Raw genomic sequence first — 72,089 nt, 5'->3', positions numbered from 1 at the left:
GATGAAGATGACTGTCCCTACCAGCGTTTTAAATCCTCCTAAATTAGAGAACCACCCTCCTAGAAAGTTTGTTGAGTCCCATCCCTTGCAGGTTTGGACTGGTACATGGGCTACTTTTCTGTTGTTTGAAGGAATTTCTAGAACCGCTTTTCCATTATCGTCTATGTTAAGACAGCAATTAGAGATATTAAACTTACCACAGACCCCACCTTCTTCTGCTAATAAGTAGTCTAGCGCCAGCCTGTTTTGATACATTGCTGTGCACATTTGGTTTTGTTGTTGCGCGAGCATTTCCAGGGCCGAGGTGGTTTGGTTAGTGATTATCTCTAGAACCGCCTGTAGTCCAATTATTCTATTTAGGATATATACGGGAATGCAATAACCCTATGAACCAGCCTCAGACCAAGTGGCAGGACCATTATATTCCATGATCTGTTGTGGAGGCCATTCGCCCTCTTGCCATCTTTGGCTTCCTCCTACCTTTAAGGATTGTTTTTCTCTGTTTAAGGGACTCCGAGGTGTCGCCTGCCTGCTTTGGAAGTAAAAAGAATCCAGGTTTTATTGTGCCTAGGAAGCAAGTACCTTGCCAGTGATAAGGTAGCCATGAGTAAGCCTGGGTTCCACATATCGGAAAGAATCCATCGGGGCAATCCATTGTAGGCTGGTGTTCATAGGATTGTCCCATAGTGCACTTAGGCAGGGGTATGTGGCATAAGGGTTAGTGATGTTTGTACAGTTCCAGGCCCTTTTTGACGGAACACAATTGAGGTAGCTTAAGTTAGTTCATAAGACTGGGTGACGTACTGAAACTCAAATATAAGAGGTAGAGTCTTCTGGAAATGAACCGAGTCTTTTGTTAATTTGAGAGAGATCAGTGAGGGAGAAGGGAACAAGAACTCTAACAATACCTTCAGTTCCCGCTACTTCCCGAAGGGGGCACTGTAGCACAGGCGCTGAAGTAAGGGTGGGGCATGGGCCAAAGATGGCACCCGAGCGAGTATGGGCAGGAGGGAAGAACTTGGAAGTGGTTCCCGCTGAGGGTTTGAAGGGGGAAGGGGGATTGAGTTAACAGGCAGGGGAGGATAGATAGGGGTGTAAGGTGGCAACAAGGGTTTACAAGCCTCAGGAGAGGTCGATGAGGGAGGAGAATGGGTACAGGCAATACTAGAATTGTCCTAAGGAGGGGATGGTGTAGGAAAAGAAGTGGACACTGCTGACTGGGAAGATGGTCACTGGGAAGATGGCGGCAGAGAAGATGGCGACTGGGAAGATGGCAGCTGAAAAGATCGCAGCTGGGAAAATAAAGAGGAGGCTTGGGGGTTTAAAGAAGAAGGTTGAGAGGGAGAGGTAGGGGCTGGGAGGGATGCACAGCAGTCTGCTGGATCCAACGAGGAAAAAGAGGTGGAATCAGGAGGAGAAAGGCGATCTAGATGGCAAGAATGGAGAAGAATTTTGAACAAGTGAGCAAGAATTGCAGAGGTCGGGTTGTGATCTGAGTGCAAATAGGCCTGGACATAAGGAATTTCTCTCCATTTCTCCAGTCATCGGCAATAATTGCTTAAATCAGTTAAAATTGCGAAGTCTAATGTTCCATTTGCAGGCCGTCTAATTTGTACTGTGGCCAGACTGAAATGCAAAAAAAGACAAGGTGACTGAGATTGATAGTGTGGTGGAGATAGCTGGGGAGAGGTAGAGAGTAGCGTAAGAATGGGAGCGAGAATAAGAGTAAGTATAAAAGTAAAGAATAGGACTTCATCAGGGTGAAAGTATTGGCGTATACTTTGCCACTGAAGATCTATCCATTTCAAGAGAGACTTAAGGGTGGCAGTTTGAGGTAAAACCAAGCGCCACTGAATACCAAGAGCCTGAGAAACCGCGTGGGTGATTTGACTGGTAAAGGCCAGTCTGTTATTGGACTGTATAGAGGTGGGAAGGCCAAACCGAGGAATTATGTCTAACAGAAGGGAAGAAATGACCGCAGTGGCCTTCTTACACCCTGTGGGAAAGACCTCTACCCATCCGGTGAACGTGTCTACCAAGACCAAGAGGTATTTTAATTTCCTGACTTGAGGCATGTGAATAAAGTCAATTTGCCAGTCCTAGGTGGGGGCAAATCCCCAAGCTTGATGTGTAGGGAAGGGAGGGGGCCTGCAGATGGAACACTGAGAAGTGATTTCCTTAAGGATAGATTTCCGTGATGGAAAAGAAATGAGAGGTTCTAAAAGGCGGGTTAGCGGCTTGTAACCTACATGGAAGAGGTTATGAAATGACAGAATAGAATGGGCCTGTGAGGCTGGAAGGAGATATTTTCCTTGGTCCAAGAACCATTTGCCTTGTGTGGGAAGAGATTGATAGGTGGAAGTTTCAGTGGGGGGAGTAGGTGGGAGTGACCAGATGAGAAGGAGAAAAACTGCCGTGAGGGATTGAAGTTGGAACGCTAGCCGCTTTTTTAGCTACCTTATCAGTATAAGCATTGCCCTGAGCGGTGGGATCTGATGCCTTTTGATGGCCCTTGCAGTGAATGACTCCAGCTTCTTTTGGAAGTAAAGCGGCCTGGAGAAGAGTTTTTATTAAAGAGGCATTAATGATGAAGGACCCTTGCATAGTGAGGAAACCTTTCAGCCTATAAAACAGCATAGTGGTGCAGGATACGGGGTCAGTATAAATATTGACACGTAGTCCTTTTGCAAGAGTGAGGGCCCGAGTTAAGGCAATGAGTTCGGCTTGCCGAGAGGTAGTGGAGGGGGGCAGAGCAGTAGCCTCAATGATAGATGTGGAAGATACTATAGCATAGCCTGCCTTTGCTGGTGTGTGGCAGTTAGGTCTGGTGGAACTGCCATCAATAAACCAAGTGTGATCAGGGTGAGGAACAGGAAAGAAGGAAATATGGGGAAATGGACTGAATGCCAAGTGTATCAGAGAGATACCGTCATGGGGGTCAGGTGTGGTATAAGTAATAATGTGGGAGGCCGGATTGAAGTTCGGGCCAGGAACAATGGTAACTGTGGGAGACTCAACAAAGAGTGAGTATAGCTGAAGGAGCCATGGAGCAGAAAGTGTATGCGTCAGGTGTGAGGAAGAAAATAAGATTTTGGAAGTTATGAGAGCTGTAGAGAGTGAGTTGAGCATAATGTGTGATTCTGAGGGCCTCTAAAAGTATTAGGGCAGCGGCAGCCACTGCACGCAGACGTGAGGGCTAGGCTAAAACAGTAAGGTCAAGTTTGGACAGAAAGGCTACAGGGCGCGGTCCTGGCTTTTGCCTAAGAACTCCAACCGCACAGCCCTGCACTTTGGCTATGTGTAACGAAAAGGATTGGGATGAGTTAGGGAGAGCTAGTGTGGGGGCAGCTTCTAGGGCTGTTTTTAAGGAATGGAAAGAGGAGTGGCAAAAGGATTTAGGATCTATGGGGTCAGCTAGGTTTGGTTTTGTGAGTTTACATAATGGTTTAGTCAGGATGGTAAAACTAGGCATCCAAAGGCGGAAGTACCTAACTATGCCTAGGAAGGAAAGGAGTTGTTGTTTTGTAGAAGGGGTTGGGGTTTGGGAGATTAGCCAGATACGATCAGCAGGGAAAGCACGTGTTTTCCTGAAGAATTATGCTGAGATAGGTAACAGATGAGGAAGAAATTTGGGCTTGACTGAAGTAATGGGGGCTGTCTGTGAAGCCTTGTGGCAGAACAACCCAGGTAATTTGCTGAGCCTGATGGGTGTCGGGGTCAGTCCAAGTGAAAGCAAAGAGAGGCTGGAATGAAGGTTGCAAGGAATAGTAAAGAAAGCATGCTTGAGATCCAGAACAGAATAATGGGTTATGGAGGGGTTGCGCAGGGAGGTATTGAGGATAGGAGAATATGTGGGTTTGGCGTCACGGAGTGGATAGGCAAGACAATTTGGTTGATAAGGCGCAGATCCTGAACTAACCTGTAAGGCTTGTCCGGTTTTTGGACAGGTAAAATGGGGGAATTGTAAGGAGAGTTTATAGGCTTTAAAAGGCCATGCTGTAACAGGCAAGTGATAATAGGCTTTAATCCTTTTAAAGCACGCTGTGGGATGGGATATTGGCATTGAGCGGGGTAAGGGTGATTAGGTTTTAATGGGATGGTAAGGGGTGCATCATTTGTCACCAAGGAGGGAGTAGAGGTATCCTATACTTGTGGATTAAGGTGGGGAGGTACAAGGAGAGGATGTGAAGGAGGCTTGAACTGGGGCAAAAGGTGGCAATGAGGTGTGGCTGTAGCCCAGGAATAATCAGGGAAGCAGATAATGTAGTTAAAATGTCTCGACCTAATAAGGGAGCTGGGCAGGTGGGGATAACTAAAAAGGAAGGCATAAAAGAATATTGGCCAAGTTGGCACCAGAGTTGGGGAGTTTTAAGAGATTAAGAAGCCTGGCCGTCAATGCCCACAACAGTTATGGAGGCAAGGGAAACAGGCCCTTGAAAATAAGGTAATGTGGAGTGAGTAGCCTCCATATTGATTAAGAAGGGGACGGACTTACCCTCCACTGTAAGAGTTACCTGAAGCTCGGTGTCCGTGATGGTCCAGGGGGCTTCTGAGATGATCGGGCTGTGTCAGTCTTCAGCTGCTAAGCTGAGAAGATCTGGGAAGGAGTTGATCAGAGCCTTGGGCCAGTTAGACAGTCCAATTTCCAATGGGGTCCGCACAGATGCGACATGGCTTAGGAGGAATCCCGGGCTGCAGGCATTCCTTGGCCCAGTGGCCAGATTTCCGGCACTTAAAGCAAGATCCTGGGGGAGGAAGTTCTGGAGGAACCCCTGGCAGCTGCGGTTCAGGCGTTTGGAGTTCTTGTGTGCTGGAGATCTGGCTGGGGTTTGTCTCACTGTGGAGGCAAGGAATTGCAACTGAGAAATACATTGCTACTTGGCTGCCTCTACTCTATTACTGTGCACCTTGAAGGCAAGGTTAATTAAGTCCCGTTGTGGGGTTTGAGGGCCGGAATCTAATTTTTGGAGCTTTTTCTAATGTCGGGAGCAGATTGGGTAATAAAATAAAATGCATATTGAGAATAAGACAGCCTTGGCCGGGTGCGGTGGCTCACGCTTGTAATCCCAGCACTTTGGGAGGCCAAGGCGGGCGGATCACGAGGTCAGGAGATCGAGACCACAGTGAAACCCCTCTCTACTAAAAATACAAAAAAGTTAGCTAGGCGTGGTGGTGGGCGCCTGTAGTCCCAGCTACTCGTAGAGGCTGAGGCAGGAGAATGGCGTGAACCCGGGAGGTGGAGCTTGCAATGAGCCGAGATTGCGCCGCTGCACTCCAGCCTGGGCGACAGAGTGAGACTCCGTCTCAAAAAAAAAAAAAGAGAATAAGACAGCCTTCTGACCTTTCAGGGTCTAGGGCCATAAAGCGTCTAAGGGTTGTTGTCAAACGGGCCATGAACTGGGCTGGGTTTTTATATTTGATGAAAAAGAGCCTAAATGCGAACTGATTTGGGAGAGATCAGATAAAGAAAAAGGAGCATTAACCTTGACTATGCCTTTAGCTCCAGCCACCTTTTTAAGAGGAAATTGCTGGGCAGGTGGGGGAGGGCTAGTCGCAGAACAAAACTGTAAGCCAGACTGGGTGTGAGGACGGGAGGTGATAGGAGGATTATAGGGTTGGGGAGCAGAGGCTGAGGAAGAATTGGGACCTGGCTCTGCCTGGGGAGGAGCAGCCTGGGGAGAAGGGGAGAGGTCAGATGAGTCCATAGAAAAGAAGGATTCAAAGGACTCAGAGCTTGGGTTGGAGACTGAAGGAACAGACACGAGAGAAAGAAGAAAGATTTGGGATGAGTCTCACTGGGAGCAGAGGCTAAGGAGGGACCAATGTGTAAAAGAATGCCTGGACATCAGGCACCTCAGACCATTTGCCTATTTTTCAACAAAATTTATCTAGATCTTGTAGGATAGACAAATCAAAAGTGCCATTCTCTGGCCACTTGGAACTACTGTCGAGTTTGTATTGGGGCCAAGCAGTATTGCAGAAGAAAATAAGATGCTTAGATTTTAGGTTAGGTGAGAGTTGAAGAGGTTTTAATTTCTTGAGAACACAGGCTAAAGGAGAAGAAGGAGGAATGGAGGGTGGAAGGTTGCCTATAGTGAAGGAGGCAAGTTTAAAGAGAAGGGTAGAGACACAGAGAAGGGGGGTGGGGAGCAGCCAAAGCAGGCGTCCCCGCAACTGACTTGCCACCAACGGAATGTGGGTGAATGACCAAGGCAGGCGTCCCGAAGGAGATCAGACACCAATGGAACGTGGCTGAATAATCAGAGAGGCATCCCCGAAATGAGGGGAGAGTTTTTGGCCCTCCGACATCAAAAGGTGAAGCAGAGGACACAGCCTCACTGAGCTAGACACAGTGACTCATGCCTGTAATCCCAGCACTTTTGGAGGCTAAGGCAGGTGGGTTGATTGAGCCCAGGAGATCAAGACCAGCCTGGACAACATGGCAAAACCCTGTCTCGACAAAAAATACAAAAAATTAGCTGGGTGTGGTGGGGCGTTCTTGTGATGCCAGCTACTTGAGAGGCTGAGGTGGAAGGATTGCCTGAGCAGGGGGCTGCAGTGAGCCATTATCATGGCACTGTACTCCAGCCTGGGTGACAGGGTGAGATCCTGTCTTAATAAAAATAGTAAAAACAAAAACCCTCACTGTGCATCCTCTGTAGACTGGCCAGAATGATTCCATGGTCAATGATCTCTATCAGTAAGGAATGCTGGTTGGTTATTTTGTTGAAACTTCAAAAGGTAGGGGCAGCATCAGGCAGTTGGTTGATATCAGGGTGGAGTGAGTCTTTCCAAAGATCTAGTTTCTGTGTAATTCTTAGGAAAGAAAGCCTAACGGTGGTTAGTAAGGGAGGGAGTATAAGCAGGGAGTATAAGGAGGGGCACAAGGAGGTGTATCCAACCCCAGGTTTCTCTGGCGTTCCCTTGGCCAAGAGGGAGTCTGTCCAGTTGGTTGAGGGTCTTAGGATTTCATTTTGATTTCTCACCAATAAAGTGACTATAAACATTTGTGTACTGGTTTTTCCATGAACATGAAATGTACATTAGATTTATATTCCTGCTGTAACAAATCACCACAAATTTAGTGGCTTAAAGCAACATAAACTTATTATCTTACACTTATGGAGGTCAGAGGTCTGCCTTTCTTCTGGAGGTTCTAGGGAAAAAAATCCATTCTTTGTCTTTTCTTCCAGAGGTTGCTGGCATTTCTTGCTTTTGGCTTCATTAATCCACCTAATTTAATCACCTCTGCAAAAAGCCTCTGCCATGTGAAGTAATGTGTTCCCAAATTCTGTGGATTAGGATGGGTACATCATTATGGGGCTATTATTTAGGGGGGCACAATGAATTTTCACTTCTGAGATAAGCGTAACTGCCTAGTGGTTTCACCTTGCCTGCTGCCTAGACAGGGCTGATTTACCAAGACAGGGGAATTGCAATACAGAAAGAGTAATTCACATAGAGCCAGCTGTGCAGGAGACTGGAGCTTTATTATTTCCCAAATCAGTCTCCTCAAGCATTCAGGGATCAGAGTTTTTAAGGATAATTTGGTGGGTTGGGGACAGCCAGTGAGTCAGGAGTGCTGACTGACTGGGTCGGAGATGAAATCCTAAGGAGTCAAAACTGTCTTGCACGGAGTCAGTTCCTGGGTGGGCGTCACAAGATCAGATGAGCCAGTTTATCAGTCTGGATGGTGCTGTTACTGGAGGGGGGTCCTGATCCAGACCCCAAGAGAGGGTTCTTGGATCTTGTGCAAAAAACGACTTGAGGCAAATCCATAAAGTGAAAGCAAGTTTATTAAGAAAGTAAAAGAATAAGGAATGGCTACTCCATAGGCAGAGTAGCCCCAAGGCTGCTGTTTGGCTGTTTTAATGGTTATTTCTTGATTATATGCTAAACAAGGCATGGATTATTCAGGAGTTTTCTGGGAAAAGAGTGAGCAATTCCCAAAACTGAGGGTTCCTCTTTTTTGACTATATAGGGTAACTTCCTGGCATTGCCGTGACATTTGTAAACTGTCATGGCACTGGTGGGAGTGTGTTTCAGCAAGTGAATGCATCATAATTAGTGTATAATGAGCAGTGAGGATGACCAGAGGTCACTTTTTTCACCATCTTGGTTTTGGTGGGTTTTGACCAGCTTCTTTATCTCATCCTTTTATCAACAAGGTCTTTATGACTTGTACCTTGTGCTGACCTATCTCATCCTGTGACTTAGACTGCCTGACCTCCTGGGAATGCAGCTCAGTAGGTCTCAGCCTTATTTTACCCAGCCCCTATTTAAGATGGAGTCGTTCTGCTTCATGTACCTTGGATAGTGCCAGCTGATTCATGAAGTGCAGGGTCTGCAAAATATCTCAAGCACTGATCTTAGGTTTTATAATAATAAAGTTATCCTCCAGGTGCATGACTCCAAAATCATAATTTCTAATCTTACGGCTAATTTGTTAGTCCTACAAAGGCAGTCCTGTCCCCAGACAAGAAGGAGGTCTGTTTTGAGAAAGGGCTTTTATCATCTTTGTTTTAAACTATAAACTAAGTTCCTCCCAAAGTTAGTTCAACCTATGCCCAGGGATGAGCAAGCATAATTTGGAGGTTAGAAGCAAAATGGACTTGATTAGTTAAGATGTCTTTCACTATCTCAGTTATAATTTTACAATGACAGTTTCTTAAGTACCTAAAAGTGCAACAATTTGTTCATATGGTAGTTGTATGTATAGTTTTATATGAAATTGTCAGTTTTCCATAGTGACTGCCTCAGTTTATAATCCCATCAGCAACATGGGAATGACATAGTTTCTCTACAACTTCACGAGCATTTGGTGCTATTACCCTTTTTTATTTTAGCCATTCTAATAGGTGGTTAATGATATCTTACCATGGCTTTAATTTGCATTTCTCTAATAGCTAAAGATGTTGGATATACTCATGGTTTCTACATGTCATCTGTATATTCTCTTTGGTAAAATATCTGTCCATATCTGTTTGTCTGCATTATTTTTAATGTAAATAACCAGCAGTTCTTTAGAAATATTTTCACCAGGGGTAATAACAGAATTAAGTCATTCTTTGGATAGATTTTTAACCTGCATCTCTGAGGAAATTTTAGTGTAGTGCTTCTAAAACTTTAGTGTGCATCAGAATCATGAGTAGAGCTTATTAAACAAATTGTTGCGACCCAACCCAAATTTCTGATTTAGTAACTACGGGTAGGGCCCTAGATTTAATCTGCATTTCCAATGAACTCCCTTGTGTTGCTGATGCTCTTATTCCGGGAAATAATTTCCTGCTGCCTTTTTTTTTCTTCTTTGAGACAGGGTCTCACTTTGTTGCCCAGGCTGGAGTGTAGTGGTGCAAACACAGCTCACTGCAGCCTCAACTTCCTGGGCTCAAGTGATCGTCCCACCTTAGCCTCTCAAGTATCTGGGACTACAGGTGCATGCCACCACACCCAGCTAATTTTTTAATTTTTTTTGTAGAGATGGGGTTTCACCGCATTGCCAAGGCTGGTCCTGAGCTCAAGGGATCTCCCTGCCTCAGCCTCTCAAAGTGCTGGGATTACAGGTGTGAGCCACTGCACCACACCCACCTTTTTTTGTCATTGTAAATTTTCCTGTAGTAAACTGACAATGAATGAGAACGTTGTGCTCAAAAGTGAAGTGCTACCAAAAATGGTTGGGAACATGTCAAAAAGACACAAGAACCAACCTGATCTTCAAAAGGCTAAACGAGAATAATTTGAACAACAAAATTAGTAATAACTGTACTGGATTATAACCTAAAGAATAAAACAAATATCTCTAAGTCCTGTGAAGGAAAATATATCTTTGGACCCCAATTCACTAAGCCAAAGGGAAGAGTCAAGCTGTCGGGTAAAACTGCCTCCCATTCTATTCCTAAATAAAATAGCTACAAAGATAAAAAAGGCTGTATACCTCCCTCACAACTTTCCCACAATGAAATTTCTTGTAGACAAAGGACAGAAAGAACTCAGAGCCATCCCTCTGCTCCTGTGAGACAAATGCAAATGTGGGTGCTTCTTTTGCCCTATTGTTTCACTAAGCTAGACGAAGGCATAAGTGACTATTCCTATAAATTGTGTATTCAGTCAAAGGCTAATCAGTAACTCAAAAGAATGCAATCGTTTGTCTCTTATCTGCCTATCTAGATGGGATAATTCCCTTGACCCCCTTCATGGGCAGGAACTGGAATGGTTTGTTTCACTTAGCCCTCCGCTGGCCACTCCTCATGAGAGGGAGCGTGCAAACAAGCAAGTAGGGGAACCGGAGCAAAGGAACCAAATGAACTCTGGAACCCACCTGTTGTTCCCCTCTGATGGGAGCAGGCTCTGCAGCCCCGCAGCAGCATCCAAGCATGTTATAACTCTTTCATCTCTGCCATCTGGGGATGGCCAAGTGCCAACCAGTTGAAAGGGTCAGGTTGGCAGCCCCTGCCCTCTCGGTACCTGGGTTCTTGTTCGGCGTCCAGGAAGAATCAGGTCACATGAATGGATTGAAGGGTAGTGTGTGTGGAGGATTTCACTGGGCAGTGGAAGTGGCTCTCAGTGGGATGGGGAGTCAGAAAGGGGATGAATGGTATGGGAAGAAAGTGATATTTCCCTGAAAACTGGCCATCTCTGGCCGGGCCCCTCTCTGAAGCCGCACCATCTGAAGTTAGCCATGTCTATACATAGTCTCCAATGCTCAGTTGCTTCTCTGCTCACCACTCAACCAGTTGTATCGCCATTGCTCAGCTGCTTGTATCCCCAACAGCCGCTTATATTGCTCTGCCAGCTGAAGTCTTTTCATGGGCACATGATATGGGCATGGCAGATCAAAGAGGCAACATTTGGGTGGAAAAAATGGGGTCGGCTGTTTTCACTTAGGGCCTCAGTTTTAGGCTTAAGGGTGGGGTTTAGCAGGGAGCCCAGCTCTTCTGTATCACTATGACCTGGACGCCCATCCCCACTTCAAGTTGTCCACCTTTCTGGACTGAACCAATGTGCATCTTACATATATTGATTAATGTCTCATGTCTCCCTAAAATGTATAAAACCAAGCCGTGCCCTGACCCCTTTGGGCACATATCAACAGGACTTCCTGAGGCTGTGTCATGGATATGTCCTTAACCTCGGCAAAATAAACTAAGTTGAGTACGACCTGTCTTACATATTTTGGGTTCCTAGTCCATTGCTATATAAATAAATGGGGGAGGCTGGGTGTGGTGACTCACACCCGTAATCCCAGCACTTTGGGACACCAAGGCGGGTGGACCACTTAAGGCCAGGAGTTCCAGATCAGCCTAGCCAACATAGTGAAACCCTGTCTCTACGAAAAATACAAAAATTAGCCAGGCGTGGTGGCAGGCACCTGTACTCCCAGCTACTCAGGAGGCTGAGGTGGGAGAATTGCTTGCAACTGGGAGGCAGAGGTTGCAGTGAGCTGAGATCACTTCGCTGCACTCCAGCCTGGGTGACAGAGTGAGACCCTATCTCAAAAAAAAAAAAAAAAAAAATGAAAAGAAAAAGAATAAATGGGGGAGAAGGGGCAAGCCTTACTTACATATGAATTGTAAATAACATATCTAAGTACTCTCCCACCAAAGAGGTGAAGTTTTAATTCTCTTCCTCTTGAGTATGGGCTGGATTTAATGACTCATCTTACGGAGAAAATACTAACTGCCATGGAAAAATCTGACAGACGTCATCTTAACCAAATGATCAAGAGGAGTATCACCAATATATACATACTGAAGTCATGTATGATATATGATGTGATGAGAAAGGCACCTCTCCTTATGGTACTGTCCTCCCGTGGCAGGGTGAACTCACAAAATGGGGCTCAGCCTGGAAGGACAAGCGGGTTCTTGGCTTCATGTAGGAAAGAGTTCAAAAGCAAGCTGACAGAGTAAAGTGAAAGCAAGTTTATTATGAAAGTAAAGGAATATCAAAGTAATAAAAGCCATTTATGACAAACCCACAGCCATTATCATGCTGAATGGGGAAAAGTTAAAAGCACTCCTGTTACCGTTAGAAGGTATTCAAGTTGCTAGTGGTGAATCCATACGGGTCTGCAACAACCTCAATTCTTGCCTCCTCAGAAGGAAGAATTCAACTGAGGGACACAAGGCAGAAAAGGAGACCGAGGTGGCCGGGCACGGTGGCTCACGCTTGTAATCCCAGCACTTTGGGAGGCCGAGACAGGCGGATCAGGAGGTCAGGAGATCGAGACCCCGGTGAAACCCCGTCTCTACTAAAAATACAAAAAAAAAAAAAAAAAAAAGGAGACTGAGGCAAGTTTACAGAGCAGGAGTGAAGGTTTATTTAAAAAGGCTTGGAACTGGGCTGGGTACAGTGGCTTATGCTGGCAATCCCAGCACTCTGGGAGGCCAAGGCGGGTGGATCACCTGAAATCACAAGTTCGAGACCAGCCTGGCAAACATGGCAAAACCATGTATCTACTAAAAATACAAAAAAAAAAAAAAAAATAGTGGGGCATGGTGGCAGTCACCTGTAGTCCCAGTTCCTCAGGAGGCTAAGGCAAGAGAATCATTTGAGCCTGGGAGGCGGAGGTTGCAGTGAGTGGAAATTGCGCCACTGCAGTCCAGCCTGGAAGACAGAGCTAGACTCCGTCTCAAAAAAAAAAGGCCTTAGAACAGGAAAGAAGGCCAGGCGCGGTGGCTCACGACTGTAATCCCGGCACTTTGGGAGGCCGAGGTGGGCGGATCACAAGGTCAGGAGATCGAGACCATCCTGGCTAACACGGTGAAACCCCTTCTCTACTAAAAATACAAAAAATTAGCTGGGCGTGGTGGCGGGCGCCTGTAGTACCAGCTACTTGGGAGGCTGAGGCAGGAGAATGGCGTGAACCCGGGAGGTGGAGCTGGCAGTGAGCCGAGATCGCACCACTGCACTCCAGCTTGGGTGACAGAGCGAGACTCCGTCTCAAAAAAAAAAAAAAAACAGGAAAGAAAGGAAGGTGCACTTGGAAGAGTCCCAAGCGGGCATCGAGGTGAAGTGAGATGTTTCACCTTGATCCTAGGACTTTATAGGCTCACCCCTTTCTCATGATTCTTTCCTTAGGGTGGGCCGCCTGCATGCACGCACCCTACTTAACCTTGGGAAGTGAGCATGCGCAGTGTGTTTAGGAAGTTGTACGTATGCGTATGCCCATCTTTTTTTTTTTTTTTTGAGACGGAGTCTCGCTCTGTCACCCAGGCTGGAGTGCAGTGGCATGATCTTGGCTCACTGCAACCTCTGCCTCCCGGGTTCAAGTGATTCTCCTACCTCAGCCTCCCAAGTAGCTGGGATTATAGGCATGAACCACCACATCTGGCTAATTTTTGTTTTTGTTTGTTGAGACAGAGTCTCATTCTGTTGCCTAGGCTGGAGTGCAGTGGCGTGATCTTGGCTCACTGCAACCGCCGCCTCCCAGGTTCAAGCAATTCTCCTGCCTCGGCTTCCCGTGTAGCTGGGACTACCGGTGTCGGCCACCACGCACGGGTAGTTTTTGTATTTTTAGTAGAGATGGGGTTTCACCATGTTGGTCAGGCTGGTCTCGAACTCCCAACCTCAGGTGATCCGCCCACCTCAGCCTCCCGAAGTGCTGGGATTACAGGCGTGAGCCACCGTGCCCGGCTTAATTTTTGTATTTTTAGTAGAGATGGGGTTTCACCATATTGACCATTGGTCTTCAACTCCTGACCTCAAGTGATTCACCTGCCTTGGCCTCTCAACGTGCTGGGATTACAGGCGTGAGCCACAGCACCCAGCCTGTATGCATGCCAATCAGGCTTTTTTCCCTTTTCCAGTGGAGTGCCCCAAGACATCATACTCCACCATTTTGTCTCTTAATGCACATGCCTGGGAAGTTGCTTCTCCCTAGTGTCTGCTTTCAATTAACATTTTAGTGCAATAGGTGTAGACTATCAGGAAATGGCCTCTTCCTAGCACCACCTGCCAATTTATCACTTTTAGAGAGGCAATGTGATAACTGCCGAACCATCACCCGACATTCCTAGTGGGTAGGGGAAGAACCCTCTCCTGCCCTACTCCTGCCAGTCTAACTACATGTAACAACGAAAGACCAAGAAATTGACAAATTGGAGGGGATTAAAGAGACATGACATTGAAATGTTACATGGTATTCTAGAATAGGAAAACATATATATTCGTGGGAAAACTGAGGAACCCTAGTCTACAGTTAACAATATTGTACCCATGTGAAAAGTATTGTACCTATGTCAATTACAATTTTTTAAAGCCCATATCTTGGTATAATTACAATGTTGTGTAAGATGTGAAAATTAAGGAAAGGTGAGTGAAGAATACACAGGAACTCTCTTTGCAATACTTCCATAAATGTAAAATTATTTCAAAATAAAGGTGCTTTTTTTTTTTTTTTTTTTTTTGCTTATTGTCCAGGCTGTAGTGAAATGGCCCAATCTCGGCTAACCACAACCTCCCGGGTTCAAGCAGTTCTCTTGCCTCAGCCTCCCGAGTAGCTGGGATTACAGGAACGCACCATCACGCCAGGCTAATTTTGTATTTTTAGTAGAGACGGGGTTTCTCCATGTTGGTCAGGCTGGTCTTGAACTCCTGACCTCAGGTGATCCTCCCGCCTCGACCTCCCAGAGTGCTGGGATTATAGGCGTGAGCCACGGCGCCCAGCCAAAGATGGCTTTTTATTATTATTATTATTATTTTTGAGATGGAGTCCTACTCTGTTGCCCAGGCTGGAGTGCAGTGACACGATCTTGGCTCACTGCAACTTCCACTTCCTGGGTTCAAGTGATTCTCCTGCCTCAGCCTCCCAAGTAGCTGGGCTTACAGGTGCCCACCACCATGCCTGGCTAATTTTTGTATTTTTAGTAGAGATGGGGTTTCACCGTGTTGGTCAGGCTGGTCTTGAACTCCTGACCCCAGGCGATCCACCTGCTTCAGCCTCCCAAAAGTGCTGGGATTATAGGCGTGAGCCACCACCACTGTTGGCTTTTTTTTTTTTTTTTTTGAGACGGAGTCTTGCTCTGTCCCCCAGGCTGGAGTGCAGTGGCTCGATCTCGGCTCACTGTAAGCTCCGCCTCCCGGTTTCACGCCATTTTCCTGCCTCAGCCTCCCGAGTAGCTGGGACTACAGGCGCCCGACAACACGCCCGGCTAATTTTTTGTATTTTTAGTAGAGACAGGGTTTCACCGTGTTAGCCAGGATGGTCTTGATCTCCTGACCTCGTGATCCGCCCGCCTCGGCCTCCCAAAGTGCTGGGATTACAGGCTTGAGCCACCGCGCCCAGCCTGGCTTTTTTTTTTTTTTTAATACATGGACTTTTGGTCCCAACCTTAGAGCTCTTCATTCTGTAAATAAGGGCTGGGTCCTGAGAATCTGCATTTGAATAAGTTCCTAGGAGATGTTGCTGCTAGTCCCAAGGAAACAGTTTGAAGAAATTGCTTTAAGCAAATCTTAAGGTTATTTGATGTTTTCTGCTGCCTTTTTCTTACCACTGTAAATTTCCCTGCAGTAAACATAAGAATAAATGGAAAAGTTTTGGCTTTTCTGTTTCAAAGCAGATTGATTGACTGATTTTTTACTTTATTCAGTGTCCTTCTAAGCTATTAGTGGTTTTACCTTAAGCATGATATTTAAGAATACCTCCTTTTAAAAGTGCATCGATCAATCCTCAAGTTGAATTCTCTACACTTCGTTCATGTACTATATATGTTACTTAAAGATAACAGAAAGCCTTAGAAATTTTGGCTTAGCCGGGTGCGGTGGCTCACGCTTGTAATCCCAGCACTTTGGGAGGCCGAGGCGGGCGGATCACGAGGTCAGGAGATCGAGACCACGGTGAAACCCCATCTCTACTAAAAATACGAAAAAATTAGCCGGGCGTGGTGGCGGGCGCCTGTAGTCCCAGCTACTCGGAGAGGCTGAGGCAGGAGAATGGCATGAAGCCGGGAGGCGGAGCTTGCAGTGAGCCGAGCTTGTGCCACTGCACTCCAGCCTGGGCGACAGAGCGAGACTCCATCTCAAAAAAAAAAAAAAAAAAAAAAGAAGCCTGGATTATCTGATACAATGGCAACCCAAGTCCTGGACTATATCCAGACTGCTGCTGTATGAGAAAAACAGATTTCTATCTTCAGCTCCTGTTATTTTGAACTTGATACCACTTGTAGCTGAACCTAATTTGAACTGATACAAGTAATCATACAGAAGTTACAGTTGTGCAGACTGGAACTGCACTGTCTGTAATTTCAGCACTTTGGGAGGCCAAGGTGGGAGGATCCCTTGAGCCCAGGAGTTGGAGACCAGCCTGGGCAACATAGCAAGACCATGTTGCTATAATTACACAACAAAACAACAAATAACAACAACAACACACGCACACACAAACACCAAGGTTGGCTGAGGGAAAAATGGGGACTTAAATCCAGCCTGCCCTCTCCTTTCCAAGCTTTGCACTGTGCTATGTGCTCCAGGAGGCTGACATACCCTAGTGGCTCTGTAGAAGAGTGCATTTTTACCTAGAATCTAGGCTCTGTGGTAACGTTTTTCAAAATATCCTCTCCATTCTCCTTGCCCAAGACCATGGGAACCCATCTCTTGCATCATCGTAACCTGGATGTGAGACCTGGAGTCAAAGGGGATCATTTTGGAGCTTTAACATTTGACTGCCCTTTGCATGGGCCCCGTAACTCCTTTGTTTTGGCCAATTTCTCCCATTTGGAATGGCTGTATTTACCCAATATCTGTACCCCCATTTTATCTAGGAAGTAGCTGTCTTGCTTTTTATTTTACAAGCTCATAGGCGAAAGGGACTTGCCTTGTCTCAGATGAGACTTTGGACTGTAGACTTCTGGGTTAATGCTGAAACGAGTTAAGACTTTGTCGTACTGTTGGGAAGCGTGATTGGTTTTGAAATGTAAGAAATGAGATTTGGAGGGGCCAGGGCAGAATGATATAGCTTGGCTATGTCCTCACCCAAATCTCAACTTGAATTTATCTCCAGAATTCCCACGTGTTGTGGGAGGGACCGAGGGGGAGGTAACTGAATCATGGGGACCGGTATTTCCCATGCTAGTCTCATTATAGTGAATTAAGTCTCATGAGATCTGATGGGTTTATTGGGGTTTCCCATTTTTGCTTCTTCCTCATTTTCTCCTGCTGCCCTCCATGTAAGAAGTGCCTTTTGCCTCCTGCCGTGATTCTGAGGCCTCCCCAGCCATGTGGAACTTTAAGCACAATTTAACCTCTTTTTCTTCTCAGTCTCGGGTATGTCTTTATCAGCAGCATGAAAACGGACTAATACACTCCTGGAGGCATTGGAGATGGTTTTAGGTAGTCCCCAGATGTACTTCAAAAGTCTGTTAATATTAAATTAAGTAGGTTTATATCTGAGGGTAGTTAGCACTACATTCAGCAAGTTCAGACCTTATTGCTAGGAAGAAAAGCCATAAAGAAGGAAGAAGTTTGTTGAGCAAAAATGAAAGAGAATAGAAGCTCATAATATTATCTCATTAGGCAGTGTTATATGGTAGTTATTAGAGTGGGAACTTGGGAGTCAAACTGCTTGAGTTCAAATCCTGGCTGTCATAGTGACTAGCTGTGTTGTTTGTGGCATATTTCCTAACCTCGCTGTGTCAGTTTTTATAATGGCACTTGTGCAAGGATGCTGTGGGAATTAACATGACATATAATGTGTTCTCGATAAATGTAAGCGATTACTATTTCTGGGAATCTTTTAGCAAAGGAACAATTCATTACCTGTATATAGCCACAATTTGTTGAAAGCTTACTTTTGTGTCAGGAACTGTACACGAAGGACCTAATTTTACTCATGAAGAAGCTAAAGCTTAGAAAGTTTCAGTGTCTTTACAAAGGTTATAACACTAATTCTTGCTCCACTAGAATTCAAACTCGAATTGATTGGGTTCCAAAGCCATGATACTAAGGATCAAAGACAAGGCTTGCAAGATTTCATAAGCCAGGCCAGGCACGGTGGCTCACGCCTGTAATCCCAGCACTTTGGGAGGCCGAGGCGGGCAGATCACGAGGTCAGGAGATCGAGACCATCCTGGCTAACACAGTGAAACCCCGTCTCTACTAAAAATACAAAAAATTGGCCGGGCGCGGTGGCTCACGCTTGTAATCCCAGCACTTTGGGAGGCCGAGGCGGGCAGATCACGAGGTCAGGAGATCGAGACCACGGTGAAACCCCGTCTCTACTAAAAATACAACAAAAAAAAAAATTAGCCGGGCGTGGTGGCGGGCGCCTGTAGTCCCAGCTACTCGGAGAGGCTGAGGCAGGAGAACGGCGTGAACCCAGGAGGCGGAGCTTGCAGTGAGCCGAGATTGCGTCACTGCACTCCAGCCTGGGCGACAGAGCGAGACTCCGTCTCAAAAAAAAAAAAAAAAAAAAAATACAAAAAATTAGCCGGGCGAGGTGGCGGGCACCTGTAGTCCCAGCTACTCGGGAGGCTGAGGCAGGAGAATGGCGGGAACCCCCGGGGGGCGGAGCCTGCAGTGAGCCGAGATCGCGCCACTGCACTCCAGCCTGGGCGACAGCGAGACTCTGTCTCAAAAAAAAAAAAAAAAAAAAAAAAAAAAAATTTCATAAGCCTCCTCTTGTATATTCTCTCTCCAGTTCCTGGCTCATAGCATGTACCAGCAAACTCATTACAACTAAAACGGTCTGTTTGGGAGTGAAGGATGGGAGACATAGAGAGCAACACCAGAAAGGGTTGGGGGAGTCTTGGGAAATGCACGGGTGCTTAGGTTGGGGCCTGTGGTAATGAATGGGAGGGGAAGGGAAACTGTCTGATCAGAACTTAAAACGGCCTCTTGGTGATTTACATGAAAAGTGGCCTCTCAAGTCTTTCTTCTATTCAGTGCTTCTAAGATACTGTTGCACTGTACACTACAAAATTAATCTTATGATTCTACAATTTATACTTTCTAAATGATCACTTATTTGACGGTTTTGAAGTACAGAAAGTATTTGGTCATTTAAATTATTTCCTTCCATGGAGTCTATGTCACTGAGACAATGAATCTTTGCCTTTATTGTAGATACTTCAATGAAAATGTCAACATGTTGCAAATTGGCATACTTTGAGCTTGCCAATATGTGGTAAAGAACTTTTTCAGTGGAAACTTTCCCTCTTTTTAGGGCCGAAAAGACGCTCTGCAGCTATACTTAAGTATCCCAGGCAACTTTATTCATTCAAAAAAATCAGAGCGGTGTCAAAAGCACAAATCCATGAATTGGGCGGCGAAGTCTGACTCCAGAGATTACGGCTGAGCTGGGTTTGGAGAGACTGAACCCGCGCCGGTGCTCCTCCTGTTTGCATGGACATAAGTTTGAGTACCACAACTCTAACCTGCCACTTCACCTGCACGGGCAGGCTTGTGGGGACGCAGCAACTCCGTCCCAAGGGCGGCTGAGTCAGCCAGCCGTCTCCACGGCTTTGGGCAGCCGCCGGAGGCTCCTGCTGGGCCCGGCCCGGCCCGCTCACCGGGAAGTTCCCTGCCTCCGTCCAGTCAGCCTCCAGGAGGGCGCCGCCGGCCGCCGTGACTTCAGCAAGGCACTACTATCTCCGGCAGCCACGCCTTGGCCATCTTCCTGCCCGGAGTGCAACAAAATCCGGCTCTGGCCAGCCTTCCAGCTGACGCCACTCTGCCAGGGCCCTGCAGCCTCGGAGAGGGATAGAAGGAAGCCGCAGAAAAGACGCTGAAAGTTGGCGCTCGCTGACGCCCCGACGCGCTCCCTCCAGGACGCATGCGCCCACGGGCCTTCAGCGCGGGTCCGGTCTCCGGTGACGTGGCGGTGAGGAGGCGGAGCCAAGATCAGCGGCGGGAGGGTGGGGGAGGAAGAGCGAGGTGAGCGCGGACGTCAGAGTGGAGAGCGGAAGGTCAGGGAGGCTCGGAGCGGAAGTGAGACTAGGGAGTCTGTCCGCCATTGTGGACCCGAGAAGCAGAGAGCGAGAGGGGGAAGAGGAGCGTGCAAGCGGAAAAGACGGGCCTCTTCCTCCGACTCCCGAGCGCGAGGCCCTCATTTTGGGTTCTCAGCGAGCGGCGGCTGCGGCAGCGGCTGGAACAATCACTCGGCCAAGGGCGACAGCCAACTGCTGTGAGTGCACGGGGAGAGGCCCAGGCAGCGGCGGCGGCGGCGGCTCTCGGGTTGCGGTGAAGAATGTCAGCCACTAGCGTGGATCAGGTGAGGGAGCAGAGGCCCCAGGCTCGGCGAAGGCCCGAGCCCCGGAGCTCCACCCTCGCGCGGGGCTTCGGCTCCTCCCCGTCGCCGCCGCTGCTGTCCCCATAACGGTGCCCCGGGCGCAAGTTGCTGCGGTGTAGCTACCCGGGCCGGGGCGTGCGCCCTGGCCCCGTAGCCTGCGGGCGGGCGGGCGCGGTGCCGCGGCGGGTGGGGGCAAGGACCGGTCTTAGGGGCCTTAGGACACGTCCTGAGGGCGGCAGACGTGGGGCTGAGACCGGGCGAGCTCTGGGAGACGGATTCCGAGTGGCGGGTGGGAGGTTTAAAGGCTGGGGGTGGTTGGGAAATTGGTGGCTGTGGAGGATATGGTGGGTTTTTACTCCTACGCGGATAGTCTAAAATAACTTGTCTTTGATAATGGCTTTGATTAACACACTTTCTCTCTTCTTCCTTTTTCTCCTCTTTACCGCATCTTTCGTCTTGCTACACAGAGACCTAAAGGGCAAGGAAATAAAGGTGAGTTTGGATTTTTTTTCTTATTGCTCAATGTTGCCTTGATGTTACTTTTAAACTCTGTGAGGGTTTTTTGTTTGTTTTTGCTCCCTCTTGGGGAACAATGTAGAATTAGAGAAAATATTCATCATGGCTAAGGTAGCCAAGTTCTATCCAGAACTTCGGTAGTTCGTTGCTTTGAAGCCACTTTATAGAAACCAAAGTAGTACCAGAAAGTTTCCTTGTCAGTTAAGCAGGTATTGGTGTGAACTAGTGGTATTTCTTTGGTTTTTCAGTTTTTCTGTGTTATGTAACTTCTGCCACAAAAAATTTCTACATATGTGTATAGACAAGTATATTCTTAAAGTGGACATTTTGTTTGACATGTCTGGATTACACTGGAAAATGGAAGTCTACATAGTATTCCATCACATTAATGAAAATTGTACTATTAATCACTGATTCTGTTGAAGTCAGTTGCAATGAGGCAACAACATGAGAGAGGTTAGAACTAAGTAGGCATGCCATCTTGCTCTGTTGTCCTGATTGCAAGGTGTGACTCAATCTGGTATTTTATAAAGGGCTGAGAAGAAAATAATTTGTGACATTTCTTCCAGGATTTTATAATTTTCTCTTTAGTAAAAGTACCGTTGAAAATAAAGTGTTTTTTTAAAAAGTGTGTTTTGTATTAATATGGAACAGTGCAGTCAGCTGACTGAAACATTATGACAGTCATGTGACATTTAGTTAAGTATAGAACAATAACTGCTTTCTTGGGATAGTGCCAATTAAATAACATCAGAGCAAGTTATATATAACATTTTGCAGTGCTTGAAATTACACTAAAGTTGTGCTTTCTGTTGATTTCAGTAACAGTGTTAGAAATTAAGATCTATCATAGCCTTTTAGATATAGATTGTCTTTGGTGCCCTTTAAATTCTTGTTAGGGTATTTATTTGCTATTGCAAATTTGGTGAATTTAAAATAATAGGTTTTAGATATGTAGATTAATTTCCTCTGAATTGTGGAATTTGTACATACCAGTTACATGGCACCATATTAGGTAACATTTGTTTGTTTTCATTAAAGATGTTTTCTTGCAGTATGTAAATATTTAGACATTTTAATTTTTAAAATTTCATTTCTAGAATTTTTTTTTTGTTGTAAGCATAAACCTGAAATAAAATTGGATATTGATTTATTTTAAATGAGTTGTTAAAAATTTGTGAATTTTAAAAAGAATGATCCATTAATTTCTTCTTTTGCTAGTCTACCCATTAGGAAGTATGTAGACTTGGAGATTGTGAAATTGTGGTCATTATTGCCTAGCATAAATTATTTTATCCTAGATCTGTGGGGAGGTGGCACTTTGCAAGGCTATTTGAAATGCTAAGTGTTTTGTGTTACCTGCTTTAAGGTGAGTACACAAGTTCTATGAGGTACTTGTTTGTTAAAACAAAATAGAGCCTCTACAGCACTGTAAGTCAGTAAAATAAGTTTGATTTATGAGTGGTCATTTCACTTAGGTAGGCACTGGTGGCATCTTTGATATTAGATATGAGTTATCTATAAACTACATAATACATCCACTGTTTGCAAATAAGTATTTTTTGGTTATTTCAAAAATTTTTATCCATCAGTATCGCTTCTGTTAGGTGTATTCAGACACATACACAAAGTGTTTATTTTGATAGTTCTTTATTCTCAAGAAATTTTCTTTCTTTCCCCCTTGTTGTTCAGTTTAATAAGTTCATCTAAGGTTAGAATAATGGATTTGGATTCCTTGGAGTCCTGAGTTCTAATACTGCCTTTGGCTACTGACTTGCCAAGTGAGCTTGAAAACATTCTACCTGTTTGTCAGAATCTCCCCTCTATAAAATAAAAATAACTCTAATCATAATTCCCATAGTATGTTGTGAGGATTCTTGTAATTACAATAGTTCACTGCTGTAGTAGCAATTATATTTGCTGGATTTCTTTTCACTTTCCTCAATCTATTTTTAAGGTGCAGGAAGACTCCTTTGTATGGAGCCTTGGCAGGAGGGGAAAAATGCTACTGGCCTGAAAGTATTGCTAATTATTTAAGTTTCTTAAAAGTGGCAGATGCTACAAGTGCACAAATACACATATACGTTACTTGTATTTTTATGACTGCGGGGAGAATTACAAGGCAAAGGCAACACCACCAGTGAACCTGATATAAGTAGCTATGTGTTTATTTGAGAAAAGCTGTTCTGCCTTAGCTTGTTTCCAGCTAGTAAAATTGTTTTACAATTCTGTTTACTTTTATGAAGTTATTTTTCTTGAACCACAGGCCCAGTATTCTAAATATGAGTAATCTTGAAATCAGAACTTAGCAAGCTCATGAAAAATAGTATGTCCTTGAGAAGTTGCTGTCAGTTAAAGTTTTGAACACATAATCCTTTTCAGTCAACTTACTATAATTTCAGAGATTCTGTTTCTTTTCTGAATTGTCTTCAGTTGACAGCCTTAGCCTAACACCTAGTTTTAGTGTCTTTGATTTTCTGTATATCCTTAATTACTTAATTCATTACAGAAGCCAAAAAGAATTCTAAATAATTGTCTTTGATATGGCAAAAATGGTTTTGTAGAATAAGTAATAATTCAAGGTTTACTTGTTTTATAAGTTTGAATTATTTTTTAATTAATAGACTGTCCCTGTGTTAAATATCAGAACTCTTTATTATCCTTGGCAAGAGTAGTACCAAAGGATAGTAGAAATTTAAGGATAATTATTTGCCTATTGGTTCATAATTTAACACTGACTTTGTATTTTATTTTTTTATTAACAAGTAGAATTTTTGCTTATTGGAATAAAGGTGTGCAGTGCTTTTATTTGGGAGTACTATGGATGGAAGTGTCAGATGCCATACTTACAGTCTTAGGCCTTACTGCCTCCTTTGTCCTCTTTCTAAGTTTATAAATAGCAAATTCATGGAACAGGATTTATCTTTTTCCTCCTCTCCGCTCTCTTCCAACGGAGAGACATGCGTATTGTTTTATGCAACTGTAATTTAAAATAATTAGGTTAAATTTGGCTAAGTTTTAATTTTCGAAAAGTAGTGGAAAATGCCTTATATTTTGGCAATATTCTGTTGTATTCTCTCCTCATCCTCCCGAGAAATGATTTCAAAGCACTTTACTGTCATTATTTTAGGCTTCATTTTATCAATCCTCACAACATCCTTGTAAGGAGATAGCGGGTGTATGGTATTGTCCCTGTTTTTGTAGGTGGGGAAACATGATGCACAGATTGTTGACTTTCCTAACTTGATGTAGTCAGGACCAGAGCAAAGAATCACCTGGCTCCTAAGGCCCATGTTCTATCTTGATTTGACTCTGTTTCATAGAGCAGAGGAAACAGGTGAAGAATCATGTAAGTCATCTGTTCTTTTTTCCCCAAAGAAATTTTACAGACTATGGAACTAGGTTGGATTTCATTTCTATTTAATGGTTTTCAGACTCCAAGACATTAGCTTGTCATTAAGTAAATATTGAAAAATGAAAGTCTTTAAGATAGTTTTCTTAAAGATACACTTCCAAAACTTAAGGGCTAGTTTAATGCAAATTGCTTCTCAGTGTATATGAATTACTTTTAATTAAACATTTTTTAAAGTAGATTGACTTCTTGTACTATATTTTAAGGCTTTATAAACATTTATGCATCATTTAAAAATGACTGTAGACTGTATTTATAATAGTATATGGGTTGTTCTCAGGCCTAGCCTCTTAGAAGAGAAATAATAGAAAAGAAGAAATAAGAATAACAGTATTTGATATATATATATATATATACACACACACAGATAAATTTTAAGTATTACTTTTTTTTTTTTTTTTTTTTAAATAGAGACAGGGTCTTGCTCTGTACCCCAGGCTGGAGTGCAGTGGCATAATCATAGCTCAGTGTAACCTGGAATGCCTTGGCTCAAGTGATCCTCCTTAGACTCCTGAGTAACTAGGACTATAGGCACGTGCCACCACGCCTGGCTAATTTCTAAACATTTTTCGTAAAGGTGGGATCTTTTTTTTTTTTTTGGAGACAAGAGTTTTGCTCTTGTTGCCCAGGCTGGAGTGCAGTGGCACAATCTCGGCTCACTGCAACCTCCAATTCCTAGGTTCAAGCGATTCTCCTGCCACAGCCTCCGGAGTAGCTGGGATTACAGGCATGCACCACCACACCCGGCTAATTTTGTATTTTTTTAGTAGAGACAGGGTTTCTCCATGTTGGTCAGGCTGGTCTCGAACTCCTGACCTCAAGTGATCCGCCTGCCTCGGCCTCCCAAAGTGCTGGGATTACAGGCGTGAGCCACCGCACCCGGCCAAAGGTGGGATCTTGCTATGTTGCCCAGGCTGGTCTTGAGCTCTTTTTGTATTTGTATGAACTAGATTTTTGGTCTGGCACTTTTTGTATTTGTATGAACTAGATTTTTGAGAACCTAGTGGGTATGAGAGATAGATAGTCATAATTTTTAATTTGTTAGCTGTTGCAAATACTGACTAACATGTACGAGTGTAATAGTGAAGAATTTTTTTCAAGAAGTAATAGACCATGCATACCTACCTTTGATTTAGGAGCAGTAAAGCCAGTGTCAGAGAGAACAGGTATGTCAGAATCTCTTGGACTGAAATGAATAACCCAGCTTTATAATGGCACTAGAAATAACCTAAGGCACCCTCTTTATTTTGGTTTCTAGTGGCTATTACATATTTAAATTCCATGGAGCATATTTAGCTCAATCCTAGTTCTGATGCAGTCCTTATCAGACATAGTTAAATTGTATTAGTGGAGCCAGGATCAAGTTGACCTTCAGGTTGCTTCTTGTGGCCTCTCAGGGGCAATGTGGTGTAGTAAGAAGTCTACTTTGAATGCTTTACACAGTAGCATCATATTTTTTATCTTTGCCACTCACTGGATGGCAAAGATTTAAGGGATTTTGTATATCTTTGCTCCCAAGCCGCTGTTAACTCATAATATTACTTTTTTTTTTTTTTTTTTTTTTTTTTTGAGACGGAGTCTCGCTCTGTCACCCAGGCACCCAGGCTGGAGTGCAGTGGCGCAATCTCGGCTCACTGCAAGTTCTGCCTCCCGGGTTCACTCCATTCTCCTGCCTCAGCCTCTCCGAGTAGCTGGGACTACAGGTGCCCGCCACCACGCCCGGCTAATTTTTTGTATTTTTTTTAGTAGAGATGGGGTTTCACCATGGTCTCGATCTCCTGACCTCGTGATCTGCCCGCCTCGGCCTCCCAAAGTGCTGGGATTACAAGCATGAGCCACCGCGCCCAGCCAATATTACATTTTAGGTGTTCTACACTCATGGGAAAATTAAAGGATAATGAAAATGTTAAGATATTACAGAGGAATACGCAGTTTAAACCCGTCACCCTCCTAACTTCATAAAATGTGGTGATGTTGTACCTTTGAGCAGTAAATCTTTAGATATTGAGTTCTTTTTGTTTCTAATTTGTAGACATCCATCGGAAACTTTCAACTTTTTTTATCTTCACTAGTATAGAATAGTATATTTACGTAGTGCCACCCTATCAAGTATTAGCCTAGTAACACTTCTGTTTAAATGGTTCTAAAGTCATATTAGTCCTATTTGGATCTTGTAATATTTAATGTGATAATATCTAAGATTATTGAACACTGTCATTTAATAATCAGATGAGATGAGGTAGGTACTATTCATACATAACCTGAAACAGAAACAGTCAAAGTTTAGAGAGGTTAAATCCCTAACTGGAGATCATCTCCTCAGTAGTGGACTTGAGATTCAAATTCAGGACCTTACTTTGAGTCTGCTCAAAAGCACTCTGAAACAGCATCCAGAGAATAACAACTTTAGAGTGTTTATGGAGATGACTTTTGAACAAAATTATTCTCTGACTTGTTTTCTCATGTGTTGCAAGGATAATTATGGCTATCTTTTGTGTCTTAATTTTGTTTGTAGTTTCATGTGAAAGTCTTCATTCTGGGGGGCTTAGAATTAAAGCCCTCTTTATTTTTTTATTTTTTATTTTTTTTTTGAGACGGAGTCTCGCTCTCTCACCCAGGCTGGAGTGCAGTGGCGCGATCTCGGCTCACTGCAAGCTCCGCCTCCCGGGTTCACGCCATTCTCCTGCCTCAGCCTCTCCGAGTAGCTGGGACTACAGGCGCCCCCCCACCACGCCCGGCTAATTTTTTGTATTTTTAGTAGAGACGGGGTTTCACCGTGGTCTCGATCTCCTGACCTTGTGATCCACCCGCCTCGGCCTCCCAAAGTGCTGGGATTACAAGCGTGAGCCACCACGCCCGGCCTAAAGCCCACTTTATTTAGATATTTCATAATTATAAGTCTATTCATTGTGATATTGTTTCAAGTTAATTTTGGCCTAAACTTTACTGGAGACATTTAAGACATTTACTATAACAAATTAGATCGAAATAGTTACTTCATTCTTTATTATACTAAATAATCTAGAGATTTAAACAAAGGTAGAGAACATTCAGAAATCTTTTTTATTGCCTATAACGCTACTTGAAATGGTTATTTTACATTCAAATATAGCATTAGGGAACTCTTTCCAACATTCTTATGTAACAATTTACTCACTACAGTGTTGAGATTGGGATATTTACTTGAAGTTTTTGGTAAGGGGAATTGTATATATGGCTTGTGTTTATGTAATCTTGGGCTTATGTATCAAAAGACTTAAGTTTTTGTGGCACATAAATATTTGTATCTAAAATAGTTTATCCTTAAGAGGGTTCTTAAAAAGAAAAATAACTCAGTATTTTCTGATTACTGTTTTTGGCTTGAAAAATATTAAAAACATTAGGTTGTGCTGTGAGTTTCATAAAGATAACTACAACACTTCTAATACAAACATATTTTTTAGTTTCAGTACAAAACGGTTCGATTCATCAAAAAGATGCTGTAAATGATGATGATTTTGAGCCATACTTAAGCAGCCAGACAAATCAGGTAAGTCTTCTGACAGTTTCAGATTTTAGGAAATTAACCTTTTATTAGTATTAATTGATTTTTCAAATAGATTATTTAATGAGATTAACCATAACATGGATTCATTCATCTAATGTACCTATATAGTAAGTGAGTAGTGAGTAGCAGTTGCAGTTTTATGGCACAGGAGAGTTCTTCAGAAAGTATAGGTACCAGAAACTAGGTTATGAAATATAGAATAAAGATTTGAAGGTGACCATTATTTGTATATATTATGGTTAGGTTTTTTTTGTGTGTGTATTGAAGGAACTTAATCTTTTAATGTCACTGCTATATCTTCATAGCTTAAGCTAATTGTAAAAGGCTTAATTAGCTAGAAATTTGTGTATTTGGAGGAGGGATTAGTTGCCTGAAATTGCCTGCAATTTTGGGTCAAGTGTAGTGTTTTTTTTTAAGACATTGCAGTTTGAATTCATTGATAACTTGAAAATTTTTAACATACCTTGGTAATGTTAGTGATAGAATTAAGGAGTTTATAAACATACTTGCTTTATAAACACAGTTGCTTCTGTATTGTAGACATGGACAGTTTTATCAAATCAAGTAATTGGTAACTGGTGGCTTTGAGTATTTGTGTACAAGCATAATTCCAATTGAAACATTGAAGAACAATGGTATTAGGTATCTGTATGCTATTTCTGCATCCATTTCTGTTATTAAAAATAAGCCACTGATAGAAATAAATGAAAAAATACATTTTCAGTATTCACCAGTTTTTTTAGAGAGAACATTCTGGAATGAAACTGTTTTTGTTTTGCTTTAAAAAAGCAAAAAATGCTCAAGAACTTTGGGTCTTAAAATTAGTTCTGTAGTTCTTTTTTTTTTTTTTTTTTTTGAGACGGAGTCTCGCTCTGTCACCCAGGCACCCAGGCTGGAGTGCAGTGGCGCAATCTCGGCTCACTGCAAGCTCTGCCTCCCGGGTTCACGCCATTCTCCTGCCTCAGCCTCTCCGAGTAGCTGGGACTACAGGCGCCCACCACCAAGCCCGGCTCATTTTTTTGTATTTTTAGTAGAGACGGGGTTTCACTGTGGTCTCGATCTCCTGACCTCGTGATCTGCCCGCCTTGGCCTCCCAAAGTGCTGGGATTACAAGCGTGAACCACCGCGCCCAGCAGTTCTGTAGTTCTTATTTGTTTGTTTATTTATTTTTGAGACGGAGCCTCGCTCTGTCGCCCGGGGTGGAGTGCAGTGGTGCGATCTCGGCTCGCTGCAAGCTCTGCCTCCCAGGTTCACGCCATTCTCCTGCCTCAGCCTCCGGACAGGCGCCCGCCACCACGCCCGGCTAATTTTTTTGTATTTTTAGTAGAGACAGGGTTTCACCATGTTAGCCAGGATGGCCTCGATCTCCTGACCTCATGATCCGCCCGCCTCGACCTCCCAAAGTGATGGGATTACAGATGTGAGCCACTGTGCCCAGCCCAGTTCTGTAGTTCTTTGGAATAATTTTATGACTAATTTGATTAGAAACTCAGTTTTTTTTTCTTTAATTTTTGAGACCGTCTTGTTTTGTTGCCCTGGCTGGAGTGCAGTGGCGCAATCTTGGCTCACTCCAACCTCTGCCTCCCAGGCTCAAGTGATTCTTCTGCCTCAGCCTCCTGAATAGCTGGGATTACAGGCACATGCCACCACGCCTGGCTACTCTGTATTTTTTAGTAGAGTTTCACCATGCTGGCCAGGCTGGTTTTGAACTCCTGACCTCAAGTAATCTGCCCGCCTCAGCCTCCCAAAGTGCTGGGATTACAGGCGTGAGCCACCATGCCCAGCCGAAAATTCAAATTTTAATTGGCACTGTTAAAGATGCCAATTAGTTTGTGTGTGTAAATTTGAAGAATAAATTGGAAAACTGAAGTTTGACTTGTCTGCTTGCATATATGGAGAAAATGAAAAATGTACTCTAAAATTTTAACCTAGATTTTTGAAACTGTGAAAGAACAAGGAACCAGATCTTACTACAGAATTGAACAGTTTGTACAGTAGAGTTATAGGGAAAATTTGAACAAAAAGTAGTTCCCAATTTGTGGGATGCAGGATTATTTTTAGGATTATGGAGAGTGGTGGTTGTGTTCAACCTCATCTACCTCTTAGTTACTTCCCCTTAACCACCCCTTCCTATCTACTGAGCAGCATTCCTAGCATACATGGGAGGAGAAGAAATAAATGAGAAAGAAAAAAACTTTACGATCTCAGCAAAATTACTTTTCCACCTAAAGGTTATGAAAGTAGATCATTTGTTGTGAAATGTAGTGCGAGTTTTAAAATAAGCATGATTTTACTATATTCTGGCTCATATAGTAATCTCAGTTAATGCTTATGGCAGTATGGCAGTATTTTCCAACTTTGCTGAGAAATTTTAATATTAGGAGGTATAATAAGTATTCCTTCAAAAAGATCTCCATGTTTAGATAGGTTTGAGAAATTTTGGGGGCTAAACAGTTGAGCTATTTTTTTGCTACTTGATTTCATAGTTTATAAATTATAATTGAAAACGAAGTTCTTAAGATGAAGATATAGTATAAAAAATCCTGACTTGTTCAAATTCTTATTTTTTTTTTTTTTTTGAAACGGAGTCTTGCTCTGTTGCGCAGGCTGGAGTGCAGTGGCATGATCTTGGTTCACTGCAATCTCAGTCTCCCAAGTTCAAGAAATTTTCCTGCCTCAGCCTCCCAAGTAGCTGGGATTGCAGACACATGCTACCACGCCTGGCTAATTTTTGTATTTTTAGGAGAGGTGAGGTTTCACCATATTGGCCAGGCTGGTCTTGAACTCCTGACGTCAAGTGATCCACCTGCCTCGGCCTCCCAAAATGCTGGGATTACAGGCATGGAACACCGCACTCAGCCTTTCAAACTCTTTTTTAAGGGATTTTAGTGAACTGTAAAAGACAGTTTTGGAATTGCTACCTGAAGTAATCTTCTTGCATGTTTTACTTGGTAACAGATATTTTACAATTCTTTATTATCTGTCACAAGGACATAGAAGGGTTTCTACTGGAGGAAAAATTTTTGTCAAGAGGGTTTCTGGTATTCCATAGAGGCACCTTAGTGTCTTCCTAGGGAAAACCAGCAGAGGGTGCCTGAATCCCACCAGTGTAGCAGCCAGCACTGTGGTTTGCGTTTTATCTGTTCTATATATTGGAATTGTGCATAAGACTTTACTTGTAAAAAAAAAAAAGTTTTAAAAACTGTTTGGGAAACCATTACTTTTTAAAAGATATAAAGGCATTTACCTTAGTGAACCCAAATGAATTTTTTCAGCTGAATCATTGCTGGTTATGTTGGAGCAAAACATTTGTAAAATATTTGTTTTAATGTTTTAAAAGATTTGTGTTAACTCATGATATTTGGAATCAGCATATTTGTATCCTGTTTGAAGAGAAGTTGTAAAGTTTGATTCCAGTAAGGTCTGTTCTACCTATCCTTTGTGGTACTAAATAGATTTTCAGCAGTCATCTTTCTTTAATATTAAAAATAATTATCTCTAACAAGATACATATTTACATTTTAAAGAGGATTAATACTGTAGAATATTGAAAACTGGGTTTATTGAAAATTATCTGGAATCTTAAAGGTAAGTTGAATGAGAATTTAAGTTACTCTCAATTACCTAGCTAGAAAATTAAATAAAATGTTTGGACCTTTTAAATTGTACTATTATAACAGATTAGTGAAAACTGGATTTATTGGTGAAAGATCTCAAGAAGATATTGGCAAATTTACAGTTATACAACTATTTAATAAGGTCCTTATACACTGTACACGGTGTGTTTTAAAAATAAAATTCATTTATCTGATTTTAAAATTAAAAATAAATATTTTGATGGGAAAGGTGTTTAACAAGTCTTTTGCTAATGATTTAAATTGCTTTGTATACTTAGATCTAGTTCATATCAAACCCAAGGGTACTTTAAAACAAGTTGTTGGCCTTTCTACTTCTGTGGCAGCATATTTCTTCTATTTTATAGTGTTCAGTTTCTGAAGGAATAATGTTCATAGTAATTTTGAAAGTAAATGCCAGTCCTTCTTGTCTTAAAATTAGTTCTTTATAGTTCTTCAGAATAATTTTATGACTAAATAGATTGGAAAATTTAGATTTTAATTGGCACTGTTAAATATGCCATGTAATTTGTGCATATAAATTTGAAGAATAATTTGGAAAACTGAAGTTGAGTTTGTCTGCTTGTGTGTTTGGGAAAGTAAGTTCTTAGCTATCTTTATCAGAGAAGTAATATAGAGAATTAAATTGTCATTTTCTGCCGTTGTCATCACTGCCCTTAGTTAAGGTATTCATTAGTTCTGCCTATTGAAATGATTTTCTAACTAGTAATTCTATACTGCCACTCAGCAGTCTTGAAATCCCAAGTCTGATTATGTCACTGTAATGTTAAATAATTACTATAGCTTCTCAACGGTGGATGCATTTATTATATGAGTGCCCTTAAAGTGGTTCCACTTCCCTTTCTAGCTCATCTTCTGCCAGCTTTCTCCATCTGATTGGCAAAATAGAGCTTACCATTATTTTATGACAGTATAAATATTTTCTTAATATTTCATGATCTCGATTTTTGTATGTTATGTCTTATACAGACATGTGTACACACACCTATGGCATTTCCTTCAGAAAGTCTTTTCTGATTTTCCAGTTACTTACTCCCTCTACTTTGTACTTAAGTATTTTGTTTTGCTTTCTTTGTACTTCAGTTGGAATAGCTATCGCATTATAGGGTAAATAAGTCTTCCTCACGATACCTGTGAAGTGCTCCTGGTTGGAGACCATGTTCTTTATTTTTTGTCTCCAGTAACCAGCACAGTATCTGGCACATATAGCATTCATTATTTATTAAGTGAATGGATGGATTAGGTTATCTAATAGAATTAGAGAATGAAGAATTATGGTTGGTGAAATATTCAGGTTGAGTATTATTATGACATTTTTCTTATGACATTAGATATGCATAAATTATACTTATAGAAAATTATAATAGGAGAAAGTACATAGCATAATACAAGCATTAAAATTAGAATGAACATCACTTAACTTTTGGTTGTTAAATCAGAAGTCACTTCAGAAGTTTGAAGCACTTCAATTTTTGTGTGTGTGGTTTTTTTTTTTTTTTTTTTTTTAAGAGGATTTTATTCTGTAGCCCACGCTGGAGTGCAGTAGTATGATCATAGTTCACTGCAGCCTCGAACTCCTGGGCCCAAGCGATCCTCCCACCTCACCTCCCAAGTAGCTGAGTCTACAAGCGTGCACCACCATGCCTAGCTAATTTTTTTTTTTTTAATGAGGTAGTCTCTTGTGCAGGCTGGTCTTGAACTCCTGGACTCAATTGATCCACCTTTTCCAGCCTCCTGGGTAGCTGGGATTACAAGCGCAAGCCACCGTGCCTGGCTTTAAGCTAATAGCTTTTAAAAGAGTTGCTGAAAGAAAAACCAAATAGGTGACAGAGAGTGATCGTGGCTTGATTTACTTGTTGGCCTCTTAGTTTGCTGACCCCTGAATTACACTAAGAACTTGATGTGTAACTGTTGTGTAGAATTCAGCATTTGTCATAGTGAAATAAGAATATTCAATATAAATTTTGAGTTTAATTTTCTGAATGCTTTCTTATAAAGAATTAACATAAAAACTTCCTACTTTGTGTGCTTTTCCACTCCTACATCCAGATAAAGACTACTGAATCTGGATTTCATTGCCAACAATCAAAATTAAAACTTCGAAACCAGTTACCTTCATATTCAGCCCACCTTTCCTATACATCTGCATGTGGGATTTATCCACTTCCCTGTATTATTTGTCTTTTCCATTTAACTGTAGATTTTCTTCTAGAATGAGTATCTTATATCAGTGTTTTTTACAATGTATGCATTTGATAAGTGGTTGAAATAGTTAAAATTATAAATAAAGGATATGTTTAACTGTTTAAGAAAAGGATGAAGGCAGTAGACAGTTTTATCTTTTTTTTTTTTTTTCTTTTTTGAGACAGTCTCGCTTGTCGCCCAGGCTAGAGTGCAGTGGTGCCATCTCAGCTCACTGCAACCTCTGCCTCCTGGGTTCAGGCGATTCTCAGTCAGCCTCCCGAGTAGCTGGGATTACAGGTGTATGCTCCCATGCCCAGGCAATTTTTGTAATTTTGGTAGAGAGGGGGTTTCACCATTTTGGCCAGGCTGGTCTCAAACTCCAGACCTCAGGTGATTTGCCTGCCTTGGCCTCCCAAAGTGCTGGGATTATAGGCATGAACCACTGTGTCCAGCCCAGTTTTATCTTTTAATCAGTTAACATATATTCATTTATACTAGATGAACTTCTCATTTTTATTAAACTTTTGAGAGTTTTTTATCACAGTGACTTTTTGTCAATATGAAGCACTGTGAGTACTTTTCGTTTTTAGTAGATACTTTAGTGATCAAATCTTACACATTTGTGTTTGTCTTCGTAGCTTCGAAAGTTTAGTCATTAATTTTGTCAAGACTTTTTTCTTTAAAAACTATTGTTGGTGTATTTGAACTTCCCTCAGGCTTTTCTTTATAGATGTACTTAAATATAGCAGTCAATACTTCCAGTATTGATTTATGTAAGATGCTACTATTGCAGTTTTAAAAACGCTGTTAATTCCTTTCATGTGAATATTGTGAGCATTCTTTGACTATATTTGCAGTTAGAGTTACTAATTATCCATTATAGCTGAAGAATGTGTTCAGTTAGTAAATAGTAACTCATGAATTTTCCACTTTTAAATGTAGTCAGCCCTCCGTATCTGCAGTGTCTGCATTCACGGATTCAGTCAGTTGTGGATCAAAAATACAGTCGTCTCAAGGTATCTGTGGGAGATTGATTCCAGAACCCCCAACGGATACCAAAATCTGCGTATGCTCAAGAACCTTATATAAAATGGTATAATAGTTGCATGTAACCTATGCACATCCTCCTGTATACTTTAGATCATCTCTGGGTTATTTATAATACCTAATACAGTGTAAATGGTTTGTAAGTGGTTATACTGTATTGTTTAGGGAATAATGACAAGAAAAACTGTGTACATGTTCAATACAGATGCAACTATTCATTTCTTTTTCCCAGCTATTTTCAATCTGTGAATGATTGAATCCACAGATGTAGAACCCACTGATACGAAGGACTGATTGTGTTGGAAAAACAAATAACAATACAACAATAAAAAATAATACAAATAAAAAACCAACATAGTCTGTCAAGGACTGTACTGTAAAATATACTTAACATCCAGTGTATTTGAAAAATGGTTTTGTGATTTTCTTTTAAACAGTAAGTGAGAGTTGAGTTTTTTGGTTTTTAAGTCCAAGTTTTACTGGCACTAGCCAGTAAATCTTTGTCAGAATTATTAATTCAAATGTAACCTCTGTTACATTATATTTAGTTCTTAAGTTATTTTGGTCATATTAGAGAATCATTTCAAAAGACAGTATGTTAAGTTAGCTTTCTCATAGACAGTAGACAGTTACAAGAGTTAGATGGGTATACCACAGGTAATTTAATAGTAAAACAAGTAGCTTAGTAATAAAACATCTCAGTTTTCAATGATAAGCCTTTTCAAAAATAATTTAAAATTAGTTCCAGGCAGGATCTATGATGTTACTGTCACACATTCATGAGTGGAAAAGCAGCCACAAAATAGTGACAAGAGTGTAACAGTAGAAGAAATGGGTTAAGAACTTTACTCCAAAGAACTTTGACTGTCTCTATAAATTAACCTTCAAAATGGTATTGACCCTTGAAAAGTAATACCGGTTGTACTGACAATATTAGTGGATTTTTTTCACTTTGCATAATTCTACAAATTGGGAAGCTCTGTGCAGTGCTTTAAAATCACACCTAAATCACACTTTGGGTGGCTGAGGCGGGCAGATTGCTTGAGCCCAGGAGTTCAAGACCAGCCTGGGCAACGTGGTGAAATCCTCATCTCTACAAAAAATACAAAAAATTAGCTGGGCATGGTGGCGGACGCCTGTGGTCTCAGCTACTCTGGGAGCTGAAATGGGAGGATTGCTTGAGCCTCAGGAAGTGGACGTTGCAGTGAGCCAAGATGGCGCTGCTGCACTTCTGCCTGAGTGACAGAGTGAAACCCTGTTTCAAAAATAAAATAGAATAAAAGTACACCTAAATCAAAGACCGAAAATCTAGTTTCAGACTTTTTTTTTTTGCATGAGAAACTTACTTCAAAAGAAATAAGTATTTAAAATACTTTAAAGTATTTTATTTTTATATTGTCTAGTAACAAATTTGAACTTTTTTTTTTCCTTTAGTAAAATTTAGTGTCTTGAATTTTGGCAGTTCACTAAATGATGAGTATAGTGAAGGTTGATTTAATTGCAGTAATTCTGGAAAAAATTTACATGAACTCACTATTTCTAAATTAAAAAAAAAAAAAAACACAAACCTGTTCTGTAATAGGTTTATTGTGTAAAATTTGGGGAAGAGGAGAGTATAAAGAAAAATCATGTCTGTTATTTCACCAATAAGAAACTATGATAAGGAATTTGTTTTATTTCTTTTTTGAAATGAACAAGGCAAAGCAAAACAAAAAGAAATTTGGATCATGCTATAAACATAATCTTGAATCTTCTCAGACTGTGAGCATTTCTCCATTTTTTCCTTAAAGTATAAAATCTAATGGCTGAACTGGATTCCATCATATAGATAAGCTGTAATTCCTCTATTATTTGGCAGAGTTGTCTAGTTATTTAATCCTTGCATGTAAGTGATTGCATACATCAATTGATTAAAGTACAGCTGGCTGTAAATGGTAATTTTGTGTCCACAAAGTTTATATATTAGCCTTCTGTAGAAATTACGATATTTTTAAGTTGTGACAGAGAGTCTGGCTCTTCAAACAAAAATAATACTCATTATACCCCCACTCTCATCCCTGAAAAAAGCCATATAGGTTTATTTTGTAAGAAATATTTTAAGATGTGACTACTCATCAGCAAATTTTTCTGTTGAAAAAACTGGATTTGAAATTTTAATTTTGTTTATCTAGAATAGGTACATCTTTTATTTTCATTTACTTAAAACTTCTTGATTTTAATCTTTCAGATTTCTTTTTTTGCTCTTTTAAGAGTACATTTCGCTACTGATTGTGATGTTTTGTTTTGCAGAGTAACAGCTATCCACCAATGTCAGATCCATACATGCCTAGTTACTATGCTCCATCCATTGGATTTCCATATTCTCTTGGGGAAGCAGCGTGGTCCACAGCTGGAGACCAGCCTATGCCATATCTGACAACCTATGGACAAATGAGTAATGGAGAACATCACTATATACCAGATGGTGTGTTTAGTCAACCTGGGGCATTAGGAAATACCCCTCCATTTCTTGGTCAACATGGATTTAACTTTTTTCCTGGTAATGCTGATTTCTCTACATGGGGGACAAGTGGATCTCAGGGACAATCAACACAAAGTTCTGCTTATAGTAGCAGTTATGGCTATCCACCTAGTTCTCTTGGGAGAGCCATTACTGATGGACAGGCTGGATTTGGCAATGATACTTTGAGTAAGGTGCCTGGCATTAGCAGTATTGAGCAAGGCATGACTGGACTGAAAATTGGTGGTGACCTGACAGCTGCAGTGACAAAAACTGTAGGTACAGCTTTGAGCAGCAGTGGTATGACTAGCATTGCAACCAATAGTGTGCCCCCAGTTAGCAGTGCAGCACCTAAACCAACCTCCTGGGCTGCCATTGCCAGAAAGCCTGCCAAACCTCAACCGAAACTTAAACCCAAGGGCAATGTGGGAATTGGGGGTTCTGCTGTACCACCACCTCCTATAAAACACAACATGAATATTGGAACTTGGGATGAAAAGGGGTCAGTGGTAAAGGCTCCACCAACCCAACCAGTTCTGCCTCCTCAAACAATAATCCAGCAGCCTCAGCCATTAATTCAACCACCACCATTGGTGCAAAGCCAACTGCCTCAACAGCAGCCTCAACCACCACAACCACAGCAGCAACAAGGACCTCAGCCACAGGCCCAGCCTCACCAAGTGCAGCCTCAACAGCAGCAGCTGCAGAATCGTTGGGTAGCTCCTCGGAACAGGGGAGCAGGCTTCAACCAGAACAATGGAGCGGGCAGTGAAAACTTTGGTTTAGGTGTTGTACCTGTCAGTGCTTCACCTTCTAGTGTAGAAGTGCATCCCGTGCTGGAAAAGCTAAAGGCCATAAACAACTATAATCCCAAAGACTTTGATTGGAATCTGAAGAATGGACGTGTGTTTATAATTAAAAGCTACTCTGAGGATGACATACATCGTTCCATTAAATACTCTATCTGGTGTAGTACTGAGCATGGTAATAAGCGTTTGGATGCAGCTTACCGTTCCCTGAATGGGAAAGGCCCACTCTATTTACTCTTCAGTGTGAATGGCAGTGGACATTTTTGTGGAGTGGCTGAAATGAAGTCTGTTGTGGACTACAATGCGTATGCTGGTGTCTGGTCTCAGGATAAGTGGAAGGGCAAATTTGAAGTTAAATGGATCTTTGTCAAAGATGTTCCCAATAACCAATTACGGCATATTCGCTTAGAAAATAATGACAACAAACCGGTTACCAATTCAAGGGACACTCAAGAGGTACCCCTAGAAAAAGCTAAGCAAGTGCTTAAAATAATTGCTACTTTCAAGCATACCACCTCAATCTTTGATGACTTTGCACATTATGAAAAGCGTCAAGAAGAGGAGGAAGCCATGCGTAGGGTAAGAATATAGTAATTTTTTGTTTGGGGTCTTTGTATTGCTGATGGGATGCATGGATGGGTATATTCTGAGTTTAAGAACTTTCTGTGAAGGAAACCAACTACTTAAGAAACAACTGTACAGACACCATTGAAGGTATCTATGTGTGCCTTGTATGAACCATTTCTTCTTTCCTTTCCCAGGGTAGCTCACGCTGAGTTAGCCTCTTGCTCATTCTTCATACTCCCAGATGATAAAAGCCATTGGGCCTCAGTGTTTATCATCAAAGCTGAATGAATTTTGGCATTTGTAACTAAACAGACTTTATGAACTAACCAGGGGCTGTAATCACTAATATTAATCATACTAACATAGGAGAAAATATATTTAGAGTTTGAAACAGACAACTTTTTTTTTTGAGATGACATCTTGCTGTGTTGCCCAGGCTGGAATACAGTGGCTATTCTACAGGTGCAATCATGACGTATAGCCTCAAGTTCCTGGCCCCAAGCAATCCTCCTGCCTTAGACTCCCAAGTAGCTGGGACTACAGACCTGTGCCACTGAACTTGGCACTTAAAACAAGTTTTTATTTATATTTTATATATTATTTAATTTTTTTTCAGACAGGGTCTCTCTTGTCCCGGCAGGAGTGTACTGGCGTGAACATGGCTCACTCCAGCCTTGATCTCCTGGGCTCAAGTGATCCTCCTACCTCAGCTTCCTGAGTAGCTGGGACCACGGTCACATGCCACCACGCCCGGCTAATTTTTGTATTTTTTGTAGATAGAGGGTTTCGCCATGTTGCCCAGGCTGGTCTCCGGAGCTCAAAGGATCTGCCCCTACCCCTCTGCCTCCCAAAATGTTGAGATTACAGTCCTGAGTCACTGCACCCAGCTGAAACAACTTTTAAATAAATGTTTTGCTCTAATTTTGTGTTTATAAGAAATTTTATATATGTATATATATATATATATATATTTTTTTTTTTTTTTTTCTTTTGTGAGATGGAGTCTCTCTCTGTCGCCCAGGCTGGAGTGCAATGGCGTGGTCTCGGCTCACTGCAACCTCCGCCTCCCGGGGTCAAGTGATTCTCTTGCCTCAGCCTCCCGAGTAGCTGGGATTATAGGCGCCCGCCACCATGCCTGGCTAATTTTTGTATTTTTAGTAGAGACAAGTTTCACCATGTTGGCCAGGCTGGTCTTGAACTGCTAACCTCGTGATCTGCGCGCCTCGGCCTCCCAAAGTGCTGGGATTACAGGCACGAGCCACCGTGCCTGGCAAAATATGTTTTTAAAACATAAAACTCTTGAAGTATTTTTATAATTTTTATACTTAAAGCACTTGCACAAAATAGAGGCTTTGCAGAATTTGATTCCTAGTTCTGTTATGTACCCTCTGTAAGATTGAGGGAGACATTCCTGAAATAAAACATGCTGTTTATCCTTGTGTTACATTGGCCAGAATATTTTTATTTTTATTTTTTAAAAATATCCTATTGAGTGGCCCATATGGGGATTAGCCGCCCAAATATTGGCCAGACTTTGATCACAGGGCCACAAGAATAAGTTCAACTAGGGAATGTTTTCTCTTCCAAACTGTAACATAAAATTGGGGTCCTATTTTTAGGTGGAAAGAGAAAATGAATGGGCTTTTCTATAGGGGATGCATTTAAATTTCTTTTGAAACTTAGTAGGGAAAAAGTTAGAAGCTTCTCCAGTAAATAATGCTTGTTACTGTGGAAAGCATGTTCTGATGGAATGCTTGTTCCTATGTAGAAATTAAGATAAAGAGGTAACTTAATTTAATTCTATGTAAAATCAGTGATTTGTTTCTGTGTGTGAAGCTGAATATCTTGTCTTTGTGGTTGTGTGCAGCAGAGGGAAGTGCTTCAACATTCCTCGGAGGGAAGGTGTTGGAATAATGACCCTAGAGCAGTAGTTTCCAAACCTTAAGTCACATAAATATTAATTGGAGTGTTTATTGAAATTGCAGATTCTCGAGACCCATCCCTTGGTATATTTGATAAAGGAACTTGCAGTGTACTTTTTAAGTATAAACATCCAGGTGATTATGGTGCTTGTTGTTGATTGCTGTGTTGGATTGTTGGAAACTTTGCTTTGGAGTAATTAATACAAATGACTTTAAGGCTCTCCTGAACCTTTTAGATGCGTTGCTGAATATAATTGTGTTTTCTCCCACTTAAATATGGGAAATGAGAGAAATGGGATCAGAAATAGCTACTGAGTCTTTCAGTTTAGCAGTTAAGTAAAGTGGTCATATTATAACTGCCATTACAAGTAGCGCATCGGGAGAAATGATTCGAGGTATGAAAGGTGGGATGCAAGTTAAGACTTCATTTTTAGATTGTGCTGATTTTAAGATACCTTTGAGAAATATAGTCAGCAAAATCTCTGATTAGGCAGTTAGATGTCACAGATTTGGGGACCTGATGAGGCAGTTAGAGTCACAGATTTGGGGACCTTTTGTTCTTTTTTTTTTTTGAGATGGAGTCTCGCTTTGTCGCCCAGGCTGGAGTGCAGTGGCGCAGTCTGGGCTCACTACAAGCTCCGCCTCCCGGGTTCACACCATTCTCCTGCCTCAGCCTCCCGAGTAGCTGGGACTACAGGCGCCCGCCACCACGCCCGGCTAATTTTTTTTTTTTTGTATTTTTAGTAGAGACGGGGTTTCACTGTGTTAGCCAGGATGGTCTCGATCTCCTGACCTCGTGATCCGTCCGCCTCGGCCTCCCAAGGTACTGGGATTACAGACGTGAGCCACCGCGCCCGACCTTGTTCTTAAACAGTTAATAGCATGGAAGTGGGATGAGATTGCTTAGGACAAAGGATACATGGCAAGGAAATACCAACTTTTCTTTCGCCCACCATGAGGAGATAATTACCCTTCTGTGTCTTTTTTTATTTTCCCACCAGATTTGAAAATTTTTTTATTATTGTACTTTAAGTTTTAGGGTACGTGAACACAGCGTGCAGGTTTGTTACATATGTATACATGTGCCATGTTGGTGTGCTGCACCCATTAACTCATCATTTAGCATTAGGTATATCTCCTAATGCTATCCTCCCCCTTCCCCCCCAAACTTGAAAATTTAATCCTAGTTTTGTTATAATGTGTTTGGTATGTTAATATTATGTAGTAAGTTTTAGGGTACATGAACACAGCATGCAGGTTTGTTACATATGTATACATGTGCCGTGTTGGTGTGCTGCACCCATTAACTCATCATTTAGCATTAGGTATATCTCCTAAGGCTGTCCTCCCCCCTCCCCCCCAAACTTGAAAATTTAATCCTAGTTTTGTTATAATGTGTTTGGTATGTTAATATTATGTGGTAGTTTCAGGAAATTTTTAATGACAGGTATATATTGTAGCTGTATTATATATATTGTAGCCATATACACAACAGTGATTTAAACTTTAATTTTACCCTTATATTGTTTCATTGTTTTGTTACATAAAGTTTATCCTAAAGCTGCCTCCTTACATATTTTAAGTCCAGCCTAAAGGTTTTTCTGTACATGGCGAACTATAACAAGTGGAAGTATAAACAGACCGCAGCCTACTCTTGTGCCAATGACTAAATTTTGGCTGAATCAAATGTAGCCAACTGTTCAAATAAGGCAAATACCAACCTGTAACCAATCCAGCTGTTTATCTCACTTCTGTTTTCTGTGTATCACTTTTCCTTTTTCTGTCTATAAAAATTCCACCACAGGGCTGCGCTTGAATGTCAGAGCCTACTCTGGCTGGCTCTGTGATTCGTGAATCACATTCCTTGCTCAGTTAATCTCCTTTAAATTTAATTCAGCTGAAGTTTTTCTTTTGTCATGTTGCTGCCACCCTTTTTAATGCCTAACCCACCTTTGACAGCTCTATTTTGAACCTTATTTAACTTATTATTTATTAGTAAGCCTTTAGATCCATAAAATGTCTTTGGTCAGAATATGTAAACAACCATTTAGCTGGGTATAGAATTCTTTCTAGTCAACAGCCTTTTCACTTAAAGTGCTATGTATAGGCCTTGCTTTACAGTTATGTGGTTTTATATTATGGAAAATTCTGAGGCCAGCCTACATTTTTTGTTTGTAAATAGCTATTTTTTTGGTGTGTGCACAAAAGATTTTTCTTTATTTTTACATTATGAATGTAAATGTGAAAACGTGTACAATATGAATATTGTTTTCTGTAATCCTTTATCTGCAGGCCACTTTTCTCTTTTCTGTTAATGTCAACAAATATGTTGAATCTTTGTCCTTGAGTTCTGTTGGTTCTTTATTCTTTTTCTCTTCATTTGGAGGATTTGAATTTTCCTGCTCACTTACTTTTCATGTGTATTTGATTTGTGCTGTTTCTGTGATTTGTGAGGTTTTGCATTCTTCAGTGATAGTATTTGTTTGCGTCTGTTATCACATTCAGCTCCCCCTCTTAACTCTGTTTTGCTAATGGAATCCCTTGATCCTAGAATTCATCTTGATTTTATTGAGCACAAAGGACTGTGTTTAAAACTTATGTCTGCTTTCTGTACTTACTGTTTTTAGAAACTTTATATCTTTTTTCTTCTAAAAAAAAATTAAATATAATAAAATTGTAAATTCCCTTGACCTGCCAGTTTATACTCAAGCCCTCTCTCTCCCTCTCATTACTGAACCACTGATTGGTTGTCCCTATAAGACATTTTCCTTATTGTCATAATTGAAATTATGTACTATATGATCTTTTAAGACATTTATCTTTCACTCAGCATGGTTGTCTTTGCAATTCATCTATGTCGTTGTATAACTCAATTCTTTGTTCCTTTTTATTACTAGGTAGTTTTCTATTACATGGATGGACGACCATTGTGTCTATTCCATTCATCCTTTGAAGGATAAATAAGGCTCCTATAAGAATTTATATATATTTAAAATATGTATATTTTTAAATCATACAATAAAATTCACTTTTGGGGGGGTGTACAGCTCTAGGAATTTTAACATATGTAGATTTGTGTAACCACCCTATCAGGATACAGAACAGTTTCGTCATCCCCCACACCCTCCCTTATATACTAGCCTTTTGTTTTTCCATGCTTCCCCCATGCCTAAGCCCTGACAGCCACTCATCTGGACTCATAATTTTGTAATCTCCTTCGTGGTTGCAGAGAGGCTTCAGGACTGTCTTTGGGCTTTTTGTGTTTTGTCATTGAACCAGTAAGAGGATCATTGAGTTCAGTTATTTGTCTCAAAATGGGTAGTTTTACCCTCCCCACCCCATTTCTTTCATTGCATGGTGCTAGTTGCATATACCTTTCTCTTTGCAAATGGGGAGATGGGAGAGTCATGCTGTAAATTGATTTTACCAGTTAAGCGATTCACCAGCCTGTGGAGATTTAAAAGGGAAAGCCAGTATAATGGGTTGTGCTAGGTATTTGACTGTCCCTTAAGTTTGAAACCACTGTGTTAGGAACCAGTTTTCCTTGCTTGTTAGCTGGTTAGCATATAGGGTACGATGTGTTTTTGTCCAGTTTTCTTCCTGGTACTTTTAGCCTTGTGTAGGCAGAATTTGTATTTTCATTTGTAGATTTTCTCTTTGATATGCTTGTGCTTGCATTTGGACTTCCCAGCATAGCTGCTTTCAAATATTTTGGTCATTTTAGTGCTGAAGGAAGGATGTGTTGCCTGTCTATTCTACGTCCTTCTTCACTTCATTGAAAAGAACAGATTAGTGGTATTTTGCTAAGATTTTCTTTACTACTTATGCATTTTTTTTTTTTTTTTTTTTTAAATAAAAGTAGCTGTAAGTCATTATTAGTGTCCGGTTTTAATATGGCCTTATCTGTCATGTATTTAGCTGGAATTTCTCAAAGCTTCTGGTATGTGGATGTACTATATCCCCAAGTGAATATCTTGGAAACCTTGGGTAAAGGTTGGGTTTCTTAAACCCAACCTTGGGGGAGGCAGCACTAATTGCAAAAGACTGCTACATTTGATTAGATTAAAATCTGTCCATCAAAAGATGCTTTTAAAAAAGTTTAAGAGGCCTGGCTGGGCATGGTGGCTCACGTCTGTAATCCCAACACTTTTTGGGAGGGAGGCCCAGGCGCGTGGATCGCTTGAGGTCAGGAGTTTGATACCAGCCTGGCCAACATGGTGAAACTCTGTCTCTACTAAAAATATAAAAATTAGCCAGGCATGGTGGTACGTGCCTGTAGTCCCAGCTACTCGGGAGGCTGAGACAGGAGAATTGGTTGAACCGGGGAGGTGGATTGCAGTAAGCCACGATTGCACCACTCCACTTCCAGCCTGGGTGACAGAGCTAGACTCCGTCTAAAAAAAAAAAAAAGCAGCAACAGCAGCCATGTTTTTTAAAAGACTAAAAGAAATTTGAACTTAACTGACTAAAGATTTGTATCAAGAGTATATAAGCTAGTGTGGTGGTACATGCCTGTATTCACAGCTACCCAGGAGGCTGAGGCAGAAGGATTGCTTCATCCCAGGAGTTTGAGACCAGCCTGAGTAGCACAATGAGAACCCATCTCTAAAATAAATGAATATATTTTTAAAAGAATATATATAGAAATTCTGTGAATTAATTTAAGAAAAGATAACCAATAGAAAAATAGTCAAAGATGTGAATAGGCATTTAATGAGAGGGAAAACATGTAGCTGATAAGAATATAAAGGCTTACTAAAAATGAGGGAATATGAGTCAGGACTACAGTGAGAATATTTTATATCCATTCATTTGGCAAAATTAAGAAGTTTGACAGTATCAAGTATTGGAAAGATTGTAGATCAACAAGACCTCTTACACAGTTGCAAATGAGAATCTAAATTGATAAAGCCACTTCAAGAAGCAGTTTTGTATTTTCCTGTAAAGTTGAACATAATCTACTTTATAATTCAGCAGTTGTTTTCTGGGATACATACCTAGTAGAAACTTTCATGTGTAAGAATGTTAGGAGCAATCAATAGTTTTTTTTTCAAAAAAATGGCAGCAGTTCAAATGTCCATCATTAGGAAAATGGCCAAATATATTGGTGCCAAGACAGTATAATAGAATAGTTAAACTGTAGTTACATGCAAAAGTATTGGTAACTATACTTTTGCTTCATCTTTTTGGTTGTAAATAAACTTTTGGGAGAGGCCGGGCATGGTGGCTCACGCCTGTAATCCCAGCATTTTGGGAGGCCAATGCAGGTGGATCACCTGAGGTCAGGGGTTCGAGATCAGCCTGGCTAACATGGTGAAACCCCTTTTCTACTAAAAATAAAAAAAATTAGCTGGGCATGGTGGCACACACCTGTAATCCCATCTACTCAGGAGGCTGAGGCAGGAGAATCACTTGAACCCAGTAGGCGGAGGTTGCAGTGAGGCGAGCTCGTGCCATTGCACTCCAGCTTGGGCAACAAGAACGAAACTCTGTCTCAAAAAACAATAAAAGTAAAAAAAATAAAAATTTTTGGGGGAATAAGAATATGTGAAACATTCATACCTTTTATCCAGATTCACTTATTATTAACATGCTTCCCCATCTGCTTTATGGTTCTTTTGAGCCACTTGAGATAATTTTCTCCCAAAAAACTGTAGTGTTTTTTTCCTATAGGAAAGAATAAGGGTATTATCTTGCATAACCATAATATTCTGTCAGATGATCATGGAATTGCTTATTGCTTTCTTCTAGTAGCAAATCCAGTCTAGGATCAGGTAAAGGATCTAACTTGGTTACAACAGTTTTGAATAATAAGTTTAAAAGGGTTATACTAACCTGCCTTTCCCAAGTTTGGGGGAGATTTTAACTAAAATTTACATTGAGGTCTATAGTTACTGTATCTTTCATTTCCTTCCTATGTTCATGTTTTTCTTTAAATTATTGAGCTTGATTATGACAACAAACAAGGACTTTAAAAACCTAATTTCATCTCTTGTCATTGCTAGATATTTTTTATTGACTGATTATTTTGGCAACAGGAGTTCCTCAGCTTGCCTTGCCAGCCAACAAGGCTCTTCCTGTGGAGGAGCCAACCTGTCATATCCTGTCTGCTTATATAAAACTTGGAATGTCAGGCCCTCTATTTTAGAGTGAAGGGTATTGGTGAAGCTTCAAATTGTAGGCGAAATCCATGCTAGTTAGTATTTGTTTTACATTTAAAAACATAATTTTGATATATTTGAGTAAAATCAAGCTTGATGAATGAATAACCAATACGCCATTAAAAGAAGTAGTAATTCCGGGAGTGGAAGATAATTAAAAATACAAAACAAAATTGTAATTTGTATTGTTAGGAAGGATTCTTGTGTAAAAAAGAACAGAAAACCAGAAAGCGTTATTGGAAATTAGAAACATAATTATCAGAATTTAAAAATCTGAGTAACCAGATTAATAAAATGTCATGTTTTAGATCCAGTTGATGATCTGAAACTTCAGATTAGAGAAAAATTTCAAATGTGCAGCAATAGAGATGAAAATACAGAACGGGAAACGTGATGGAAAGAGAGGTGCTCCAGTATTTCTCTAAAAGAGTGTTAAAAGAATACAGGAAACAATAATCAAAAGGAGGAATGATTAACGAAAACAGATAAATATTTTAAGATGGAATGGGAGGAATACATGAGCCCAGGAGTTCAAGACTACCCTGGGCAAGATAGTGAGACCCTGTATTTACGTGTGTGTGTGTGTGTGTGTGTGTGTGTGTGTGTGTGTGTGTGTCAGGGTCTCACTCCCATTGCCCAGGCTGCAGTGCAGTGGTGTGATCATAAGTTCACTGCAGCCTCGACTTCCCAGGCTCAGGTGATTCCTCCACCTCAGTCTCCCAAGTACCTGTGACTACAGGTATGCGCCACCATGCCCATCTAATTTTTCCTTGTTTAGTAGAGACAGGATTTTGCCATGTTGCCCAGGTTGGTTTAGAACTTACAGACTCAAGCGCTCTGCCCGCCTCGGCCTCTCAAAGTTCTGGGATTACAGGCATGAGTCACCACACCTGGCCTTTACAAAAAATTTAAAAATTAGCCAAGTGTGGTGGCAAGTGCCAGTATTCCCAGCTACTTGGGAGGCTGAGTTTGGAGTATTGCTTGAGCCTGGGAAGTTGAGGCTGCACTTAGCTGTGATTGCGCGACTGAACTCCAGTTTGGGCGACAGAAGTCTGTCTCTTTAAAAAAAAAAAAAAAAAAGGCTGGGCATGGTGGCTCAACGCCTGTAATCACAGCACTTTGGGAGGCTGAGGCGGGAGGATCACTTGAGGTCAGGAGTTTTGAGACAAGCCTGGCCAACATGGTGAAACCCTGTCTCTACTAAAAATATAAAAATTAGTGAAGTGTGCTGGCAGGCACTTGTAATCCCAGCTACTCAGGAGGCTGAGGTAGGAGAATCACTTGAAACCAGGAGGCGGAAGTTGCAGTGAGCCAAGATGGCGCCACTGCACTCCATCCTGGGTGACAGAGCAAGACTCCATCTCATAAAAAAAAAAAAAAAAAGGAAAAGAATAATAAAGGACAAAGACAAAATCTTAAAAGCTTACTGAGTAAAAGACAAATTACCTACAAAGAAAGGAGAATCAGACTGTCATCAGAATTCTATAACCCTGGATACTCAAATTTAAAATCTTATATTTGGGTTGAGAGGGGTGGAGAGGAGTGGTTTATGGAATTATACCTGTAAAGATGAATGTTTAGTTATATCAGTGAGGTGGATTGGAGGGTCAAGGGAGTAAAAGAAATGTAGACTTAAAAGAGCTTAGCCACGTACTTTTCATGAAAACCATACTTAAAATGTTTAAGCAGAATGAAAAATAATTCAACAAAGAACAACAACCCGTAGCACCTGGTTATACTAGAACAAATATCTCTCAGCAGGGACCCTATGTGCATTTTATGTCACACAGATTGACATTGTTTATAGAGGATCAGAACTTTTGGCCATCTCATCCTGCCTACTTAATTGGCATTATGGTCCTTCACACCGGACAATGTGGGCCCTTGGTTGGGAACCACTGACCTTGGAGAATTGAAGGAAGTTAAAAAGAAATAAAATTTCTAGATAGCCTTTGTCGTATTGGAAGATAACCTTTGAAAGAGCAGGATTGGCTTTGCTGTCTGCTGAATCCCTAGCACCTAGAAAAATGCCTAGCACACGGTAGGTTTTAAGTAGACATTTGTTAAAAGTGGAAATGCTTTGAAGAATCTCTTCCCATTTGCAAAGTATGAATGTCTGTAGGATTTTTTCTTCTTTATAGGTGTAATCGCTGTGTTACTTGATCATTGAAGTTATATAAAATGCTATTGGTTTTTTTCATTTGTAGAAATGGACAGTAGGATATAAAAGATTTAATTATATTTAGAACAGAATGTTATCAGATGGAATGGGAAGAGTTTAAAGAAGAGTAAATCACTTATTTTCTGATCTTTCTGACAGCAACATAATTGTTTAAAGATATATCAAGGAACAGTACCTTAAGCATATTGTTTGAAATCATAAGCACAGCCACTGGAATAATTAAAAATAGTGTGACTTGTAGTACGGGAGAAGTGGGATATACCATATTCACTGTGATATGGTAAATTACTCATTATGTACAATGGGAATTGATAGCATCTGAATTGATAAGCAATTTTTGTATTAGTATGCTGTTTAAATTTATAATGGCAACCCCTCAGAGGAACTGAATACTAGAAGGGAAAAGAAAACTAATAAAAATCCTGAGTATATTTGTCCAGTATAAATTCAAATAATCTGCATAGCAGTATCTACTTTTGACTATTGAGGTGATTCTTTCTTTTGAAATTTTTCCATTGCTGTAGTGAATGTGAGTTATTTAAATCCTCCTGTATTCCTTCATTCTTGTAAATCTTCATCAATTAGGAAACATAATCCGAGACTATTTTTGGTTCAGTTGCTCTTTAATTCCACATAGGAATAATTAGAGTTTTCAATTGCCTATAACATTGAGATAAACTTTCAAATCATGGCATTACCTGTTCCTCCATAAAGAGATGGAGCCCTACAGTTTATGCAGAAATAAGCAAGGCATAATTATTATAAAATCGCTAGAGTTTTCTGTGTATTTTAGTTCTTTATGCTGTTACATAGTTGGTCATTTCTTTATTTCTTTTCTTTTTTTCTTTTCCTTTCCTTTCCTTTTCCTTTTCCTTTCCTTTTTCCTTTCTCCTTTCCTTCCCTTTCCCCTCCCCTCTCTTTTCTTTCCAGAGCCTTGCTCTGTTGCCCAGGCTGGAGTGCAGTGGCACAATCTGGGCTCACTGCAGTCTCCACCTTCGGGATTCAAACGATTCTCGTGCCTCAGCCTCCCAAGCAGCCAGGACTACAGGTGTGCGCCACCACGCCCGGCTAATTTTTGTATTTTTAGTAGAGATAGGGTTTCACCATGTTGGCCAGGCTGGTCTTGAACTCCTGACCTCAGGTCGTCTGCCCACCTTGGCCTTCCAAAGTGCTGGGATTACAGACTTGAGCCACCGTGCCTGGCCAAGTTGGGCATTTCTGAAGATTTAAGTTTTAGTTCTTGATGTAGTTTTTTTCATATTTGGAATAACTTTGAGATGAGATGATGTTAGGTCTATCTCAGAGTACTCAAGTTTGTGTTAACATAGAAGAAATTACTTCAAAAATAGTTATACCTATGACAACAGCAAACATTTCCCTGGCAGTTTTTAATAACGTGGATTGAAGTCTATTACCCTTTGGTAAATTTTTCTGTGGTTATAGTTCTCTGTTGCTGAAAAAGTTGATTATAATTAACAGAAACAAATTTAATATATAAAATCTACTTTTGTAAAATTTGAAGAATGTTTTTCTAGAAAGTAAAGTTGGGCCCAGGATGTAACATATTTGATACAATAAACTTTTATGTAACATATTTAATTAAATAATGTAACATTTGATTAAGTAATTCCTTGATAAAAACATTGGTACTTTGAATAGTCAAGATGATTGAGTTTTTACTGTAGTAGTACTCTATTCTGAACTTGGTAAATATTTTTTATGAGTTAGAATTGGAAAGGGGGTGCTTCAGTTAACATATTGATTTGTTTTTATTTTTTCTCAGATTATTAATAGTGGTTATGTTCCAATGCTGATAACTTTATCAAGTTAATCATAGATCTTTGGGAGATACTTCTTCCATACTATAATTGTGAGGTCATTAAATTGGACAGAATTTCATTTATAGTCATTTCTTGGTATATACAGGGGATTGTTCCAGGACCCCTGCGAATACCCAAAATCTGCACATACTCAAGTTCCGCAGTCGCTTCTCCCTCCATATAGGCATGTTTTACATCCCTTGAATACTGCATTTTTTTTTTTATCTCTTTCGTTGAAATAATTCGTTGTAAGTGGACTCCTGCAGTTCACACCAGTGTTGTTGAAGGGTCAGCTGTGTTTCTTTTTCTTCAGCAAATACATGATAACTTGAGTAGCAATATATTTAACCTTAGGTGGATATGAAATATCTTATGTTTCCAGAAATAATTTAAATTATTGAATTATTCCTGTTTAATAGTTTATTTTAAATGTGACATGCAGTTTCTTAATTTAAGGGATGTGTGTCCAAGGAAAGAATATTTTTTCATGAATAGAGAGCTGTAGTTACTGAAGATAAGAGTTATTCTTCCATAAGGGTCATTTGAGGTGCTTAACTGACTTTACCTGTTTCTTGGAATGGCTTAAACATTTTTTTTAATTTATAAAAATCTGCTGGGTATTTTACCCTACTCACACATGAATACTGTTGAAGTTGGGGAAAGATATCACAGCTCCATTCTCTGTACTTTGGCCTTTGTTGTATTAAATGAGTAGAGATAGTGTTTGGTCTGTTGTGAATTGCTGTCTCAGTTACTTATGACTGTCTAATAGATTTCTCTAAAACTCATTGGCTTAAAACATACAGTTTACAGTTTTTGCATGTCAGAAATCTGGGCACAGCTTGTCTGGGTCCTCAGCTTTAGGGCCTCTCACAAGGCTGCAGTCAAGGCTAGGCTTGAGGTCTCACTGTGAATACTCTGCTGGTGAAAAATCTGCGCCCAGACTCATGGTTGTTGGCAGAATTCGGTTTCTCAAGCATTGTTGGACTAAGAGCCTCAGTTCCTGTTGGCTGTATGCCAAAGGCTGCCTATACTGTGTTCCTTACCACAGGGACTTGCCCACAGGAGGCTTGCTTCATCAAAGTAAGCAAGCTGAGAGGGCAATAGAGTAAGCTGAGGAGGCAGTAGCTACCAGGACAGAAGTCACAGTCTTTTGTAACTTAATTACAGAAGTGACACTCTGTTGCCTCGGCTGAATTTTTTTTAAATTTCTTTTAATTTTATTTTTATTTTTAAATTTAATTTTTTAATTTCTTTCATTTTTCTTTTCTTTTTTTTTCCTTATTCTTTAATTTGAGATACTGGGGATTGAACCCCTGCTGAATTCTGTTGATTAGAAGCAATTCACTCATTGTGTCCAGGTCACACTCAGGGGAGGGAATTTATAAGGGTGTGAATACCTGGATGCAGAGACCATTGTGGTACTGCCTGCCACAACTCTTTTGAACCTTTTTATGGGTGGACCATATGGTTATATCAAATCATGGTACCTGGTTTGAATTTTTGGTGGTCTGGCAGTGTTTGTTATGATTATCAGGTCTTCAAATTTTTATTTGTAAACTGAAAAATTAGATTAAAGCCTTACTCAATTTAAAACATGTTATCTTTATTTCTAGCAAATACAGTTTTGATTGGGAGTCTCAAGGTGTCAAGGTGAATTTTTAAGATTGGCCTTGAATTATAATATGTAGGATTTCATAATAAAGTCAAGACAGGCATTCAGAGCCTAGGGTATTGTGATATGTTGAAGTAATCTAAAATAGCTAAAACTTAGGGAGGGGAGGCAGTACAGAAAAAGAGATAAAGTTGGAAAGATGAATCACAAGTTGAAGAAATTGTTATTCAGCAGGCATTTTTGAACATGCTAGACACTTAAGGGATAGAGCTCATTAAGGAAATTTCTGTCTTCAAGGAGCTAAAGTCTGATAGTATTGAGGAATCATTTTTAAAGTTTTTAAGGAAGTTACATACAAATTAGATATATTGAAGTGTCACTTTAGAAATATCTAAGCCTTCAGTCAAACAAGGATTGCAAAAAGTAAGAGAAATATCTAAGTCATTGCATGTGTTATATAGAGATTTACAGCCAGGTGTGGTGGCTCATGCCTGTGATCCCAGGATTTTGGGAAAGTGAGGTGGGAGGATTGCATGAGGCCAGGAGTTCAAGACCACACTGGCCAACACAGACCTTGTCTCTATATTTAGAATAAAAACTAAATAAATAAAAATTTACATGATGTTTCAGTTACATAGGAAATTATGTGAATGCCAGTAAAACCTTTATTTTACTACTGTTCCTTCATTTTGTTAACAGTTAGCATAAGTAACATTATATGCATAAAATTGGACTTACTGTTGATCTCTAGTTAATAAATATAATTTACCAGATGTTGAGTTAATCATTTTCATTGTAGAGAATCCTCACCAAACTTTACATTGCACTCTAATTTCTGAGTGAAATTGACTTCACTGTTTGTGGCAGAAAGTTCTGAATTTATTGAAAGATGATTCAACTCTGGTATTGTCTGCATTTGACACGCTTGATGTACTTTCTGCTGAATTAGAAATAACGTGAGGGAATTAAAGCATAGTGAAAATCTACAATTAGAGAACTAGGCTATAAAAGCTATTAGTGAACAATTCTGCATGTGAAAACCAGTCTAGAATATAATAATTATTTTTATTTTATCAAAAAGAGCCCAAAGTTTGGCATCCCAAATAGAATTGCATATGCATTCCTTTGCTTGGCTTTAAGAGCCTCTGTTAGCAGGTCTTTTCTCCTGAGATTTCTCCCTGCACACATCTTGTATTCTAATCAACTTGTGTCACCATATATTTAGATCCTGCATGTTCTTTTCTTAACTGTGTTCCCTCATTCAACAGATAAATAATAAAGGGTACCGTAAGCCACCAAAGATAAATAACCCTTTGTAGAACTCAGTCTACTTAGGAAGCCAAATGTTTATTTCCTTTCTGGATAATTTTGCAATGCTAGAGCCTCATTAAAATGTAAATGTAAGTTTAAGAAATCTGAAGAGTGGATTTCCAAAACAGAACCTCTCCATCCCCAAAACATGATTTTCCTTTCCCTTGATAACTATATAGTTTTGAAATTAGTTTTACAGTTCAGAATTGGTTTGTTTCCTTTACAGTTTTGTCTTTTGCTTTTTTAATGCCAAAGGATCCGTCCTGTTCTTGGGACAGTGCATGCTAGAAGCTTATCTAAGTATTATAGCACTTTAAAGGTGGACATATGTGCAGGCTTTTGAGCAGCTGGGGTTTTATCCATCTGTTACTGCCCTTGTTCTATTCTTTCTTTTTTTTTTTTTGAGATGGAGTCTTGCTGGAGTGCAATGGCACGATCTTGGCTCACTGCAACCTCTGCCTCCTGGGTTCAAGCAATTCTCCTGCCCCAGCCTCCTGAGTAGCTGGGATTACAGGTGCCCGCCACCACACCCAGCTAATTTTTTGTATTTTTAGTAGAGACGGGTTTTGACATGTTTGTCAGGCTGGTCTCAAACCTCTGACCTCAGGTGATCCATCTGCCTCAGCCTCCCAAAGTGCTGGGATTACAGGCATGAGCCACCACACCTGGCCCTTGTTCTACTCTTTAGCATGAATTTTTTTTAGACCTGTCAGCCAGCCACCTATGCAGATTTCATTCCTGGTAAGTCATTAATTTTCCTAAAGAATTGAATCTATTAGATGTTTTAATTTCATTCTTCGTTTATGAACGTCGTCTTTTCTTGAAACATGCACACTGTGTTTTTTATTCTTTTCTTAATTTAAAAATACAGTCTGCTAGGCACGGTGGCTCATGCCTGTAATCCTATCACTTTGGGAGGCCAAGGCACGTGGATCACCTGAGGTCAGGAGTTCAGGACCAGCGTGGCCATCATGGTGAAAACCCATCTCCACTAAAAATACAAAAATTAGCTGAGCGTAGTGGCAGACGCCTGTGATCCCAGCTACTCGAGAGGCTTGAGGCACGAGAATCGCTTGAACCTGGGAGGCGGAGGTTGCAGTGAGCTGAGATTGTGCCACTGCACTCCAGCCTGGGTGACCAGCAAAACTCCGTCTCAAAAAAAAAAAAAAAAAAATGCAGTCTGATACATTCCCTGGCTTTAACTGTTGGGTGAAGTTTCAGTAACACTTTTATCCTCATAAACAATAAGGATAAGCAGGACAAGCATTAAAATAGTAATACCTTATAGAATATATATATACACACACATATATATTTCTGCAATATGGTATTTGTTATTTGGTAGTTGTATGCAAGTTGTAGTTTACTAAAGTTAGTGATTTTTTAAAAACTTTATTTTGAAATAATTTTAGATTTATGGAAATGTAGCAAAGATCACAGGGAATTTCTGTATATTCTTTATTCATTTTCCCTAATATTAACACATAATCATAGTACATTTATTTAAACTAAGAAATGAACATTGGTACAATATTGTTAACTAAGTTACAGAGGTTTTCCACATTTTCCTAGTTTTCTCACTAATGTCTTCTTTTCAAGATCTAGTCTGGACAGTAACATTGCATTTAGTTCTCATGTCTCCTTACCATCTAAACTGTTACAGTTTTTCCATCTTGCTTTGTTTCCCATTACATTTTTAAAGAGTACTTGTCAGATATTTTGTAATATATCCCTCAATTTCAGTTTGGCTGATACTTTCTCATGATTAGACTGGGGGTTATGGATTTTTGAGAAGTATACCACAGAAGTGATATATCCTCTTCGTCTCATCATATATCTTATTACTAGTGATCTTAACTTCGATTGCTTAAAGTGGTGTCTGCTAGGTTTCTCCACCATAAAATGTTCTGTTTTCCCCTTTGTGTACTCTGTTCTTAGAGGCAAGTCATGCACTGTGCAGCCCACACTTGAGGAAATCAAGCCCCACCTACTGCAAAGAGGAATATCAAAGACTTTGTGACATTTTTTGTTGTTTATCACCCTTCTGTTTGTTCTTTTTTCTTCTGCTGGAATATTCATTTTTGTCTTGGATCTATCCTGTCATTATTTTTCCTTTGTGCTTTCCATTTCTTTATTCTTGCTCTGTGATGTGAGATATTTCTTGGATTTAATATTCTACTCCACAAATGAGGCAGCGACCATTTCTTCCTTAATTAATCTACTGAATTTTTCAATTTGAAAATCAAGATTCTTAGCTACAAAATTTTTTGTGTGTTTGTTGCTTTTTTTTTTTTTTTGAGACGGAATTTTGCTCTTGTTGCCCAGGCTGGAGTGCCATGGCGTGATCTTGGCTAACCGCACCCTCCACCTCCTGGGTTCAAGCGATTCTCCTGCCTCAGCCTTCCCTGAAACTGGGATTACAGGCATGCGCCACCACGCCCAGCTAATTTTGTATTATTTAGTAGAGACGGGGTTTCTCCGTGTTGGTTAGGATGGTCTCGAACTGCTGACCTCAGGTGATCGGCCCACCTTGGCCTCCCAAAGTGTTGGGATTACAGGCATGAGCCACCGCGCGCCTGGCTTGTTTGTTGCATTTCATAGCAAGTGTCTGATTGCTTCTTTTTTCAGATGTTCACTGCCTTCTTCAGCAGTTCTGTTTTATTGTTATTTATGTTCTCAGTGTTTATTCTTCTTTTCCTTTTGAATGCTATGGCCTTTTAGATACACAGTGACTTTTTCCCTTGTGGCTCATTTAGGCTCAGATCTGGTTACTGAAATATTGCTAATGGTGATAAACCTACCAGAGATTACAAGGAAAATAAGTCATTTATCTGTCTTGTCTTGTTAAGGGCATGTGGTAGGCTCCTCTTAGGACATTGAAGAAAGTCTTGGTTTTCAGGCTGTTTCCTAGTTTGAAGACTAGGGAAGTCTTAGTTCATTTGTTAACCTCTGTGAAAAAGACAGGAGTTGGCAGTAAACTGCCTTCTGGGCTCATTTCCATATGACCAATTCCAATCTTTGCTCTAGGATCCTATGCTGGTGTCCAGTGTATTTGCTTAGTTCACGGTGGGGAAGAAGCCCTGTACTACTCAGTTTTTCCTCAAGAGATTCAGCCCTCAAATTTCAGAATCTGTCTAAAGTGTCTTTTTCTAAACTATAACTAGGGGCTTAGTCCTTCTCCGGGTGTATGGGATCGTGGCTATTTTTGTGTAATTTAGGTTTCCTTTATCCCCAAGTTACTTTCCAACAACATACCAGCACGTGTAATTATGATTTAACTATACAGTACCTCATTTTGTAATAACATCAGAAGTTACTGATATCACTGATAGCTCATCATTCATTTCTTTCTTTCTTTCTTTCCTTCTTTCTTTCTTTCTTTCTTTCTTTCTTTCTTTCTTTCCTTCCTTCCTTCCTTCCTTCCTTCCTTCCTTCCTTCTTTCTTTCTTTCTTTCTTTCTTTCTTTCTTTCTTTCTTTCTTTCTTTCTTTCTTTTTCTTTCTTTCTTTCTTTCTTTCTTTCTTTCTTTCTTTCTTTCTTTCTTTCTTTCTTTCTTTCTTTCTTTCTTTCTTTCTTTCTTTCTTTCTTTCTTTCTTTCTTTCAGACGGGATCTGACTGTTGCCCTGGCTGGAGTGCAGTGGTGCAATCTTGGCTCACTGCAACCCTCACCTTGTGGGTTCAAGCAATTCTCCTGCTTCAGCCTCCTGAGTAGCTGGGATTACAGGTGTATGCCACCATGCCTGGCTGATTTTTGTATTTTTAGTAAAGACAGGGTTTCCCCATGTTGGCTAGGCGGGTCTTGAACTCCTGACCTCAGGTGATCCACCTGCCTCAGCCTCTCAAAGTGCTGGTATTACAGGCGTGAGCCGCTGCACCCGGTCGCTCATCATTTCTTAGTCTCACACTTCTAGTGGTCTGTAGCTGATAGTATGCCCATAGATATTGTGTTAAAATATTTTAATAGTAACACTGTCGGGCACAGTCCATCTTGCTAATATAAATGTGGGGTTTTTTTGGTCTTAAAGCAGAGGTTCTTTAAAAATGGATCATAAACTTTTGGAGGATTGGAGGTCTGTTGATGGACTTTTTACCATGCACTGTGAACTTTCAAATTTGTATTCCATCTGGACCTTTTTCTCCTGTCTGCTAACTGATGTATCCAGTTGCCTATTTGACATCTTTATTTAGTTGTCTCATAAGCAGCCTAAATTTAGTGTAACTCCTGTTTTGTTTTGTTTTTTTGAGACGGAGTTTAGCTCTTGTTGCCCAGGCCAGAGTGCAATGGCACGATCTTAGCTCACCGCAACCTCCGCCTCCCGGGTTCAAGCGATTCTCCTGCCTCATCCTCCTGAGTAGCTGGGATTACAGACGTGCCACCATAGCCAGCTAATTTTGTGTTTTCAGTAGAGACGGGGTTTGTCAGGCTGGTCTAGAACCCCCGACCTCAGGTGATCCGCCTGCCTCAGCCTCCCAAAGTGCTGGGATTACAGGTGTGAGCCACCGTGCCTGGCCGTAACTCCTGTTCTTTTGCCTGCTCCAAACTTTATTTATCTTAGTAGAGGAGAGGGTATGACATCACTCTCCTTTCAGTTGCTTAGGCCAAAAGTTCTGGGCTCATCCTTGATACTCCTTTCTAACCCCTTAAAGTCTAATCCATCAGTAAGTCTTGTTGGCTTTGCTTTCAAATATATACTGAATCCAGGCACTTCTTAGTAACTCTACTAAAGTTACTAATTAAAGTTATCTTTAATTATGATTTAAATTTTTTGTCTTTAACATTCAGATTTATTGCCATATTAGCATGATTAACATTTTCATTTACTAATAATACAAATAAGTGTTCATGATATCTAGACTTCATTTTTTAAAAATCAGTAATTTCAGAGACTTTTCTTTTTTTTCCCCTCTAAAACTTCAGCTTTTGATTTTGTTTCTCTTTTCTAATTTCCATTATGATGTTTTGGAGACTGTTAGAATCGTGTTTTAGAAATTCCAAACATGAGTTTTTTTCCTTGTTGTCTGTTTTGTTTCCAAAATTGATGTCAGGAAATGTGATCTGTTTACTAATTCTTTGGCATTTACTAAGATTCATTTGATAGTTGTTGATTGTATACCTTGGTAAAATATGTACCTTGTAATTATTTGTCTCAGTTTTCTGTATTCTGTATACTCAATCTGTATTTTTACTTATGTGTTAAGTTCTCCTGCTCTCTTAGAAATTTGTCAGCTTCTCCTTGTACTTGACAACTTATTAATATATTTAAAATTGTAGTTTTAGTGCAGTATTGTTACAGCATTTCAAAAACTGTTATGTAGCATGTGGTGACCATTGTGTCTCCAACAGTGGTTTTGACTTTAAGTCCACTGTCTGATATTAGTATAGTTGTATGAGTCTTCATTTGCTTTGTGTTATTGTCTCTCTCTATTAGTCTTAACTTAGTTAAGACTTAAACTAAGTTTCCTTAAGTTTTAGTTTTATTTCTTATAAATTATGTATAATGGGATTTTAAAGTTTCCTTAGCCGGTATCTGGTGGTTTCATTGATGGGCCTACATTTATTGTGACTCCTAGTTTAAATGTGTAAATGATACAAGTGTTTATTTCTACCCTCTTATTTTGTGCTTTCTAATCTAGATTTTTTTCAAACTCATTCTTCTTTTTCTGTCCTTTTGGGGTATTTTCTTTATTCTCCCCTTGTCCATTGAGTTGGAAGTTATGCGTTATATATATAGATGTATTATCTGTGTAATCTATATATTTTAGTGATTCATTTAAAGTACATAGTTGATTGCAATTCACACTGAAACAGCATAACACGTGGTCCTCATTGTTATGACTGATCATCTTACTGGCATTAAACTATTCTTTGTCTAACTTATCCTTAAAACGAGTTGCATTTTTTTCCTGTAGTTTCTAGGGCTCTTCATGGAGTTGAGAAATTTCTCTAAGTTTTGATGAGTTATTTTATGGGGAGAATGAGCAGATTGCCCTTACATCTTTTTACTTAATTTCTCTATATATTTTGTATCTAGCTTATTAGAGTGCTTCCAGATTTCTCATCCAAAGCTATTTATTTCCTTTAGCAGTGAATTAAACTTTCTTTATGTTTCAACTGATTTGTGAAAAGTTGTAGGACCTTTGTAAAATTAAACTACAGCTTCATGGTACCAAATCCTTGTTTTATCTTTTCTTCCTTTGCTGATATTGTGGGATTTTTGTTTTTGTTTTTGTTTACTCTCTTGAAATATACTTAATCTAGCTAGCTCTGTTTTTGTTATTTTAGTCTTCCATTTCAATGTATCTCACCGATACTCATTAGTCTATGAAATAGTTTCGTTTATAGTTATGTAGTAGGACATTTCTTTTGTTAGCTTTATGTATGAAATAATGGTCTTCAAGTTCCAGGAGTGTATTAAAAATAAAAAGAAAGGACTTTTAGTAACAAACAGAACTGAGGTTCTCTTTGAAATTTATAATGCAGTTTTTAGGTGGTGTCACAGAGGATGGAAAACTAAATTGACCACTTGCAAAATATGATTTATATTTGTTACAGAACATGTTTTACTCATGCAAAAATAAAATGAGAGTAGCAAAAGCAAAGTGTGACAGTCTTTTAATGTGTTAAACACCAGTGGTTTTCAAAGTGCAGTGTCTGGACCAGCAGTCCAGAACCACCTGTGAACTTGTTAGAAATTCAGATTCTCAGGTTCCACGTCAGACCTCTGGGGCCCAGATGTGCCATCCAGGTAGGTGATTTTGATACTTGTTTTAGAACCACTAAGTTACACATTAAAACAAGGTTGTACAAACTACTTGATGTGTTCAGTTGATAGGCATGTACAATGCTAGTCATTTTTTTCATCAGAAGTGTTACAGATAAATACTTGATTTCTAATAAACATTGTTTAACTCAGTTTAACTTTTGTTCAAGTAGTTTTTGCTTTTTAAAATAGGAATTATAATTTTTCTCCCAATTATGTTATAATTTGTCTTAACACTCTTTTTTTTTTTTTTTTTTTTTTTTTTGTTGAGATGAAGTTTTGCTCTTGTTGCCCAGCCTGGAGTGCAATGGTGTGATCTCAGCTCATGGCAACCTCTGCCTCCTGGGTTCAAGCGATTTTCCTGCCTCAGCCTCCCCAGTAGCTGGGATTACAGGCATCCGCCACCATGCCCAGCTAATTTTTGTATTTTTAATAGAGACGGGGTTTCATCGTGTTTGTTAGGCTGATCTCGAACTCCTGACCTCAGGTGATCCACCTGTCTCGGCCTCCCAAAGTGCTGGGATTACAGGCATGAGCCACTGTGCCCGGCCTCAACTTACTTTTTAATGTGAAAAGTTATGTGCTGAATGAGAGTGTAAGATACAGAGGAAATTTGTGATTTAAAGTTTTTTTTATTAATCTGAAATCTTCATTGAATGCAATTGTACTGCAATTCAGTGTAACTTTTAACCTTTTTCTCCTACCCCTACCTCAGCCAATAGCTTTTAGTCTGACACCTCAAGATCAAAAACTCTTTGAACGGACTGAAAAGACGTTATTACATTCTTATCATAAACAAACAATAGGGATGTGGAGAGGATCTATACTCTCCTGAAATAGGTCTTTGTGTTTGAGAGTTCTTTATTTAAAATGTTTTGTGGTAATAATCTCACCATGGTATACAGAGGTAATTATCAATTGTTTTTAATTACTTGAATTAGTACTTGAACTTTATGTGGAGATGATTTACATTGTATGTGCATATAGTTTAAATATTTAAATAATGAGTTTTTCATTGTAATTCTTTTTTTTTTTTTTTTTTCCAGGAGAGAAATAGAAACAAACAATAACTGTATGAAGATGTCCTGTTAAATTTACAACACTAACGATGTAGACTCTGGAAATGCCTAATAAGTCAAAGAAGACGTATTAAAGCTTTTTTTCTGCTTAAGGTGACATCTTTGAACACTTTAACACAAAGTTGACTCTCTCGTAATGGTTTTCATCAGCGCATCTGCCCTTATACTCTCACCAAACACACTTGAGAACTGTAACTTCGTCAAGCACTTTCTGTCCTGAAGCTTTTACCAGTATCTGCTGTCTTTTGTAATTATGCATCCTAGCTAAGGCACAGAAGACTGAATGAATGCAAGGATTCATTAACTCTTTGAATTTGTTAAATACTAACAGTTAACCATTAGAAGTGGTTCAATGATGTAAGAGTCACACTGCTTCAACTTTTTCTTTGTTGTAGTTTTTAAATTGTCGATTTTTAGCTATTTAACAGATTAAAAGCAAAATAATCATGCCATATTTAGTCCTGGAGTTCAAGTCTAAATGTTTATGTGAAAAATTATTGTAGTAAACTTTTAATATGGCAAAGCAACCTTAAGCTCTATTTTAGCCAAATGAAACATAATCTGAAATTATATTAGAACATTTCCCTTGTCTTCAAACTGTTTGGTGTAACAGAATATTGATATGCAGCTTGGTGGATTTCACCAGTTAATGCACATTCTTCTTCCTTCCTCCCCCCATTAATATGTATACTGAAAAATGTGCATTTGTCTGAGGAATTATTTTGTTTGCTACCACTTAATGAATCTCAAAATTTTGAGTAAATGTACCTCAGTCTAATCAGACTTTTTATGACCTTTATAATTACATTTAAAATCCTTAATTCCTATTTCTGGGTGTTTGCGAGCCTGATTGCTATCATGAAGTAAAAATTTATTACTCTAGGTATTCACTAGCTAAATAAACATAGTTCTTGTTTAGCAAGCATATATTGTTCCTCAGCTCTTTTCTCCAGCTTTTGCAGTGTCCTGGCATCCTTAAAATACTTTGAAAATATGGCCTTGATCCATGGATTAAATCAGTATCTAAGTGAATGTGTTGATGTTTTATTGATCAGATCTATATAAGTGGGAATACAGCATATATCTGGATATTCTTATAGTTATCTTTTTAACATCTTATTTTTTTCATTAATTACATATCAACATTAATTTTGTATCTTGAAGCAAATTGATTTTGTATAATTAAATGTGTCAAGCATCTGTATTAATTGATTTGATGGCATAGGGTTATGAAAATAATGTACTGCCCCATGTATTACTGTTCCAAAAGGAGAAAGCTATGTAGAAAGATACATTAAGGGTGAAAATAGCAATACAGTAGATTTGAATACCTTGATGTTTTGCATTACTTCATTTATGTTTACATCATGTTTAGAAATGTTTTCATTTACTATGGTCTTTGGTCACTTCAGCTCAAAGACTTAGTGATGGATATTTCTTTGAGGCTTTCATTTATATAATTTTGTTTTGTACAATGTTTTTTTTAAATGTGCAAATACTGTATTCAAGTGAAAAAATACAGTATTTGTAGATAACCATAGCTACTACACAGTTCTTTGGTAGTCCCAGTGTAGTTATATCAGTGTTTACTGAAGGGAACATCAAAATATTAATGGTATATTATAAAATAAAGACTTTCTTAAAGGAAAATTGCACCTATTTTACCTTTTTAAGAGTAAGCCATGAAATCTTGTAACATGTCTCTTAACTATTTATAATGAAAAGTGGCATTTGGGTATAGTCACCACAGCGATGTTCTACATCCCTAAGATTATATAGGTAGGACATGTCAAAGATGACTGTTGTCATTCTGGAGGTCCTATTAGAGAATATTATAAAAGGGTGACCTTGTAGGAAGGATCTGAGTCCTCCCCCTGAGGTTCTCTTTTTCTTGGTGCTTTATTAGCAACTCTGGATATTTTTATAAAACTAGTTACATTATAAACGGTTTCAAACATGTTTAATTTACATTAGGTTTTTATGTAAGAGTGTCATGGAAGCACTCAGCAAGCAGGCTGATTGCAATAGACTCAGACATGTGAATAAATGTAATTGAGAGTCTATTCACGGTGAGGAGTACATCCCAGTGCCTTTAACCTGGATTTCTAATCTTAAGTGAAATGGGTGCAGCATTCCTTTGGAAAAAAAAAATCTTTTTATTTTCAAGTGATAATTTTATGTTCTTCTCATATAAGTTTTCTCCAGAGCACCCACCTTCTCTTCCTTCTTGGTCTGTCATTATATTGCAAAATATTTTTCCTCTAAATGAAATTATTACAGGTTGTCTCAAGCACAACCAACTGAATGTCTCTTAACCGTGGGGACCAAAAGGGAGAGAGCCTGGGGTCTACAAGAGGAGACACATCATCAAATGTTCGAGTGATCACAAATTAAGACATTATCAGCCCAGTAAATTTCTTGCTTAATGTTTTCCAAGTTCTGGCTTGAATATTTCTTCTTAAAGCTATCTTATGTGGGTATTTTATTTTGAAAGGTATTATAGTTTGTATATTTAACAGTAAGGAGGAAACTGTAACCAAAATTAGTATTTCTCTATACATATTGGTACTTGAAGATTCCTTTCAAAAGAAATCCAGCCTTTTCCTAATTTTAGTACTTAATTTCTCTTTTTAATTTAAGTGATCTTTCTAATTCGAAAGCTGTGTTCTTTTTGAATACCATGCATGGGGGTTAAGCTGATGTTAAAACAGTTTGCAATAAAAAAAATGAATCAGCTTAAGTCATTTAATCATTTCAAGTGCATTCTGCATCCTTTAAAAATAAGTTGAAGAAATTTAAGAGAATTGTGTTTTCATTAAGTTTTGCATATCTTTTGTTATGCCATGTAAATTCCCTTTTTTGTATGATTAAAGGAAGGTTATGATAAAATGATTAGTTCATTTACATTCACTTGTAGCAATTACATGAGAATTTGAATTTTGTCGTGTTTGGGTTTGTTCATTCCTGTGAATGATGGTACAGTTAGGTGAGATTTTCTGTTATGGTACCCAAACTCACCATTTGGTCCTCTTTAATCTTTGAGGGTTTCAATAAAAATTGTTCACTCATATCTGTGTTCTTTCCATTTTATCTTCATGAATATGTATTGCTTGCCAGAAAACGTAACATTTTTGCCTACTCTGTTATGGATTTCCTGATTGACATATCTTTCATGTACAAATAGATTATATCACTCCTTCTAGTTGACTTTAAATAGAGGGTTAATCAGAGGGAGGGTAACAGTTTACCCTATTTTTTATCCATTCCAAGGAGCTTATTGACTTACATGCTTTTAATACTAAGCTTAGAGCAAAAGAGAAAGAGAAGGCCTGTTTGTTTTTTGTAGCAGGAGGAAATAGTGGCAGCAGCTAATAATCCTAATCCCCTACTCTTGGTACCAAGGAATGTTTTTCTGACATTGTCTGCATTACCTCTTGGGATTGATAGTTTGTATGGATAGCATCATGGCGACTCTGGATGATGCACTGATTATTGCTGGGCTCTCTATCTAAGGTATTTGTTCAGATAGGAAAATTACAGAATTGTTTTGTATTGTCAAAACCAGCAGGCTACATTTAACACTACTGGTCTGACCCGGGCACAAGCTTAAAGAATCACTCCAGGTGCCTACACTGCAGCAGCATCAGAATCCTCCCTTTTACTACTGGTCATCCAGAGAGAGCAAGGGTGTATGGCTCATCAGCATGTTAAAATTGAGGCTAGTCAGTCATAGTTGGGGCCTAATTTGGCTTGGCTTTATGTTGCTTAATGATACTGGATTTACTCATTCTAGTCTATGAACCAACATATTCTTGCAGCCAGAAGTTAACTGACCAAAGTTGTTATCTTTACTTTTTTTTTTTTTTTTTTGAGACGGAGTCTCGCTCTGTCACCCAGGCTGGAGTGCAGTGGCGCAATCTCGGCTCACTGCAAGCTCCGCCTCCCAGGTTCACGCCATTCTCCTGCCTCAGCCTCTCCGAGTAGCTGGGACTACAGGCGCCCGCCACCATGCCCGGCTAATTTTTTGTATTTTTAGTAGAGACGGGGTTCCACAGTGGTCTCGATCTCCTGACCTCGTGATCCGCCCACCTCGGCCTCCCAAAGTGCTGGGATTACAAGCGTGAGCCACTGCACCCAGCCTCTTTACTTTCTAATCACAGTACTTGCCATTGCATAATCTTGATGTATTCTTTCCTCATTTCTCTTGGTGCAATAGTGAGAAAAAGAACTCTCTCTGTCTATATATATATATATATATGTATATATGTGTAACCCATAAGTAGGGGCAGTTTAAATGTAGTTTATTTGTAAATAGTGCACCAAATTCAGAATTTATCACCTTTATAATTTTAGTTACCTTTATAACATTAGGACTAAATGTAAATGAAAAATTGTTTTTGTAAAGCTTAGTGTTTAAGGAAAGTTATGAATGCAGGGTTAATAACACTGGAAGATTTCCCACTTCTTCTGCCACCATACTTTTTCCTTCATAGAACACAAAGATTTAGATATTAGAATGTTACTTAAAACAGTATTAGATATTTATAAGAGACCCATCTATTACCAGAATGGAATTACTGTCTGAGGGAAGATTTTAGTATTAAGAGTTGAAAGACCAGACGTAGTTATTAACAACAGTAGGCTCAACACTGATCAAATCATTTCTTTTATTGTAAGTATCCATATTAATAAAATCAGGAGGTGGCAGTAGAAGGCATCTAAAGTTCCTTCCAGTTTTGATATTTTATAATTTATGATTTAAATAGGTAGCTTTGTAGGCTGTGCTTTATTCTAGCAATGGTGAATGGTTTTTTTGAAAGTGATGTTATATATATTCATATATAACATGTTGGTTTCCAAACATGCTTTTTTTTTTTTTTTTTTTTTTTTTTTTTTTTTTTTAAAGAGATAGGGTCTCCCTTTGCTGCCCAGGCTGGTTTTGAACTGCCACAACCTTCGAAAGTGCTGGGATTATAGTCGTGAACCACTGTACCCGGCCAGTATGATTTTTAATAATCATCCTTTATTCAAAGTATATGTAATAAATAGCCCAGAAAATAAATGTTTGGAACTGATCAAATATGACTACCACTTTCCGTGAATTACAGTCTAGTGATACAAAATGTCCATCTTTTCTAAGCGTTAGTAAAGAGAAGATAATGTGTGTCCCAAAGAAATCCAAGTTGTTTTTTACATTCTACCATTTCATACTATATTTGTATTTTTAAAATAGACCTTAATTTTTAGTACAGCCTTGCAGAAGAATTGCAAAGACCATACAGAAAGTTCCCAGCACCCTGCACTTGGCACTATTAACATCTTACAAATGAATGAACCAGTATACACTATCACTAACTAAAATGTGTACTTTTGCAGAATTCGTAAGTTTTTACATACTACCCATTTTCTGGTTCAGGATCTCATCAAGGATACTGCATTACCTTTAGTTGTCATGTGTCCTTGGGTTCCTATTGGCCGTGATGGTTTCTCTTTCTTGCTTTTGATGACCTTGATTGTATTGAGGTATACTAGATAATGTTTTAAAACTCCTATCTGCACCAGAACATCAGATTTGCATAATGCTCCTCCTTTGGAATTTGGCTGGTGTTTTTCTTATGTTTAGACTGGCTTTGGGGAGTAAACACATTAGTAAAGTGCCATTTCCATCGCTTCAAATCAAGGATACATACCACCGACTTTATGACCGTTGATGGTGGACCTTGATCACCTGGCTGAAGTAGGAGTTTGTTAGGTTTCTCCACTTTATAAGATTACTCTCCCTCCCGTCCCTCTCCCCCACCCCTCACAAACTTTCTGTACTGTACTCTTTGGAAGGAAGTCACAGCCCACATTTGAGTAGGAAATTATGGTCTCTCTTATCCTGGTATTTTTTTTTTGAGACGGAGTTTCATTCTTGTTGCCCAGGCTGGAGTGCAATGGCGCGATCTTGGCTCACTGCAACCTCCGCCTCCCTGGTTCAAGCAATTCTCCTGCATCAGCCTCCAGAGTAGCTGGGATTACAGGCATGCACCACCAGGCCCAGCTAATTTTTTTGTGTTTTTAGTAGAGACGGGGTTTCTCCACGTTGGTCAGGCTGGTCTCGAACTCCTGACCTCAGGTGATCCGCCCGCCTCAGCCTCCCAAAGTGCTGGGATTACAAGCGTGAGCCACCGCACCCGGCCTTATCCTGGTATTTTTAATGGGGAAGACAGGAATCTGTCTTCATACCATTTGTCCTTCATACCATTTGTAAACAGAGGAAGGGTAACAATTTACCCTATTTTTTATCCTTTCTAAGGAGCTTATTGACTTACATGCTTTTAATACTAAGTTAAGAGCAAAAGAGAAAGAGAAGGCCTGTTGGTTTTTTGTAGCAGGAGGAAATAGTGGCAGCAGCTAATAATCCTAATCCCCTACTCTTGGTACCGAGGAATGTTTTTCTGACATTGTCTGCATTACCTCTTGGGATTGATAGTTTGTATGGATAGCATCATGGCGACTCTGGATGATGCACTGATTATTGCTGGGCTCTCTATCTAAGGTATTTGTTCAGATAGGAAAATTACAGAATTGTTTTGTATTGTCAAAACCAGCAGGCTACGTATAACACTACTGGTCTGTGACCCGGGCTCAGCAGGCTTGTGTGCCAATACACTTTTTTTTTTTTTGCCTATATATTTTTAGAACACTCCCTCGCATTTTCCCCTCATTTTCAACAGGACAGTTGGATATTGGAGGAATTGTAATGAAGACTTACTTATACGTATTTCTTGAATTCTAATTGTGTGTGTAATAAAGGGATTGAAGTAGTCATAGAGAATATTTAGATAAAAGCAAAATACCTTGATCTTATGATATAGGTAGAAACAGTCATTCAGATTTAGCTGGGGGAGATAAACCATAATATATTATGTTTAGAATGGTGCATTCCCTTGAAAAAACATTCCAAATAGCTTGGCATCTGCTTTTTGATGTAATTCTTTTGAAATACTTTTCAGCCTGCTGTGTAATATAGTGGCCAAGACCATGAATTTGAGAGACTGATTGATCTGTCCTGAAATCCTAGGTTCACTTCTTAACGAACTCTAAGCCTCAATTTTCTGGTCAATTAAAAAATATAAAAGAATGAAAACAGAACCTATTTCAGAAAGGTTAAATGAGGTAATTATCAAGTGTTTAGTACAATCCGTGGACCCATTTCAAGCCCTCAAAAGTTAGTTGTTAACTATCTTGTTTCTTTGGGAGAATTTAGAATTTATTGATTGCCATTGAAGATTTTTTAGGACAGCCCTTACTTCTAGCAGCTTAGAGCTTGTAGTCAAAGTTGATTACTTTCAATTTATAGAGTTACATCATTGAGATCCTGAGAACAGCCACTGTGAATAAAGCTTTGTTAAATTATAGCTTATCTTTTGTTTTTGCTACTTTGGTTTCCAGTGTTTTCAGTGACAGTCATGCTTTTTCCAAGTAAAATATAGCAATATAGAGCTTATCCTGCTAGAGCAGATGGCAGAACCAAAGGTGAATTAGATTAAAAGGAAAGCAAACATGGGGGAATAATGGTAAGAAAACGTATAAACAATAGAATAAAATTAAAGAAACCAAAGGTAAAAATTAGATGAAGATGTATTTTGATTTGCTTATTACAAATGCCCCTTGATATTTAGTGTCATTTAAATATATAAGTAAATTGTAAGCACTTCATTATGTCTGTTTGGTATCATTACAGAATGGAAACACTAATGCAGATGTGTTACTTCCATATTTCCTCAGTGAAGTCATGTAACTTTAAAAGGAAGAGGTATTTGGTATACATAAACTTAGATGGCAATTCTATTTTAGTAAATATTCAAAAGGAAGATCATATAAGTTTACACGTGAAATATGAAAGTTAGCTCCAACATAATGCTGTCGCATGCTAATATTAAAGCTACTATCCCCAACAAATATATTGTTTGCTATTACTACTTTGCCAGATTAAGTGACTTGGTGTCCTCTGGAAAGCAGCCAGTGCTGAGAATACAATTGGTACTTGTATCTCAGCTATTTTCTAGTTTGCTCGTGTTTGTATGCCTTCCTAGAGTCATTTGTGCTTCTTTCTGAACTTGTTGATTCCAGTTGTACTTGTTTTATTATGAAATTTAAATATGTAAGTTGATAAAACGTGACTGAAAAAGAGTTGTTTCTAAGAAAACTAAGTTGACTGCTTTGGAAATATCTGGTAAAGGTGAGTTGTCTGATTAGGTAGATGAAAACTTAAAAGCCGTGGGAAAATCATAAAAACGTAGAAGTTTTTAATTTACAAGTGTTTTTTCACTTCTCATTCCACTGAGAACACTTAGAGGATACATTACAAGTGTGCTTCATAGAAGAAAAGTATTAAGGAGTTGAAATAACAGACTTATTTAAAGAAAAAGTCTTGGACCTGTATCAAATAATTGAATTAAAGTGTCTTTTAAATTAAAATCTTTAAGATAGGTTTGTATTACTTAAAATCCAAAAACGTTTTTCCTCTGCGTTAAACAAGTTGACCATCTTCTGCATGTGGCTGCATGTGAACATATGTAATAATAAGCTGTTATGATATCTTTGTAAATAAATGCAATAAAAAGAAGTATTCATGCTACTTAGAAAATATAATGTGCTAACACATAATGAAGTGTCTAAACTGTAAGAAATATTTCGTGTATGAAATGTTGGAGAGAAGAAATTAACCCAACATCAAGTCTTGGCATCTTAATTAATTAGTTAATTTATTTAGAGACAGGGTCTGGCTCTGTCATCCAGGCTGGAGTTCAGTGGCACAATCTTGGCTCACTGCAACCTCCATCTGCCAGGCTCAAGCGGTCCTCCCATCTCGGCCTCCTGAGTAGCTGGGACTACAGGCACCTGCCACCACATCAAGCTAACTTTTTGTATTTTAGTAGAGATGGGGTTTTACCATGTTGCACGGGCTGGTCTTGAACTCTTGACCTCAACTGATCCGCCAGCCTTACCCTCCCAAGGTGCAGGGATTACAGGCTATCTGCCACCCCACTCAACCTTGGTGTCTAAATTTAAAGCTATTGAAACCATGTCAGGTCTTGAGAACTGCCATGCGTAAATCATTTCTTTTAGAAGGGCACGTTTTGCTTCTTAGAGCTCGTATAAACTTTTATTCCTCCATAATACTCCCCTTTTTTTTTTTTTTTTGAGACGGAGTCTCGCTGTCGCCCAGGCTGGAGTGCAGCCACTCGATCTCGGCTCACTGCAGGCTCTGCTCCCCCGGGGTTCACGCCATTCTCCTGCCTCAGCCTCCCGCGTAGCTGGGACTACAGGCGCCCGCCACCTCGCCCGGTTAATTTTGTTTTTTGTATTTTTAGTAGAGATGGGGTTTCACCGTCTTAGCCAGGATGGTCTCGATCTCCTGACCTTGTGATCCACCTGCCTCGGCCTCCCAAAGTGCTGGGATTATACAGGTGTGAGCCACTGCCCCCGCCAGTACTCCCTTTTAATAAGGAAAAAAAAAATTGCCTGAGGAAGAGGAAGTTAACCATTAAATACCTATCTTGGAATTATGTAGTTTTGTTTTAATTTCCAGTTACTTTCCAGGCAAGATTTGAAAGGTCATGCATTAAAAAAAGAAAGTTTGTCAATAGCATATATATGTAGAAATAAATCACTTCAATCAGTGTTGATTTTCATAGGCAAGCAGGTAAAAAAGATTTTGCAGTTATTTGAACAGCTTTTCAACAAAGGCTCACATTTGAAAAAGAAATTAATGTCAAGTTTTATTCACATAGAGACCACAGCCACTCTTTCCCTTTTAGTTCATTCTTATCGTTTGGTGAAGAAGCTGCTCCACAAAGAAGTCGCAGCTTTTGCCATTTTCAAGGAAAACCTCAGGTGTTTCATCATTTTTGGTCTATTTTTCAAATCACAATTCAGGAGTGTCACTCAGACCCACCGTAGACCCACATAAGCATCTACCACCTAAGTGGTTCTTGAGTGGTTTTGATCCTCAGACCCACTTTCCCAGGTGTCTGGTGTTAATGTATGCTGATAATTAAGAGTAAAATCATTAATATCAAATTCGAAATATTTACATGATAGATGATATATAATAATATTACATTTATTAGCAGGTTGGGCAGCAAAACTTCTTACTCTCAGGACTCCTTTAAATACAAATTGTTGAGGAGCCCAAAGAGCTTTTTGTTCATGTGGGTTGTGTCGGTTGATATTTCCCGTATTGGAAATTAAAGCTGAAAAGTTTTAAAGCATTGTTTCACTTAATAGAAAGCAGCTGGATTTTCATCTCTGCTTCTGCATTCAATTGTGATATCTCTTGTCATGGAAGCCTCTGGAAAACACTATACACATGAAAGAATACGAGTGAAAAAGTCTTAGTATTATGAATTTAAATTTGGCGTTGCAGATGTCCTTTGAGAACCACTCTTTGGTGATACACGTCGATGATGGACTGTTTGCAGTTTGAGCTCCTCTACGTGAATGGGTATTCCCAAGTGGTTCTGTTGCATCACTTGAGCAGCCCTGTCTTGGGGCAACTCTGCCATGTACAGGCCTGCCCAGCCTCCTACAGATGCACACCAGTCTCTTTCCTTGATCTCATTAACGTAAAATCACATTCTCATATCAGGGAATGTATCTACTACTTGGAATCTATTGAGTCATAGCTTTTAGTTATCAGTGAATTTTTTTGCTTCAGCTTCATATCATTTTCTTACTTTATCTGGTAATTCATTGCCTATAAAAATAACGAGTAGTTTTACAGTCAAAATTAGCTTTGAATTGTGTT

General features: G+C 39.7%; 1 protein-coding gene across 2 annotated transcripts; it reads left to right on the top strand.

Annotated features, from left to right (window-relative positions):
• The first annotated feature begins 19,857 nt into the window (after positions 1-19,857).
• On the top strand, positions 19,858-64,361 carry YTHDF3 (YTH N6-methyladenosine RNA binding protein 3). Of its 2 annotated transcripts, none has more exons than XM_030795074.1 (5): positions 19,858-20,206; positions 20,692-20,716; positions 27,596-27,681; positions 36,855-38,453; positions 61,259-64,361. In XM_030795074.1, the coding sequence occupies exons 1-5, from the start codon at positions 20,183-20,185 to the stop codon at positions 61,280-61,282; spliced, it is 1,758 nt and encodes a 585-aa protein (XP_030650934.1). In that variant the 5' UTR covers positions 19,858-20,182; the 3' UTR covers positions 61,283-64,361. The 2 variants fall into 2 exon arrangements, with proteins under 2 accessions (XP_030650934.1, XP_030650935.1); XM_030795075.1 differs by having other exon boundaries at positions 19,871-20,119; positions 61,259-64,359.
• The last annotated feature ends 7,728 nt before the right edge of the window (positions 64,362-72,089 follow it).

The sequence above is a fragment of the Nomascus leucogenys genome, chromosome 16 (genome assembly GCF_006542625.1).
Source record: "Nomascus leucogenys isolate Asia chromosome 16, Asia_NLE_v1, whole genome shotgun sequence".
Lineage (NCBI taxonomy): Eukaryota > Metazoa > Chordata > Mammalia > Primates > Hylobatidae > Nomascus > Nomascus leucogenys.
This window is presented reverse-complemented; position numbering and strand designations above follow the sequence as displayed.

Excerpts from the sequence above, each read along its gene's own strand:
- YTHDF3 (XM_030795074.1), top strand. The coding sequence starts at position 20,183 with ATGTCAGCCACTAGCGTGGATCAG. Across the intron at positions 20,207-20,691 it reads CAGCCACTAGCGTGGATCAG|AGACCTAAAGGGCAAGGAAA; the intron begins GTGAGGGAGCAG and ends CTTGCTACACAG. Across the intron at positions 20,717-27,595 it reads TAAAGGGCAAGGAAATAAAG|TTTCAGTACAAAACGGTTCG; the intron begins GTGAGTTTGGAT and ends CATATTTTTTAG.